The sequence below is a fragment of the Parus major genome, chromosome 17, assembly GCF_001522545.3.
Source record: "Parus major isolate Abel chromosome 17, Parus_major1.1, whole genome shotgun sequence".
Classification (NCBI taxonomy): domain Eukaryota; kingdom Metazoa; phylum Chordata; class Aves; order Passeriformes; family Paridae; genus Parus; species Parus major.
The window spans coordinates 6,789,483-6,860,354 of record NC_031785.1 but is presented as its reverse complement, the minus strand read 5'-3'; the positions used below and the strand labels follow the sequence as shown (position 1 = coordinate 6,860,354).

The following is a 70,872-nucleotide window of genomic DNA, read 5'->3' as shown; positions in this document are numbered from 1 at the left end:
CAGCCACCTCGTGCAGGGTATGTGAGGCAAGGAGGGCAATGGGAGACACCCTCCTTCCTGCAAAGACAAGCCCTTCTCTGGCCTGCAAGGACACTCTGTCCTTCTCTCACCCATCCCCTGTGGCTACAGAACATTGTCTTCTGCTAAATCTTCAGCAAATCTTTCCTAAGCAGAATTAGAAGCTGTTTTGTTAAACTCCAAGCTGCTCTGGCAGGACTGAAGCTTAGCTGATCTGTTACAGAGTCCCCAAATCTCCCAAGGTGTGCCTTTTTCCAGGTGACTGTTCACCCACAAAGCACACTTCCTGGTGAGCCACCTTGGATTCTGTCACACTGGCTCAAATCAAAGACTGAAATTATCCTCACAGATTCCCCCCATGCAAAGCCACAGAGGAAACTCCACAGCAGGGAAAGTTCAGGAACTGGGTCTTACACAGAACAGACAAACAAGGTCAAAGCCCTTGTTTAAACAAATGAATGGCACTTGGGGCTATCATCAATGTGTTCTTTCATTGATGTTCTTGACATTTACCAGAAATAGAAGGGGAACCCTTGTGTCCTACATGAGGCTGTTTGAAATTAAAGCAAAGCCTCCATGAACCTGCAGTGCAGCCATGTGGGATTTGCCAACTCCACCAGTGCAGCAGTTCTGGGTGTCTTTCCTCACTGTGCCTGAGAAGGCTTCTGTGATTTGGTCTAGCAGGATTTGGCACCACCCAGAATGATATTTCATATTGCTGTGAAGAGGAAGAGGGAGAAAACAAGTGAGATGATAATCCTCAGGCACCCAGCGGTCTCACAAACCTCGGGAACATTTCCTCACCCAAGGGCTGGAGCTGTGTCAGGGGAGGGTCAGGCTGCAGATCAGGAAAAGGTTCTTGTCCCAGAGGATGCTGGCACTGCCCAGGCTCCCCAGGGAAGGGGCATGGCCAGAGCTGCCAGAGCTCCAGGAGTGCTTGGGCAATGCTCACAAGGACAGGGTGGGGTTTTGGGGTGTCTGTTCAGGGCCAGGAGCTGGACTGATGATCTTTGTGGGTCTCTTCCAACTCAGCATATTCCATGATTCTGTAATTCTGTGATAAAAACTGTCTACAAAATAACACCTCCATCCAGAAAGTCAAAGCCAACCAACTCCTGGAAATAAGATTTTCCATCAATATAATAAAAATATAATTAGAAGAAAACATGAAACAATGCAAAAAGAGTAGTTTTGCTTTTAATTTTCCTGTCCAGAATGTTTTCCCTGTCTCCCCCACAAATCACACACACACTGTTGCTGCCTCATTTCCCAAAGCTGCGACTGTCTCTGTATCGAGAGCGGATTATTTGGTGCATTGAGTATTCAACATGTTCTCTTACAGTATTGTTGTGTTCAATGAGCTTTGCTCATCTGAATGGACACTCACTGCATAGTCCACTGGTTTAATTTGCTGCTTTGGAAACCTAAGCAGGTTACAGCATATTTAGCTATGTGTCTGTTCTTATGTGTCAAAGATAAGGTTTCTGGATGCCATTTTTAAAAACAAAATTATTTCACTTCAGTAGCTTTCTCTTTTCAGTGGTCTCTTCTTTTTAGTCTTGTGTATTTCAACTCACCTTCTCTCCTACAATGAACAAAGCCTCGATCTTCACCCCAAATCAGCAAAGCTCCATTGAACAAGGATTTCTATTTCTTCTTCCAGTAAGGAATGTTTTTTGAGCTTTTAACAATTTTAGCACATTCAATCCTCACTTTCACCCTTTTCCACATATATCTTAAAAGTAATATTTGGACTTCTTCAAACCATAATATTGTTCCCATGATGAAAATAGAAACCGGTCTGTCAGGGGAGGATATGAAGAAAAACAGAAATTCACAACACACAGGGGGAAGAGAGTCTCCAATTTGTATGCACCGGACAAACAAAAAATTATGGCCTTGATGAGGATGGGGAAACAGTAATTTGGACTCTTCATTAGAAGTTTAGGAAGAAGTCACATGGAACTGAGAGACCTAGAAAGCAGAGAAGTGTCCATGTTGATCAGTTAACAGCTGCCACAATGATGGACAAAGATGTTTCCGTGGTGTGTTGTGTTCCAGGTGTGCTGTGGGTGTGGGTTAACCCCAGTGTTCAGCTCAACACAGCACAGTCATCCCCTCACTGCCATCCAGCCCTCACTCCAGGGGCCTGGGGGAAGAGGAAAAGGCAAATAAAAACAAGAAAACTTGGTGGCCAAGAGAAAAAAAAAAATCAAAATTGAAGCAGTAGAAGATAACTAAAAGAAAAGATGTTAGACAAAGGCAACCATTCACCACATCCCACAGGTAGACAAATACCCAGCTGGATCCCAAACAAAAGATGACTAATCTAACTAAAATCCTCTTTATCCCCTTTTCATTGCTGAGCAAGATGTTCATGATCAAAATCATCAGCATATTAACAACAAATGTTTTGGTCACAGACCTACAACAGGCTCCTATGAGCTGCTCTAAGGGAAATTCACTCTACCCCAAACAGGCCAGCACAAAGGGCCATTATTATCTCTTGGAAAAGGAGCTGTATGTGCCAGCTGCACACAGCGAAATCTTCATCTCTGTTTGTGATTCTACAGCAAAACTCACTCCAGAGTCCCATGAGCTGGTGAAGATATTCAGACTCCACTCTGAGTTCCTCTTGTGCTACTGGCAAACTTTTCTTTCCCACATATCCTGTTGTCCTCCTTGAGGATGCACAATGTATTCTTGTCAAGGTTTTGCAGACTTCATTGTTTATTACAGGCTAAAAATGGATTAAACTTGCTTTGTGAGCATTGTATTGATATTCTGGTGCTCTCCCAGTCTCTTGTGAAATATATTTCCTCTTTCTCCTCTGCAAATGATATCACAGCAAGCAGTGATCTTGCTCAGAGTGTGCTTTGTGCTGCTGGCTGCAGAGATATCCTGTGCACCAACCAGATTCATCTGCTGCTGGGATCCCTGAACACCTGGATGAGTGTCTGAGTGTTCCCCAAGCAGGATGGGTGACACAAAGGGCTCTGAGACCAGACAGCTCCCAGGCTGTTCTAATGAATGGCAGCAAGAAGGTTGTGAATGGGCTCAAGGGTCCAGCCAAGAGGCAAAGAGCAAACAGAGCCTGTTTCCATCACCTCCAGATGCAGAATTAAAGGTTTGAGTCTTCAGCAGTGTCTGGGGAAAGGCTGGAATCCCTGCCCAAGACAAAATGCTGGCAGGTCCCAACAGAGTGGGAAGAAGCAGTAGGGAAATGTTTGGGTTTTTTTTCTAAAAGGAGTTTCTGATATTTAGTTCCACTGCACTAAACTGAATTCTCATCCTCAGTGCAGTTCTCAGATACCTTAAAAACTCTGAACTCACTAATCTTTCCAAATAGGGGCTTCCCCGTCTTTGCATTGTTCCTAAATCAACAGATCCCAAATTTATCAGTTTACATAAATCCCTTCCCAGGTTCAAACTAACAAAGGCAGAAATGCCATAACTTCAGAATCAAACTCCAGCTCTCCTGGGCACTCATCTTTCAGGACACTGAGCACCAAAGGCTTCTGGGCTTACAGAATGAGATTTTCAGCTTCCTGAGATCCAGCTTTCTAATTAGCTTTTTTTTTTGACTTTTTTTCCCTGCTGGTCTGCTTCTTAGCAGATGTCTTGTAAGAAAGAAAGTAAATAATGATTTGTCTTTCATTGAGGTTTAAACTAAGGCAGCGACCACTTTAAAGTCCAATCTAGGAAAATACAGTGGGCAGAAAGAGCAGTGGGAATTGGTTATTTCCCAGCTCTGAAGACTGTTTCCCAACTGTCATTGATATGACAGTTCCTGGCCAAGACTAGATGATACAAATTAATGATCTGATCCATTGGATTTGTGGGGAATTAGAACAGGCCAGACATTTGGTTTCGGGTTTTCATCTAAACATTCTCTGCAGTTAACAGAAGGTGGTAATTTTAACTCCACAGGTGTAATCTTCCTGTTATCTTAGACAGTGTCTTTGACATGGCTTGAATTTCCTTCTGAAATTGTCTCTTTCTGTGTTGACTCTAAAGGGAACCAAATCAGTGCTTAGATGAATTCCTAAATTTTAGAAGGATGAAGCCAGAGGATTTGAATACTTTCCTTTAGAGCCTGCTGTGGTGCATGGAAGAGCAAGCAAATGAACCTATATCTGCTGATTTTCCCATTTAGGCACAAACCCATATTCTCTATTAGCAGTCTTTCATATTCACTATTGTTGCTATTGTGTGGGACCAAGCACAAGTCATCAGTATTCATCACCTGCAGTTTAGTTTCCTTCTGAACTTGGACTGTGACTTTCAAAAGGGAACTACTTGTAACTCCCAGCCCATCATGAGCTGCACAGAAGGCTTCAAGCCTCACTCTGCCTCTATCTGCAATCACTCAGCACTTCAGACCACTCAAAAAAAAAAATAAAAAATGTTGGCAGATGAAACCCATGTGCTGTCAAATGCAGGGACTAGAACGTTCAATGGATTTTTTTCTCTTATTCCTCACTCCAACATATCTGTGTTCTTGTAACTGTTTCATATCTCACAGAGCCCCCATAAAACTCACTGCAAAGGAGATGGCAAAGCAAGAGGTGTGGATATTATGAAGCAGGCATGAGAAAAAGAGGGTTTAGCTTGATTAAAAGAGTTGTAGAAGAGCCTCTGTCATCTGGAGTCCAAGCTAATTCTGACAAGAGTGAGAGGGTCTGTGCTTCTGTTCTATTTCCCCACCCAGCAGGGAAGGTCCTGCACTGGATATTAGCTCAGAATGGGATGTTACCACTCCCAGCAGCAACCCAAGTCATGCCACAAACACACATCCCACTGTGACTGTTCAAGTGAGCCTTTCAAACTGTCTGGGCAGTTGTTTTCAGCCTCTGGAAGGGGTGGCTTTGTCTTTTTCTCCCTGGAGTATAAACAGCAGCCAAGTCACCTGGCTCTCTGCCACACAACGCAGTGGGGAAACTCTGTTTTCTGGAGCCTAAGGGTCCAAATCTCCAGGACAGGGAGCCCAGCATGTTCCAACAGATTCATGCAACCTAAATGCACTTTTTTTTTAGCAACATAAGTCCAGGTCAGAATGGGACCACCACCATTATCTTTGGACCAATATACCTGGCTAGTACTGAACACAGCAGGAGGAATAAAAAAGTAACTTCCATTTTTTTCACCACTGGGTATTATTTGTTATTTGTTTGGGAGAAAATCTGAATCAGTGAGGAATGCCATGTCTTAGAGCATGCTGCTACTCTGAGATAACTGCATTTTGCCTCAAGTATGCAGTGAGTCACCAGGTTGATGGCTGGTGCATTCCAGCACCCTGAGAAGTGGAGCTGTTCTTACCTCACAGTAACCACATGCCTTGAGCAATATTATTTCTCACCTACAAAAGGGACTTTTTATCTGGTTAAGACAAAGTGATGCCATCGATTTTCAGGAACTATGTTGAAAGTGCTTCACAAAAACTCTGCATAAACGCAGCCCCTCGGGCTATTCTGGTTAGTGGTCAGAGCAGGAAAGGACAAATCAAAATATTCAGGAATTTATTTACAGAAACATGGTCAGGGAAAGCAGGAAGGAGCCCTGGTGTGTGTACCCTACCCAGGTGTCTAGGACTGAGCTCTTTGTGTGGAACACAGCTGTTTAGATGCAGCTTTTATGGCAGTGTTTCCCAAGCAGCGTGTTAAAGAGTCAGTATAAAAACTCCTGTTCGTTTATTTTATTTGGATGCTTCCCAAAGCAAAGACTGCAATATACTCAGTGTGTGCACACCTCTCCCAGAGCAGTCCTGAACTCAGCTGCTGCCTTTCCATGGAAAAGGGGATATTCCTAACCAGGAACTTTGCCTCAATGTTTCTTCACTTCCTACCACCCAGACGTGCTCTGCTACCAGCAGGTTTCAGATTCCCATACCAATCACTTCATCCTCTGTGGGTTAAACATTAGGCAGAAATTCAGTCTGGGGAATCCTAGAAGTTCTTATTTCCTCTATTTTCCCCTCTGCTTCCTGTGGCAGCTCTGAACCAGCCCGATGTCCCCTTGAGAGCATTGTCACCCCCAGTGTCCCAGTGCTGCTACAGCAGGTTCACACCCCGAGCTCAGTCTCTGCAGCTGACACTGGTTTTTGGATGCCAGCTACAAATTCTGCACACAGACACTCAAGGTAACTGAAAGGGCTGTGGCTGTCAAGTGTTTCTTTTTGTCGTGCTCAATTCTTGTTTTCAAGCTCTTCTTACGCTTGTGACACCTTCTCCAGGAATAAACATTTCTTTCCCTGTTAGTTATAGACCAATTCCCTCCCAGCCAGTCAGCATTTAACTCTTCCAGTGCTTCCTGAGGAAAATCACCCAGCTCAACCTCTGCAGGGAGTGATCTATTGTATGAAATGTTCAGGACCAACTTGGACACCTGGGATCTATTTTTAGCTCTGCTGCTGCTGATAGACACATATTCTCAAGGGAATCTCTTTCCTCCTCCTCACTTCTCCTTGCATCTGTGCAATCCAAGTGATAAAGCACAGATCTAATACTCTTGTCAGGATTATTTGTGCTTGTGTAACTTCCACCTGGAAGCCAGCCTGAGCTAACTGCAGTTGCCCACCCAGTTTTTTGCCTACACAACACAAAGGCACGAATTATTATATATCACATATATTGAGGTATTTATGTTACAACTGAGAGCACCACGGTTTGCAGTTATCCACACCAGCAGCACTAAACCACCACAGGAATTCTAACACCCTCTGCCAGAGCCTCTCTGAGCTCTGCAGATCATCCTGAGGGAAGTTCTAAGGTTTGCCTCACAAACCTCAGTAAGTCAAAAGCAAGCAGTACTGACCCTGCTCCTCACGACAAGAATGGAAAATATCCTGTTTTGCACAAAACCAGAGGCAGAACATGGAAAAAACACAGTGCCAGACCTCAGTTAAATGTCTGTAATCTCCAAATCATCCATCTCTACACGTGTTGACAAAAAGCACTCTATAGGGGCAAAGTAATTATTTTTACTCTCTTTCTTTCCTAGCTGCTTCACCAATACTCGATCAATATTGTCATTAAAGCTCTGAGAATAGGTTCTGTTGGCTAATCTGTGCCTTGAGTACAACACGGAGAGAAAGGAAAACAAAAACCCCTCAATCATGTCCCTCTTCCCCAGCCATCACCAGTCCCTTTGTTTGGGAAAAGGGGCACATCCGTGGATGTCTCTTTCACATGGCCCAGGGTTTTCTATAGGCATTTGGAGCCCAGGAGAGCTCTCTCACCAGGGGCAATTTGTAGGTAGGTCAGTTTTAGAGGATGAACTGACTGAGGCATCCTATAAATAGCTGGCTTATTGTATATTTAGTGTATGCCTTTAACAGGCTTATGCTGCCATTAAGTCTTCTGTGGAAGAAGGGAACCATTGTGCCACTGCAACACCGACCTAATTAGCTTTGCTGGGGATTTCTTTAACAGGTTTAGTCTAACAAGTTTATTCTTTAAATGTCTGATAACTGATTTGTTATAAGTCCTTTTAATGAGTCTCTGTCTTCCTCTGTTGGGTTTAATTCGTGTTGCTGCTGCTCAGTAAGGTTTTGCATCTACACAGAAGGCTGATTGTGATGTGCTTAGGCTTTGATAAGCTTTATTCTTGCAGCAGATTCCTTTCAATGCGCAGAAGTAGGTGGAGGCACGTATATTCCTGTAAATAGGAATGTGTGGAAGAAGGAACTTTTTTTGAATTGTGTTCCAGTGCTGTGCCTTTCATCCAGAGAGGCCCGAGCAGCCTCACAAACTCCTGCACTCAGGTTCTGCTTGCTGAAAGGAAAAACTCCCATTGATTTCAAGTGGGTTTCTAATCACAGACAAATTCCCTGATTGGTGCATTCACCAGCAAAATGATGAGGGGTTAACTGTGCAAAAGATAACTCCAAGCACGGTGTGAGCCTGCTGATATCCCCACAGCACCCCAGGGTGACAGGGTGAGATGCTCCCTAGCCTTGCACAAGAGACCTTGTTCTAACCCTGATGCTGAAGGTGAGATGGTTTCAAATCCTCTGACTGGGCAAAATATCTTATTACAGCCTCTTCCAGGCTCTCAGAATGTGCAGAGATGCACACTTTTCCTTGTGCACCTCCAAACAACTGTGTTCTGGCGGCAATTAAACATAAATTTAGCTGCACTCTTACGAGACATTGTTTCTGTGTCACTTCAGCAGGTAGGGAAACTCAAGCAAGACCTGCCAGAGCATTAATAAGAATTGCCCCACGGATCACTGGAAAAGATTTTAGATTTCCCAGCTCAGTTCTGCAATCTCAGGCTTTGTGTTCTCCTTGTAGAAATAAATATCAACTCGTTCTAGAATAATAGAAGAAAGCACTTTTGTTTAGGTCAAAATAAATTATTGTTCTTCAGATTCAAATAGCAATTATAATTGATAATTAATAGTACACAGATAATGTGGACTATATATATAGAATAAGATAATTGTAACCAAATTTAATTTAAATTTAATTTATTTAATAATTAATATTAACTTAAATATATTACTATTATATATAGCCATAATTAATAAATGCAGTGAAAGGATGTGTGACCCACATGGCAGCACTGTGCACCACTTGATCCAGACAACGTGGACAGACAAACTCCTCTTTTGATCTTAGTCACACTCAGATTCAGCCAGGCAATGCCTCAGCCAGAGAGAGAACCATGATCTTGATGCCTGGTGGCAGAATTTTGTGTCATCTTTAGAAGGATATTTTGCACGGCAGAGAAAAAAGGAAGTTCAGGGAAAAACCAGCACTTTTTGCCTCTTGCAATCAGGGAATCTGCTGTAAGAATGAAGTCGTGTCTCTGTGGGAAGGGAGGAGGAACTGCAGGTAGATATGAGTGTTCACACAGACAGAAAGCCTCAATCTTCTAGATTTGCTTCCTAACACATTTAGGATAAGATGGAAATATTCTTATCATTTTTGTAGAAGAGAACCTGACAGACTGAGGGCACTTATCTGTAAAGCAACATAGAAAAGATGTGTCCTGACAGCAAATTTAATTGTTGCTTTTCAAAATATCCCCCCTGTTTCCTAACCCTTGGATCAACCTTCTTCATTTCAGTCCACAGTACATCAAACCCCCTGATTTCATATCAGCAGAAATCAGTGAAGAATTCACTACCATGGCTTTCTGTATAAAGGGAGTCTGGAAAAGGCCCTGGAGATAACTGCTTGTTCAGTTTGCTTCACCTCAGCTGTGTCAGTGGTTCTTGGGGCATTTTGGGTGGTTTTTGTTTGTTTTTTTGAGGGTCTGCTAGCAAAAGTTTTACACTGTAAGTGAAAAGGAAGAATTAAAAATTATTTTCCACCAAAATTTACTAAAGAGTTCTCAGTGTGGCAGGAAATATTTGCAGCATGTGATGTCCCTTCTCAGCAGGACTTCTAAACACAGAGACTAATATCTACAGGGCAGAGATGGATGTATCCTCCCTGATGGAATGGGGTTTTATTTAAAAATATCAGTATTTTGACCCCAAACTTTATGTGGAAAAGGCTTTTGTTTCAATAACACTTCTCAGTCACAGGATTCTACTTACATTGAAAGCAAAGACAAAGAAACTTTCAGTCTTGTCCCTTGAGGTGTGCAGGAGATGAGGCTGGGAATCCAGTTTGGGTCCCTGTGTGACCCTGTGGTGTTTCTGATGCAGGGAGTGGGGCTGCAGGGTGGTTCTGTCCCAGAATCACAAACCCCCAGCAGGGGCTGGCACCAAGGAATGTCCACATTTCACCCCTGGAGCACATCCACACCTGCAGCCACAGCCCCTCTCCCTGCACACAGCCTCTTGCAGAAGGAACTTGAGCCAGGACAGGGAGAGGCTCTGAGGGCAATTGTCCCACCCCATCCTCACCACTTCTCACGGTGCCCTCCAGTTCTGTGGCTCAGCTGTGATGATAAAGAAACCATTTCAGCCTTAGCCAAAGCCTGACCTTAGTTATAAACAGAACAGGCTGTGCAGAGACTGCTGAGGGAGGATTTCTTTCAGCTTTTCTGAGCAAGAGTGAAACCTCATCCCAAGGACTCACCAGTTTTTCTTGCAGCCTATTAGCAAAAATCTCTACCCTTAAAATAAAAGCCCCTTCCCTCATAATAACTTCCCCAAAATCACCATTTATTGCCATCCCTGTACCTGCAGTTTTATGTGAGCACAGGACAGAGCCTTTGAGTGTAAATGATGAGTGTCTGAGCTGACCTCCACAGGCTCAGATCTTCTCTGAGCCATCCCTGACAGCAAGGCCAGCTCCTCCCAGTCAGCTTCTCTGTGCAGGGATAATAAAACAAGATATACCTTCCCTCCCCACCTGTTTAACACAGTTGTTTAATACAGTAATTCTGGGAGAATGTGCATGTTGGGAATGACTTACAGTTATTGTGTGCATTTAGGGCAGCCTGAAGATTCAAAAACAGAGATAAAAGTTCTATTATCCAAAGGGCCCCTAGGCCCACAGCAATGTTTATTAAAATCATTTTCTTCCTTTGCAGTTTGACTTTGTTTTATTAAACAGTAAAGCATTTTAAAAGGAGCATGGAAAGGAAATACATGTGCTTGCTGGAGCCACCTCAGCTAGATCAGGGATAACCTCTCCCATCTCTCTGCTGCCTTCTGAGTAGATCCATGGTCCTGGAGATGAGGAGGTGGGATGTGAACAATACAGCTGTTCTCTTGCTTCATTCAGAAGAGGAAAAAAAGAAAAATAAAATAAAGAGAAACAGGGAAATATTCTGTTCATAGTTCCTTACACCAGCAGAAAAAAAATCTGTCTCGTTTAGCAAAAGAGAGAGCACAGCACACTGCACTGCTCCAAATTCCTCTGTTATTGACTGTGAGAGTCTTGTACTCTTCAGTCATTATTGTTACTTTGTTACTTTTGAGAACAGACCCTTCATTTTAGGACATTCTGGATTCCAAAGGCTCTTCTTGCCTTTCAGACAGGAAGCTCCTCAGAACAAATATGCCTTTACTTCTGTGTCTGAATGTCTTCTGCTACGACAGAGCCCTGATCTTCATGAGAATCCTGAGTTTCTCTTCTCTTGCAGGTAATGGTAGATTTTTCCTGATGTTCCACTGGAGTAATTCCATTGGCCACTAAATAAACATGGAGAATGTTCCTAAAATTTTAATGGATATTTTTTCTGCCTTCTGAAGGTTACTGAGAGTAGGAAAAATATCAATATCTCCCCACCTGGAATACTGGGTCCTGCCAAGCTCCCCAGCTTCGTAGGGCTGAGGCATGCAGGAATGTTTACAGAAGTAGAAATAACATCCTTGTCATTATTCTTTTAATTAATGGTTGGTCAATGCTGACCCCAGCTCCTGGCTGCTGCACATTCAGTGGTAGAGAAAAGGAGGTGAAAGGAAAAAACTGTGCATTTAGAATAGAAAATAGCATGGAAGGATAGCAAATCCTGCTGAAAAGAGGATGGTGATACAGCAGGTGTGTCCAGCCTTGAGAAGGGAAAGCTTCAGGAAAAAAAATTCATCAATTTATACCACACACGTTGCTCAGTTCTGCTAAGTTAAAGCACTAAAAATTACACCTTTTTCCCCTCAAGATTCTGTGCAAGGTATTGTTTGTAAAATCCAAATTTAACTTAGAAAATGATATTTTCACTTCTATTTTCTGATACTTTGGAATGGTCACAACAACATTTTCTATTTTTCCTCCTGCCATGAAAACTTGATTCCTAAAGCAGGTAGCTGGAAGATGAATGATCCAAATTATAATATGGCACCTGGATATGGGTCTTTTTCTGAAAACAATTGATATTATCACATTTATAATAACTCTCTTAAAATTATATCAGTGCACATCACTGACAAAATCCTTCTTTCCATATTTTGTAGGGATGACTTGTGATAAACCTTGCACTTTTCATCCTTTTTCAAGTAATACAAATTCTTAGATTCTTCCCTTGCTGATGTTCCATCCTCCTCTCTGACTCGCTTGTCAGGCTCCAGCAAACACTGTTTTCTTGGGGATAGGAATTACCAATATCCACTGATCTTTAATTACTTCAAAATGTTGCCAGACACTTCTTTTGTGATATGCAAACCTTTCAGCCGGAGCCAAACCCCAGTGAGTGTCCTCATCACGTGAATACAGTCACAATTTTATGGCATTTCAGCAGTGAGCAAAAAAAAAACCACCAGAAAAGGCCAGGGTGACCTGTAAGGAAGGCAGCTGATAGCAAAGGGTATGGAGTAACCCCTGCTCAGGGCTCCTGGAGAGCTCCTCCCACAGAACCAGAGGTAGGAGAACAATCCAGCCCAACTGGCTCCTCCACCTGACCGTATTTTGCAAGCCTTGATTAGATTCTGCAATCACAGATCAATTGATAATTTCATAAAACCAAGTGGCTGTCAGCACTGCAATCAGCCAGGATGATGTGTATGCACTGACCTTCAATCCCCTGCCCAGGAGTGTGTGTCAGAGATAAAATGCCTGTTTGGAATGCCTCTCCCTCCCACTCTCCCCAGGCTGTTGCTCTTTATGGACTGAGTAAGCTTTTGTTTAATTGGTTACAGCAATGGGAGAAATAAATAATATCAATACTGAGCCTGCCTCCAGTGGCTCCTGGGTGGCTGCAGAGGGGAGGTTTTGCCTGACAGGTGGCCCTCAGGAAAAGTTTGCCAGGCTGCTCCAACCAAAAACCAAAAAACCCACACAGACTTTTAGCTCCATAACAGAGGAGGTTGTTTTTCCTGTGCCTTAGTAATGGGAGTGAAATAAGAATCATGGAAAATAATTTTTTCCATAATTTTCCAACCCATGCTCTGCAGCTGGCTGTCCTCCCTTCCCCAGTGCCTCAGTGTGCACTATGACACGGAGCAGATACAAAGCTACTTCCCTTTTCTCTCCTTCCTCTTTCCCCACCCATCCCACTGGACATCCATCCTTGAATTGAGCATCCACATCAGCCAAGGCATGGGAAGTGAGGCAGAGAAGTAAATTGCCAGCAGCCACTCGGAAAAAGCATCCTGAAGCCTTTTGAAAGCACCAGTGTATTTCCTATTTGCTCCTTATGTTCACCATTTCATCCCAAATTAATGCAGCAATTCCTCTTCACTCATGTTCCATGTGAGCATCCCCAGTCCTTTTTCCTGCAAGCACTCAGTTATTCTCAGAGCTTGGTGAAGAATTTATAAGCCATATATAAACTCTTTTTGCTGCTGCCAGAGTATTCCATGAATAGATTTTAATTTTCTGAAGCATCTTTGCTGTGCAAATCCATCAGGATCCCAATCCAGACTCCCATCCTAACAGATGCTCAGGAATGTTCAGGAGCTGATCAATACCAGGCAGAACTGGTCACTTAAACCATAAGGTCCTGTTGAACCTGTTTCCATTTTAGATGATGGTTCACAAATACTTGCAATTAGGGGCTCATAAAAAGCGAAATGCAAGTTTTCATACAACATTTCATTCAGCAAAACAGGATCATTCAGCCTCACACAGCCTGGAAGGGAACACAATGAGAGCTGGCTCCTTAGAAATTCCAGCTGAACTTCCCAAGATCCTTGTGTTGAACAAGTGTTCCACAAAAGTGTCTCTGATCATGAATAAAAATACAAACCCTTTTGATTTTGGGATAAACACGGCATGAAGTGTGAAATCAACCCACGTTGTACATCATTTGGAATGACCAGTCGCACGCAGAGTCTAAATAATTAGCAAAATAATTAATAACCTGTCAAATAATTAGCGTACCTAATTAGGTATGGACAAAAATGAGAGCCTAAGCACATGTGCTCCTGGAGTTTGGGTTGTAGTGAGCATTTGGAATGTCAATGAAGCCATCATTGCAAACCTGGCTGGGTGACTTTGGAAAACTGTAGGAATGATGCAGTGTGGGTCTTGATATTATTCAGATAAAATTACATCTCTCTCACTTCTACCCCTCCCTGTCAATTAATACTGAGGCAACCTCCCCTAACTTCTTTTTATGGCATCTCTGTCCCCAAGAACTTCTGTGGAAGAGGCAGGATTTACTTTTCTTTAAACCCAGCTCCAGTAACCAGTGGTGAGCAGCCAGGAGCACATGGACAGAGGATGTTCCCCATCGTTTTCATCACAATATTCCCCCTCACACCTCCAGAATCACATCTTGGGCCTGAAAGATGTGATTTCCCCTCACAGAGCTGTTTTTCTCCAGCTGCATCATCGTTCAGGATATTTTTACACCTTGTGGCTCCTGTGGGACAAGACAGAGGCAGTTTTTGCAGCAAGGAATGCACTCCCTGAAGATAATCTTTCCAGCTTAGAATCACAGAGTGGTTTGGGTTGGTGGGACCTTAAAGCTCATCTCATTTGACCACCTGCCATGGGCAGGGACACCTTCCACTAGCTCAGGTGACTCCAACCCCCATCCAACCTGGACATTTCCAGGGATAGAAGTGTTCAGTTTTTGACATCCTTTCATTTCTGAGAGAGCTGCAGAAGGAAACACTGATTCACCAAAGCCAGAGGGAGCTGCTCATCTCCATGGCCAAGATCAGCAGCATCAGTTACACAGCCTAATGCCGTGAGAATCCAGAGGTCTTCTCCAAAAATCACTGCACAGCCACCTGGTAAGGGGACATTAGGTACAGATACCTCACCTCAAACATCCCACTGCACAGCCAGGAGCCTTGTGCAGTCCCTTGGAGCATCCCAAGGAGCCATCCACCCCTGGAGGCAGGCAGCACACCACTGGCCAAGTGGCACAACAAGCAAATCCCATCTCTTGGGAGAGGAGCATTCCCTGCAGTTCCCAGCACACACCCAGGGCTCCATCTGTGTTTGTGCTGAGCCAGACCTCCCCTGGGCGGCTGTGGGGAGGGAGCCTTGGCTGCATTTTCCCCTCCTCGGGGCTGATGTGATATATGAGGTGCAGGTGACACTTGGGTCAAGTGAGCACCTGTTCTGCCGAGGCCTCGGGGGACTCTTACTAACATGGGAAGAATTTATTTTAACAGCGAGAAACTGGGGGAGATTAGCACAGCACATTCTCTCCCTGGGAGTTGTAAACTGCTGGAATTCACTTCTCCCCTTTGGGATGCTGCAAAGAAGAGAGGAAGGGTCTTTACAAGGGCAGGAGGAAAGGTTTTATGATTGAAAGCTGCTGTGTCTGTTAGCTTGAAATTTGGATTGCAATAGTTGAGAGATATCCTTGGTCTGCAAACAATGACAGCCTCATCTCTGCAGCATGGAAGCTGGAAGGCTGAGCCCATGTCCAGAGGATTTGGGATTTTTGTTGAGACAAGGGATGGCTTCCATACAAACACCATTTGGAAAGCAGGGACTAGAACCAGTCATGCACATTCAATATCTCATCTGAGTACCTTTGCCTGCTACAAGGTTAAAATAAAGGATTATTATTCTTGTCAGGTAATTGAAAAGGAGAAGGCCCTTTCCCTATTTCATCTGAGCCTGCAAAGTCAGAATGTACACCATTCCCTGCCCTGTCAGTCGAAAAACCCCACATTTCATGGTGAAAATGTCCTGCAGATCATCAGTCTGGGCTTGGAGGGAAACCGTGCCTGTCTTTGTCACCTGCTGATGGTGTTTCCATAGTTCATGTAAAAATTAATTGTTTGTCTTAGTTCAGTTTCCTGTGACTGGGTAGGAATTGCAGAAGCCCATCCTGGGGTCAGCATCCTTACAAAAAGAGCCATGTCTAGGCTTTAATCCTGGAGATAGGAAAAGTGTGTTGGATATCAGTCCAAGGGAGGAGGGTAAATGAAGTATTTGGTCACATCAGAACATTGCAAATAATTTCTGATCTCTTTGTAGAAACAGTGGAAAAGGGAAGCAATAAGTAAAAAAAAAATAAAAATTAACAAAACCCCTTTTTTTCCCTACTTGTCTTTAAAATGTTGATTTTAGCTGCTGTTTGAAAATTACTTTTTTGACATTTCCTTTAATGTTGTTGTCTTACTCAAAATAGTTCCATTGGTAAAAAAATAAGTGCAATACTTTCTCTGACCCTAAATAGAAGTCATTTTGTTGTTCTGGTTGTGTTTTTTTTTTTTTACTTTTCAATTTGCTAAGAAAGCTGTTATTCACCAGCCCTGCTGGAATCTCTTCTCTTCCCTCACTCCCAGTGCTGGTACAACTGGCATCAATTCAGCAGACAAACAGAGGATTTCAGTCTTCTAAAGATGCCAATCCCACACCTTTCAGAAATGCCAACTGCAGTTTCTGTGATAGCAGGGAATTACTGCAGGCAGAGCCTGGAGCCCACGGACAGAGCCAGCAGCAGAATCCAGGCTGGGGAGCCTGGGCTGCTCCATGGAAATCAATCATGGACACCCCAGTCTCCTCTGATCCCTAGACAGAAGCAAGGATCACAAAAACAGCTCTTCCTCCTCCACAAGAGGACTCAGGATCTGGGCAAAGGACTTTGCTAAGCAGGAGAGGGGCTCATCCAGAGATTAATGGGAGCTTGTGGCAGCACCTCTTTGTACTCAGGGAGAGGACAGGTAAAATGTTCCTCCTTGTGTGGCCTCTGCCAGCTGAGATCTGCCTGCCTGGCCAAGTGTGTCTTGCTCAAAGAGCAGCACCCTCACCTCACCTGGGGCTGCTGTCCTTCAGCAGTGTCCATCTCTTGGAAATGGTTGGCTCCCACTATGGAAAAACAAAAACACTTCCAGTGACAGACTCCTCCAGGAAGAGTGTGTGTCCCTGGGACTCCCTCAGCACGAGTCCTCCTGAGAGAAAAACCTCCCTACATCCCCCCTGAAAAGATTTTCTCAAGGCCCTGTAATCCCCCCACTCCATTCACACCCTCAGCCACCCCATTGATGCAGGGTAGGGCTGGTCCTGGTAATTAAAAGGTAGCAAAGCTCCTCGTCTGCATGAATAGGGGACGAGTCAATACAGTTCAATCTGCAGCTGAATTGACTGCAATCAATTCCTCTCTCTGCCCGTCCAAGGCTGCAGATGTAAAGTGCACACAATCTGATCAATGGTGACCTTGAGAGCAATGAAGAGACAAAGCCACACTGCAAACAGGGGGAGTGATGGAGAGGGGCCCCTGGAGCAGGCAGGAATGAAGAGGAAAGCTGAGTTTAACCTTCTAGAGCCAGGCAAAGGTGCAGGCTGGACAGCTGGGGAGAGCCAGCAGCCTGTGCCACACCAGCTTGTGCCCTCCATCACCAGCTGCATCACCATGAGCAGGGGGATTAACCAAGGATGGCTCCTGCCCAAAAGATTTCTGGAGAGATACTGATTAGAAATCACTATTCCCTGTCAACTTCCTCCAACCTGCAGGGAGGTCAGGATCAGGAAATCAGAGAATCATAGGATGGAGTGGGTTGAAAGAAACCAAAAAGACCACCTAACTCCAACCCCCCTGCCATGGGAGGGACACCTCCCACTAGACCAGGCTGTTAGTGAAAGGTTTCTCCCGTTCTATTCAGGCCTCAAAAGCAGATGGAACCAAGCATCCAAGGCACCCCAGCATCTCCACTTGGCCTCAGGACATCTGTCCACCACAGGTAGCTCCTGTTGTCTGAAAGACAAAGTTGTCTGAAAACACAAACCAAGATTATGTCTTAGCACTTTCCCCTTCTGACCAGCTTCAACCCAATCACCAGTAATGAATTAATAATTAATCAATCATTCCCTGATTTCATTTTCAGCCTACAAGATGAAAAAAAAAAAAAAGAAATGGGATCTTAAAATAATGCTCTGCAATGGGTTGTGTCTGTCTCTGGCAAATGCAATTTAACTGCCTTAATGAAATGCTAATTGGTAGAAAATATATATAAAAACCATCCTGAATACTCCTCTAATTGAATTTCCTTTTTCCAGATCTACAAAGCAAAATGCTCAGTGCAGAAAGAACAGTAAACAGGCTCAAAGGCTGTCCTTTCTGAGACGGGGTAAAATCACAAAGAGCTGCACAAGGGTTCATTTGGAATAGCACCATTGTTGCTCCTAATTGTGTGTGTGTGGTGTGTGTGTGTGTGTGGCAGAGCTAAAGAAAAAACGATGTTTATAAAGAGCTGCTCCTTTGCCTGATGGACTGGAGGCGCTGATCCGACAATTAAAGCATCATCTCAGTAATAGCCATAAATAAACAGCAGCATTAGAACAGCCTGGCAATAAAGATGGTATTAAAAGGAGAACAAAATGAGAGGCAGCACCAAATGGGAAGGGGTGAAGTGGAAGTCACATTGATCCGCTCTGTCTCACTGAGGAGGAGGAAACAATGAAATGAATGAGCTTTGGGGACCCCCAGTGCCCCCCAAAGCTGCTACAAAGGAAGAGCAGCACAGGCTTCTAGCAAGGAGTGATAGGTGTGACTTTTAGTCAAAAAAAGTGAAAGAGAGAATTAAGTGGATGCAGTCAGGGCTGTTTAGAAAATTTACATGGAAGATTGTACAGGAAAGCATTGATTTGTCAAAATCCCAGCTTTTTCCAGGCCAGGGTCAGCTCTGACCTTTCTACAATTCACAAGTTTTGAATTGTCAGAAGTGTGACACTATCAAAGTGCCAAGTTCCCAATTTCAAGTTGTAATGACTTTTCATATAGAAATTGTAAATCACTGCACTAGAAGAGTTTAAGGGGGGGGAAAAAACCCAACCCAATTCACTCAATTTCAAGCACAAAATGCCAACTGACCTGACAAAGATACCGGCCACTCCCCACAAATTACTGCCCTCACATTTCTGAAGTTGCAAGTTTTTGTCCTCTTTTGAGAGGAAAAAGGTGCTGACGCTCTGAAAACTCCCTCCCCTGACCTGGGAGAGCTGTGTCCTCTCTAGAATGGACATCCTTGACTTTGCCACTGGCAAAGCATCACCTGAGTCCTCAGTGCAGCCCCAGGTTTCTCAAGCAGGACACCAGCAGTGCTGGCAGCCCCAGCCCAGGGGTCCACACAAACAGAAGCTTTCCTGTGTTCTATCAGCACTAGTGCCTTTAAACCCTCCTAGAGACTTTAAATGCTTCTGCAAATAGTCCATCTGACTGAGTATAATTACCTTAATTAAAACTCCTTCTCATCCTTCTGACTGGAAAGGTTCATGTGTTTGCCTTAATGATCTCCTTAGCAGCAGGCTCAGAAAGTCCTTTGGCTCCTCTAGCAGGGAGCTGAGACCTGAATGCTCAAGGTGGGGGAAGCCACAGAGGTGCCTCTGCTGCTGGGGTGGGGTGAGTTTTGGGGCTGAGATTCCCAGGATGGCTGACAGAAGTCTCTGTTCTCCTCTAAGCACTGATAATTTCTGGCTGCCTCTTTTCTCCATGAGATGGGAACCTTCCAAACCTCCAGGGTGTGGACTTAGCTGTGTCCTGATGCCATGCCAAGGAAAGGGGATGGCATGGTTATCTGTGCCTGGCTGAGGACAGATTGGAAGACAGCAATGGCCATAAGGCAGCAGGAAATGCCTTTGCTACTGGTCTAGAGCAGCCAGGGATGTTTTTTCACCTCTGCTCTATAAACAGCAAGTCAGTTTTGTCTCTGCTTCCCAAGGAGTCCTTATGGCTCACAGAAAGCAGAGAACAACCACTTTTGATATGCATCCTACTTACCTTCTGTCCTCTCTCCAGGGTTGTGTCTATGCAGAGTTAACCCCTCTCTTTCTGTTGGGGTTTTGGATTCTTCCTCCTGTTTCTTTCTCTCAGGGAGTTTTCTCCCATACACCTGGCTAGGAGATAATAGGGACTGGGTGTTTAGGAGAGACAAAAGAAGTGGCCAAGCTCAGGGAAGGAGTGCACTTGGCTGTGCTCCTCTTACCTGAAGGTTTCTCTTGGAGGGGCAGAGATACCCGAGGATTGAGTTGGGAATAAAGGGGCTGGGGCAGCTGCTAGCTGCTTTTTGCTCTCTTGCCATTCACAGGGGAAGGAGGCTGCGGTCGCTGAGGGAAGAATTCACCACCACTGTGGGATTGTGTCTCCTGCTGCCTTCTACCCTGAGAGGAGCTGCTCTGAGAGCATTTGCACTGGGACCTCGTTAACACCGACCTCACCAAACACAGGACTTTGACCTTGGGTGCCTCAGGGAAATCCCAGGATCCTTGAGAGGAAGGTATGTTCTCATGGAGTCCACAAACAGGTCTGATAACGCTTGTTCTGTGTTAGCTACGGGATGGGCAGCAGGTTGTTCTAAAAAGGCCATTCCTGCTCATCACTCCCTAATCCTTGTTCTGCTGTTGGAGAGAATTTAGTTGTCAAGCAGGAAGGGTTCCTCAGTTTTTGGCTGTTGGAATGAGGCAGCAGCAAAGTCTGGCTTGAGTGGATTTGGGAGATGAAATCCTGGCTGCCTCTTCCTCGTCACTGGGTGTGCAGATACCAGCACTGCTTCTATTTCCTTGCTGCCATGAAAATTGCCTTATTGAATTTTTAAATAAACTCTGCTGGTTGGAATATCTAAGGAGCCTTTGCACAGACCCTGATGGGACTCTTTTTTTTAAATTAAAAAACTTGGCCTCAGGCAAAATGGAAATGTCTTCAGATTTGCAATCAGTGCTCATGTAACATGTCTGAAATGCAGTTTATAAGCTGGTGATTTGATGGGATTTGTTTCTGGGGGGGATAATGGATGGATTTGAGGAATCTGGGAGCCCAGGATGCCATGACACAAATTGCTAACAATGACCACAGAAGGCCACGAGGGGAGGATGGGAAAGAACAAGAAAAGAACAATCCATTTGTAATTGCTGAGTTGCACAAGGGAGTCACACCGTGCTCTCCTGCCAACCTCCTCCTCGTCTTTGTGTTTTGCCTACAGAGATGTCCAGTTTGCTCCCAAGTGGAAAACATCTATGAGCCCCAAGATCATCCATCTCTGACAGAGATGGGAATTTAATAATAAATAGCTGTTAAATGCTGAATAAGAACTGTCACAGAGGGCCTGGTGAGAAGAAGACTCACTTGAACTTTGTCCTGAGGCTGCTTTCCCCAGTTACTGATCTGGATTATTCTATTAGCTGAGGTCAAAGCAAAATCCTTCTGGAGGGAGGCCGGGGGAAAGCAGTGAGAAAAACCCCTTCCTCTCTCAAGGATGGAACTGCAATGGCCTTAGCTAGGGATTAAATAGATGGGCAAGTCCCTAATTATGCCTCAGTTAGATAGCAAAGAACACCAGGGGAAGGAGTGGAAAAGGGAAGATAGGACTGTTTATTGAACAGGAGAGGAGCAGAGATGCCCAGGGAGATGCAGAGAAGCCAGAACTCTGTGTAGGAGAAGTAGATGATTGGGGTGATTTGCCCAGGCCTCATCCAGAGCATGCAAGGATAAGTGGTGCAGAGATTCATCAGTCATTGTTCATGCCAAGCTTACACAAGCTGGGAAAGCCACACGTCATCATGCAGAGCTGGGCTGGAGTCAGCTGCTTTGGGGATATCTGCTCTGGGATGGAGCCCTTGGCTGCAGCTCTTGCTCCTCTGCACCTCCACACCAGGCTCATTTATCTCCTTATCCTGGGATATCTCTCCTGGAACAAGCATGGAAGGAGAACACCGACCACAGAGGGCCCAAGTCCTGCGGTGCTTGGGGCTCACACCACGCTGCCAACGATGTGTTGTCCTCTCAGCCTGTAATTCACACCTTGAGATGTCCTACAGCCAATTAGCTCATCATGGCTAATCCACTGGTCTGTCCCAGCCCACGGGGGTTCAGTCCCAACCTTCTTTCCACGTGCCAGCATGTCATGATAACCTGAGACATTATGACAGGAGACAGCATCCAGCAGGATTTGTGCAAGGAACGCTGCAGAGGGAGCCCACCCCACCTGAAACCAGCAGGAGTGTGTGGGGTTTGTGGGGTTTGGCTGAGATGGAGTTCATTTTCCCCACAGCAGCCCTCACAGTGCTGGGCTGTGTACTGCTAACTGGGAAGGTGATGGTAACACACCGGTGAGTTGGTTCTGCTGAGCACCAAGGCAACCTCTCCAACATTTCCCCCACAGCAGCAGGATGGGCATGGGCAAGATTTTGGGAAGATCACAGTCAGGACAGCTGACCCAAATGGACCAAATGGATAGTCTGTATTATATGACATCTGGTCAGCAATAAAAGCTTAGAGAAAGCATTTGCTATGATATTTGCCTTGCAGAGAACCATTTACATTTATTGAATCCCTACTTCCTGCTGATGGAAAGTAAAGAATAAATCTTTTCTTTTTCTTTGCTGCTGCTTGGGGCATTTGCTTTTGTTTAATTAAACTGCCTTTGCCTTGACATGACTTTTTCCATCTTATTTTCCCCCTTTCTCCACCCTGCTGAGAAAAGGAGTGGTAGAGAGGTTTGGTGGGCACCTGTTGTCCAGCCAAGGTCAGCTCCCCTCAGAGAAGCAGAAGCAAACCAAGCAGGTTAATGTTTCTTTTAGAGGTTGCAGAGCCTACATGTCTGTCTCCAAAGGTTTGCAGCCTCAAGGCGAAATCATTTCTTCACAGCTGAGTTTTGCCTAAGGCTGCATGGCTGAGCTGAAGCAGAAGGAGGAACAGGCTCATGGGCTGATTGTGCAATGCTGAGGAGGTCAAAAGGATAGAAGTGCTGGGACACTGGGGCTGAGCTGCAGGGCAGGGACAGGAATGTGCTGCAGGGTGGAGAAGCTGCTCCCTGCTCTGGGAAAGAGGGCAGGTCGATGCAGAGCCGGGCTCCAAGTTTGGGACAGGCCTGGGAAACATTGATGTTTTTCCCCAAAATGGCAAAATGATGCTTATCCATCATTATTATGTCACTCGGCATGGGGATGGCCCAAAGGCTCTGCAGAGGTCAGCGGGCTGATCCATAAAAAGGCACCCAAAGATGAGCTCACTTCTTTCACTTGAAAAAGGAGTGGGTGAAATCTTTAATCTCTGGAGTCAGAAACAGTTTGGAGACTTGATAGCTTGAAACTCCAGTTTTCAGTATCCATCATTCTTGCAAATGCAACTGACTCCATCTCTCACTGCCAAGGGCTATTTCAGGGCTGTTCATTCCTCCCTAGGACATGTCCTTAGAAAATATCTTGTTTCTTGGTTGAATCCAAAAACAGGTTATGTCTGAACAGCAACCCACTCCTTGTGGCTCATTTAAAGACACCATAAGTGGACAAATCCCTTGATTATTACAGAAATTACCTTAAACCATCCATGTCACTCACAACTGGACAAGATCCTATGACCCTGTGGTTACAGGACCATCCTGAGGTTCAATCCTGTGGGATCCTGAGTGTGAGACTCGTCTCTGAGTTCCATGAGAAGTGAGGGCACCCAGCACCAGCCTGGACAGGACTTTTTCTGGAGGGAGGAAGAGAGCAAAGGTAAATAGGTGTAGGAGAGAGAGGGACAGAGGGAATGAAAGGGAGAACAGCTATTGGAGAGCTTCATCATCTCCCTGTCTAGAAGATATTTCTCCATTGACTCTATTTAAAGTCAGCCTCAGGCTTGTGGGCTTGGAGAGCTTTTAGCAGATGAAAGAACTCACTCATCAGGCAGAGTTTTTTTGATTTTCTTTTTTTTTTTCTCTCCCCAGCTCTCCCGGGTCTGTTTTAAAGCCATTTCAGCAATTGTTGAAAACTGTCAGATGCCTTTGACAGATCAGTACTTTACCGTGGAAGCTGCATGGCCTGTTAGCCAATCAAAATGCAAATTTGGGATACATTTAAAACACAAGCCCCCAATTTGTCTTCCAAATGCTGCTGGAAAGTCATGAAAGCAATTTAGCTGTCCCTGGGACTGCACCTTCTCCTCAGTCTGGGTTCTGGCAGAGCTGCTGGGTTTGCCGGGCGGGAATGCGTGTGCGTGTTGGAGTGTGTGCGCGAACGCCACGGGCGTCGTTCCCAGGCTGGGAGCATAAATCTTCCCCTCTGACTGAGTGAGATTTATGGCTCAGCCACAGGGCTCCCAGCACCTCCCAGCACAGCTCCTTCAGATCGGGACAAGCTCAGGGATGAGGTTTGGGAAGAGGGATGGACTGGGTGTCTCTGCTTTCCTTCCCTTCCTTGTCCTGATGGCAGTGGGGTGGCAGTGCCAGCAGCTCACCCTGGGCAATGACGAGAGCCATTTAATGGAGGCTGAATCAACAGGATCATGCTTCCCTTTCAACAAACAAACACTGTTATTCCCCCTCCTTGCTCTTCCCACTAGGAGCTTTCTGCTGAGGGAAATGATGCCTTAAGATTTTGGCTTTTATATTTTCCATATATTTGTAGTCCTGTAATTCTTTAGTAACTGTAAACTCCACACACACTGGGAGCTGCTGCTTCCCCATTTTAGGCAGACAAAACAGTTCCTCTCCAGGCCTGAGAATCAAGGACACCTCAGTGCCTCAGGCCCCCAGAGATGGAAACAAAAGGGAGTTGGGGGCAGCAAACTTGGGGGAAATGACTTCATTTCCTACAGCTGGAATTGGGGGATGAACCCCAATGTGCAAATGGACCAAATTTATTAAAGTGTGAAACCCATGAGCCACTGCCCATTTTGGGTGCAGCCCCTGGGGAACTTTGTCTGTCCAAAATGTCCCTGCAGGCCCCTCAATAAATAGAACTGCTTTTTATTCCCTTAACTCTGCCTGGCCTCTGTTTTTGGGTAGCCCCAAAAGGCATCAGGAACGAGTGGATCAGCATCACAACAGAGGAGCATCTGTGATTTACCTCCTTATTAGGTACAACTGGCATTGTGGTGACACCAGCTCTTCCTGTCCCTCAATCCTAACCCCAATCCCTGTTCCCAGTCAGAGCATTATCCATCCATTCCAGTCTGAGAGCCCAGTCTGAGCCAGCTGAACTAGTTTTCTTTATTTATCTACCAGAAAACATTTTTCCCCACTCTTTTATAACTATCTAAAAGTAAAAGTCTACTTTGTCTGAAAATAATTTATTTTCCCTTCCCTGAAAATGCCCCTTCCCCCAATAATAATCCTCCAGTTCTGATTTAAAGCCACCTTGCAAAGGTGAGGGGTTTTGTTTTTAATAAGAGCTAGAACAGCTGTACACAAGACAAAAAGCCTGTCCAGCTCATTCTTTAGCTGGAAATGTCATTGTTTCATGCAGATTAGTGCATAAAAATTAACCCATACACTTTAAAAATTGGTCTGGGGGAAAAATGCTGAGTTGCCTGTTATCTCCCTGTGGAGTTATCTATTTATATCAGTTGGACTGAGCCCACTGCCATCACATTGTGAAGAATTTCTTACCCCAGAGGCCCAGACCTGGGAACCTGCAGATTCTGCCACACACGACATTCTCTGGCATTCCTCAGAGCTGGAAACAATCTTCCAGTGAGCTGAGTTCATGCCAAAGAAAATTCTTTCCCACTTATCAGATTTGCTTAATAAAATGGGTAAACCTTTCCTGCAGGATTATTTGGAGTGATTTTTAAATGTTCCTCCTCTGCAAATGGCTGGGTTTGTGTTCCCCTCGTTCTGTTAAGGTCTGGATTCTCCCTTTGCCTGCAGTCTCCTCTTGTCTGGCTCGCTGAGGCAGCCAGATGGTGTAATTTGCAGGTACCTCCACAGCACTTACTTGTCTGACATGCCTGAACTGATTGAAACATGCACAGAAACCTTTGAAAGCTCACCGAAGTGGTCTGGATAAAGCCCTGGAATGTGACAGATCTGGGAGACAGAGCAGGTACATCCACTGCTGGAGATTGCACAGCACAAAGCTCCAGGGAAGGAGTTTCTGCCTGCTCAGGTGGGCAGGGGATGAGACTGAGGTTCTGTGGGTGCTGTGGATCTTTACAGGACCCCTTGGCAGTAAATAATTATGGTCTGGCTGCTCATGTAGTGTCTCTCCCTGCATTTATAGTGTGTGTGTGTACTAGTGAGTACATGATTCTGTAACTCTGTGATTCCCTCCTTCTTGTGTGCCTCCACTCTCTGTGTGTGTGGTTGGTGTTCAAATACTTCATCAAATCATAGAATCACAGAATGGTTTGGGTTGAGAGGGACCTAAAAGACCATTCAGGCCCACCCTTGCCATGGGCAGGGACACCTTCCCCTATCCCAGGCTGCTCCAAGCCCTGTCCAGCCTGGCCTTGGGGCACTCCCAGGGATCCAGGGACAGCCACAGCTGCTCTGCCCACCCTGCCAGGGAAGAATATTTTTTAAAATATTTTCTCTCTTCTTGGGCTTCCCTTTCTTCTTTCTTTAGGAGCATGTCGTCAGATGCCAGACAGCTCTGAGCTGGGACCAGGGGGTGATGAGACTCCTGGGAAGAGCTGCAGCAGAATCTGGGAGCTTGCTGGGGACAAATATGAAGAGCAGGGTGTAGAGAACTGCTCTAAAATGCCTCCTAACCCAAGGACAGTTGGGCCTCAATAGCTGCACCAGTAGTTTCCAGGGGAAGACATCTGCTGCCACTGAATAAAACATCCCCTGGAAATATGTCCATGAGCCACAATATCTTTGCAGCCAGGGATTTGTGAAAATAAACAAACACCTGCCAGGAACAGAATCAAACCAAGCACTGATTTAAATATGACAAGAAGAAAAAAAAGGCATTTTATTGATGGACTAAAAGAAAAGACCAAACCACAAAGCCCTCTTGCACTTCAGCTGGGGGCAGGAGGAGGTGAGGAAGGGGACAAGAGGTGGGGGAAGAGAAGTGGCTGGCTCATGCACTGAGCTCTGTTGCTGCACAGGCAACACCCTGTCAGCACTTTGCAAGAAGGAGCTCCATCTTTCTTTCTTACGTGGCCTGACAGCTTTTCACAAGAGATTTATACAGGGACAGGTCGGAATATCTGTCATAGCAAACCACCGTGGCCAAGAGAAACGAGGCACTGTGAGCTGGGACCTCCCACTTCTTAGGGCACAGGAGATGCTGTCCAGGGGAGGGGACAAGGGTGGGAGCTGCTGCAAACCCTAAAATTGAGGATCCCTGGGCTACACCAACACTGGGAATGTGCTCTGGGATTTATCTGGCTCTGCACAGGTATGTGGAGCTCCCAGGTCTGTGTCCCTGCAGGCTGGAGAGCCTCCCCTCGTGATCAAAGCACAGAACCTGTCACTTCCAGGGTTTAATTCATCTCTTTCTAAGGCAGACGTCTAAAGTTGGATGAATTGTGCTGTGGAATTGGTTGTTTCTCTTTCCCAGCTCCAGCAGGAGTTGAGGCAGCTGCCTGGGCTGAGGAGAGAGGTGCTGGAGCTGCTCAGAGGAGGAAGAGACGATCACAGAACCACAGAACCACACCATGGCTTGGGTTGGAAGGGACCTTAAAGATCATCTCATTCCAGCCCCCCACCACGGGCAGGGACACTTTCCACTGGACCAGACTGCTCAAATCCCATCCTCAGTGTACAGACAGACCATCCCACAGTGTCTGCCTCATCCCCATGAGCCCATTCCTGGCTCCATCCCCAGACACTCCCTTGGCCATGGCAGGTGGGGCACACATCCCCTGGCAAGGAGCTGCTGGAGAGCTCTGCAAGGAACAGGGATGCAGCCAAGTATGAAGAGTTTTAGGCAGGCTCAGAGCAGCCAAACTTTATGTTTTGGTGGTTTTTTGGTGTTTATTTTTGGGTTTTCTTGGTTGGATTTTTTTTGTTTGCTTGGGGTTTTTTTAAATTATTTATTTGTTTTGGTTTTGGGGATTTTTTTTGGTTTTTTTTTCATTTTTGGGGGTTTATTTTGCTTTGTTTTGTTTTGTTTTTTGTATTTTGCCAGGAGGTTAAAAAGGAAAATCCAGGGAAGTGATGGCCATTTGCACTGGGCAGTGACTGCAGTGACAAAGCCACGGGAGCATTTCACAGGGACAAAGGTTCCTGGCTGCTGGACAGCCGAGTATTAACATGGAAATGACAGCAATCCGTGTCAGAGCAGGGCTGTGGACATCTTCCCAAGGCTATCAGCACGGTGTGGAGCCTCAGATGCAGGACAGGGATTTGCAGGCTCTGGGTGAGAGGCTGGCAGCTCCCAGTGCTGAGCACATCCACTGGAACAGGGAGGAAAGAAGAAGGAAGAAAAAGCAGCCTGTAATTCTGCTCTGTCAGTGCAGCTCCTCCAGACCCCAGCTGCGGTGTAAATTGAGATTCCACATGGATGCTGCTGCCTGCTTTCACTGCTCATTGGGTGCAATTTACTTGTCTCATCCGATTTACGCCATGCACTCAGGTCTGGAGCATAAATATCCCGGCTCATATAACTATGGGAACATCTTCTGTCTCGCCTCACTCACACTGCCTCAGATCCATCAGATTCACAGGAAGTGATTTTAATTTCAGTGATCTTTGCTTTCTCACCCAGAGCCCCACTGATTCCTCTGCCAAGGTCTCCAAACCACACAAGTGGAGTTTTCCATTGGATTTGGTGTTATCTTCTGATCTGAAGGGTTTAAATGTGAATTAAGTGATACCTTGGCTTTGAGCACAGCCCCCCTTCCTAGGGGTGAGCTTCAGCCTAAATGAGCAATGTGTGTGCATTAAGAATGCACTCCCCAAGCATGAATAAATGTTCTCAGGGAGATCCTTAACAACATACAATCTTCCAAGCAACAGGTTGCTTCACTAGGATTAACAACCTAGAGGAGGAGGATTAATATAATTGCTACTCCTAACCAGATCTGTGGAAAATAATCACAATTGAGTTAAATAAAATGTTTGAAAACTGTTAGGGATTTGGGATGGTTTTGGATTTTTTTTTTCTTTAATCTTTTAAATGTATTTATTTTGTAAATCTCGCAGGAAGTTCCCTCATGTCGAACAGGATGTGCAAGCATTCATCTTCTCCTCCTTTTTTTCAGAAAGGTTCTTAAGCTTGAATCAAACAACAGGATAATTTTAGGGAGCAACACCTCAACTGGTCTTCCTCCAGCTCTGTTTCATGTTTTATTTCATGAGAATAAAAGAACTTAGGTCAGATAAAAGGAAAAGTCCACCTAATAGAGAACTAGAAGTTCAATAGTGGTGAAAAATTGCCACCAGGAAAGGCAGTGCAAACAGGAGAGCATGTGGCACTGTTTCTCTCCTCGTCTTTCTCAGCCTGCAGTGCTCTGCAGCTCAGGGACTGCAGGAGTCAGAGGTGTTATCTTCCAGTTTAATGCCCTTGATGGATTTTTTTTCCCTTCCATGAAGTATCTAACAGCTTCACAAAACGCACGGTTAAGCTGTAAAACTCTACTTTTTTTGTGAATGCCAGAAGTTTACATGGGTTCAAAAAGCAAAGTGTGAAACCACATTACATTTCTACCTTCTGGATGTGCTATCAAGCAAACACACCTTGACAGGGAAATCTCTTCCCAGGAGACATCGTGACTTTGATACCTTCTTTTTTTATTTTTATCTTTTTTTCTTCCCTTTTTTTTTTTTTTTTTAAATTCATTTCTGGAATAAACGTGTTCCACAGCAAATCTTGCAAGGAAAGTGTTTTCCTGCAATCAGCAGCCCTGCTTCCAGCATTTCTCCAGCCCATCTGAGAGGGGGCTCCACCTGACCCCATCAGCTGCACTGCAAAGTGTTTGTTCTGCTGCCCAGGAGTGGAACATCAGGAGCCACTGGGCTGTGACCAGCTGAATAATTCTGATTAAATACGTGGAAATAAACATAATCATCCTTATCACATTAATCACAGTCTAGCAGGAAACCTTCACCTGGATTTTAGTGAATTCAGAGCCTGTTTTGTTCATGATCTCTCTGGTGATCCTGGGCAGCTGGAGCACATTTCACCCTCATGTAAGAGCCAGTGCAAAGTCAAAGCATCCCCTGAATGGCACTGGCATGAATCTGCAGCCTGTGGTCAATGTTTATCCTCTGCAAAGTGAGGTGGTGTTGAGGTCCTGTGGGATCTGGGGAACCAAACACCGCCTAGGCCAACCAAAATCCCCAATCCTCCGTTCCTTAAGCCTTTTCCACCCTACAGGTGTTTTTCTTCCCTGCCAGGCTGCCAAGACCCTGTGCATGCTCCACAGGCACTGAAGAACAACCCCTTCACTTGTGCAGGGAGGTTTTTAACTCCCACCAAACCTTCCCACTCCAGGGAACTTGTTTGAACTTTGCTTTTCCCAGTACAGAAACTGCCCTGGGAAGTCAAAGTCGCAGCTCTCAAGAAGAGGAGTGCCCACTTCAGCAGTGAGCACCATGGGCTCTTTTCAAAACCTTCCCCATGCCAGGCTGATTCCCTCTCTCTTTCCTTCCCCACTTTTGTGCATGTTTTCCAGGATTGTGAACTGCTTTTGGAGCTGAATGTGTTCCAAGTCCCTCCAGGTCCTATCCCCATCTGGCTCCGTGGCTGTTTGGGGCTGGCAGTGGGCATTGTCCCTCCAGCCATGCTGCTGTCCTTCCCTTCCAGCCCCACCACATATTCCAGAAACCTTCAGACCCCATAAAAGCCCTTCTGCAGAGGGAGCTGGAACCATTCAGGGCTGTGCTGAGAGGAGACAGAGCTGCCCCCTCAGGCAGAGCGAAAAGGGCCCAACAAACGCTGCGATGACAGCACAGTAAAATTCCCTGGGCTTTAAATATTTTATCATCATAAAATAAACATAGATCTTCTCATCATGAAATATACATTAAAAAATGTTTAAACGTGTTAATTATTAAACCAATATTGATTCATACTGGATGAAGCATTAACGGGTGGAGTTTGGAGGAGGAAAATTGGCAAATGTATTTAATGTCGAAAGAGCGCTTGCCACATATCAATATTCATCAGGTCTAACCACTAATAATCATAACAGTGACAGGCCAGATTTATGGCTCCTCTGCATGAAGGCAAGTCTCTGCCAAGGGACAAACTGAAATATTAAGATGGGAGGCACAAAAATTCAATTTTTTTTTTTTTTTACTCCAGCTCATCATTGTGATTTTATGGATAAAGCGAGGATTTGCGTAAAAGAGTCTGAGCAAACAGAGGGAAGACTCTTGTGAGTTTATTGGAGAGCAGGTTATCAGAAGGATTTAATCATCTGCTCTGATAAGGCCTGGGCTAAAGGCATCCTCCTGTGCAGGTGCCACCAGGGTGCACAAGGAGTTAATGCCTGCTCCTGTGCCCTCTCTTTGGACATTTATTCAAAGAATCTTAAATGGATTTTCTGAAAGTCAGAGGGTGGGAAATGCATCATGTGCTACCTTTAGCATTTGCAGGGTTGAAGGTGAAGCTTGAGTTAGGGAGTTTTATGGTTCAAGTCAGTTATTTTGATTTGGGGCTGTAAATATTCTCCCCAGAGGAGAATGCCTTGCTCACTGTGTCTGCAGGAATTCTTTTGCAGATTTTTTTTCCCCACTGAAAGCTCTAGCTTTGATAATGCACTGAGATCACTGCACAGATAGAAAAGGAAAGGACTGGGGACTGAAATTCCATTAATATGGGAGACCTGCCAAAGCTCCTTGATTTGGTTTAGTTTTAAATGTCCATCCCAACCACTCCAGGAGCAGGAACTCAGATGTGGATGCAGTTTGTCCAAGGACATTCTTGGCACTCTGTCTGGGTCTGGTTTTCATTTCCTTCCCCATCTACAATTTTTTCCCCTGATTTATTTCAGTGTGAACAGGTACACCAGGACCTGTATCTTCAACACTGTGTGACTGTGAATTTAACAGCATTTTTGCAATATGCTGGAACCTGAGAGAACTTCAGAATTGCAGGGAGTTCATTTTATTTAGAACATTTTCATGTGAAGAGTCTTTTTTCTCGGTCTTTGAACAAAAAAAAGGAACAATGAGGTTCAGTGACTGTGTTCAAGGACTCCAGTTTAAATTCATCCAGCCTACAATTCAAAAAAGAAATTTGTTTTCTTAAGAATCTCCCCTGAAAATGCAGTGTGATACCAGAGAGTTTATAGGTGCTCTGTCTTGCATGCCAAATTAATTTAATTCTTTTTATTACTGTGTCTCTTTGCAGGTCTGGTACAAGTTACAAGAGCAAACACATAGAAACCATTTCTCCTGAGGTGAGGGGGAGTCATACAACTACTGATGGACAGTCACACCAAGAAAAGTCAAATAAACTGGTTTTCCCCTTGCTGGAATTTGGTTTTAATGTCTGGGCTGGTACCTGAGTGAGCTGCTGCTGAATCCTGCAGATATGGAAGTGTGTAAGGTGCTGCACAGAAGGCAAGGACAGGAGAGAAAAGATCAGATGAACCACTCTACTGACCAAAACCAGGCCTGGAAAAAATCTTTGGGTTTTTCAGGTCCTCTCCTTTACCTACCAGACTTTCTAGCCTTCAGGATAGATTTGGAATTCCTTTTTAGTCAGAATACATGCCAGCACAATGGCAAATGTCACCCTTTTTCTTTGGGACAAGGCATTAGAACAGCAAAACCTTTAACATCTGGAGTTTGCTGTTGAACAAGAGCTCTGCTGCCAGTGTGTATCTGCTGGAGAAATGCTTCCCAGCCTATGCATGGAGATGATACACTAAATTGTCCATTTAATTTCCACTTACTGGGACACTCAGCATACATTATAGAATATTTGACTATTAAAAGCATGTTTATGGACTCTGATATTGCTATCAGTGGTATGTGACTAATACAGAGTAAAGTGCATTTTGTCACAATCGGTTGATTTTGGAGTAATCTGTCACTGGCAAGTGTTAATCTGGGGGTTCTCTTCCTAATGCAGCTCCAAAAGATGTGTCTGGAGGGATTTCTGCTCTGGTTGTGTCTTGCACAACATCCTGGCACAACATCCTTGCATGAAACTCATCCTGAGCGGAGTGAAAGCCAAATTAAACTTGAAAAGTTGCACCATTGGCCAGATTGCCTGACAAAATCATTTTCTTTGAATGTATAAATTAATTAGAATTCCTTTATCCCTCTACTTTACCACACAGGCCTATCCATAAACTTTTGTACTGACTGACCACTTGTAATCAAGTGTGATCTAGAGATTAACAGCCTCAAAAATATTAAATTCTCACAAGTTTTATGAAGAAGCTGATTCTGTTGGAGCTCCTGAGCAATTGCACACCCAGGAATTCAGACACAGGATACTTATGCATGGAAAGCAAGCTTCATTTCCATGGAGCTCAGAAGTAGCTGGAGTCTTGATGGGATGTTCTCCCACTGGAAAACATCCATTTCTTAAAATCAAAATGTGCCACAGTAACAAACACTAATTGAAGCAGAATTTCAATTGAAGGCAGTCATTTAGTTTGTGATAATAAGATATTTGATTTCTTTCAGTCTTATAGAATTTTCTTCCCCTTAATGTATATGATAATTCTCATACACAAAAAAAATGCAAACAATAAAAAACAGACAAATGTGTGTATTGAGGGAAGACTTTTGGGGGTTCCTATAAAGCTATTTTCTTCAGAATTTTCACATCATATGGCATGGGAAAATATTGGAATTTAGGGGGGAAAAAAGTTCAAAACTTGGAATATGTGCTGAAAGACACATCCCAAATTTTAACCAGAGCATTAACAATTCCTCCAGAGTGAAAGACCCAGCTAATCAGCAGCTGTATCCAGAGAAACCTGCTGTCAAAAAGCTCTTCTGTACCCAGCTCTACTGACCAGAACAACAAGGAACTAAATCTTCATCAGTCACTGGCCTCCTGTACCCACAGGATGCTCCCCCAAGGGCAGTCAGAGCCCCTGGTGCTGTGGCTCTCCTTGCCTTTGGTCCCCCCAGGCTGTGCCTTGGCCACCAACAGCAGCAATGTCCCTTTAGATGGGGTGACAAAACCTCTCTTGCCTTGCAGGGCTCCTCCTCCAGCCCCTCCTGGGTGCCACTGCAGCCACTGGAGAGTTCCCCTCGTATCTCATCCAGGAAAACCCAGCTCGCTGTCCCCATGACCTGCACATCAGCAAAAGTGCTCTGGGGTCACAGGAATTGTTCAGAGAGGGAGCTCAGTGCTGGGGAAAACCAAGCCAACCACTCTGGATTATTGTTTAGGGAATCTGGGGAAACCAGTTGATATTTTACAACAAACTAAAGGCTGGACTTGTTCATATTGGGATTTTCCAGAGGATTGGGATCCCTAGGACTCAGCTTCCCCTGGCTGTCCAGTTTGGTGGTGACAAATCCTTTTATGTGGTCTGGGGTGCAGACTGTGCCAGAGCCTGGGCAGCAGTGAGTGTGCTCTGTGCCTGATCCCAGCTGCAACCACTGCAAAAATGAGCCCTAAAGGGCACCATTCACATGCCAGGCTCTCTCCTGAGCTGGGAAATAATGTCTTGGGACTCGCTTCACAAATGCAGCTGCCTTCTGGGCCTAACAGCCACACATTGTGTGGGGTGCAATTAGGAGGTCATAGAAATGCTGTCACTGATGGCTTTCTGGCTGCCTCTGGAAAATGTTCTCAACACATGGCTAATAAGTAGGTTTCTTTGATACCACTTTGATAGTTAGGGACAGCAGGAGGAAAACAAGCAGAAGACCAAGCTCGATGCTATTATCCTTTTTAACTTTGCTTAGCAAATGATTCTGAAGTGCTCAACGCAATCACTCCCCCTTTTATGCATAGGTTTTTCCACTCCTCTTCCTTTACTAGGGTCTAATTTTAAGGGAGCACTTTGGGATTTTAATAACAGAATTATACACTTTGCCCACAGGTCTTTAATCTCTGGATGTTTATCCCATCAGCTGTGTCTCTGGTGAGCCTTTATCCTGGGATGTTTGTCTATTAAATTAACAGTATTTCAGAAGGAGATAAGCCATTTGCAAGCAGTAAATCACAAGGCAGCAGCATCCACTTAGTTCTCTGGCTGTTGCATCACTCAGTACATTATACACTGTTCTATATACTCAGTATATCACTGAGTTCTTCATCTTCCCTGCCACCCCCGCCCTCCGCCCCCACGCTGTCTGCAAAATGCACAAACCTCTCTGAGGCAGGCGAATCCAGAGAGGAGGAGACAGATGAGATCCGTGTGAGCAGCAAACCGGGAAGGGTTTGGAGGGTTTGAATGGCGCTGCTGGATTTTGGCTGGGTTGCCTGTGGAGGAGAGGGTAGATCAGAGCCCTCCACATCAGAGAGTGCCAAGAGCAGTGAGTAACCTGCCCAGCAAAGAGCAGAGTCCCTGGGAACGCGGCAGACAGGGGCAAAACCAGCCCAGGATGGAGGCAGCCCACGCTGAACAGTGCCTGGAGAAGTTCTGTGGTGCTGCATGACCAGAAGGAGATGGATATGTCACACAGGGAAGGAGGAGAGCTACTTGGAAGGTGGCCAAGACAATGGAAGTCATAATTCTGTTTATGCACCGAGCAAAAATGAGAGTGTGTGTCTAGAATGGCTTTGTCTGCCTTAATTCTTGGCCTTAATTGAAGGGGTCCTTCCTCAAGAAAGCGACCTGGAGGGGATGTTTGGAGATATTTTCAGAGCTCGGTGCACTGCAACAGAACCATCAGCACTGAGAAATGTTCATTTTTGCTCCTTGGATTGTGCCCATCCAGCAAATGGAGCAGGTTCAGTTTCATTTAAACGCTGAGAAGTGCCAGGTCCCTGCAGAAAGCAGGCATGGTGCATCTGCAAGCAGATGGGAAACATCTCCATGTAAGCATTTATGAGATGCCTAACATAGTTTTCCTCTCACAAAAAGAAGCAAACAGATGAAAATCTAAATGTTAAGGGCAGTGTGAACCAATAATTCAGGGGAGAAACTCATAACAAGTGGTACAAAGCAATCTGTTGCAACAACTTCTTTTTTATCTCCCCATTGACTTCTTGCTTCCTACCCTTCTTGCTATCACCTTTTACAATATAACCATGCAGATATCCTATTTTTGATACCAAAACTCTCTTTGAACCAAATCAGGCTAGAAACAGCAAATTCCAGCCATACTCCACAACATAACACCCTGGGAATTTTGTCTTCTTGAATTAGCAAATTAAAAAAAAAATTCCAAAGGAAAAGTTCCTGGATTATTTTATAGGTGCATCCAGGCACATTTTCTGTGTCCAGGTGCCACATCTTGGCTAGTGACTGTCTTGATTTGACAGATTTTAAATCCCAAAGGCTTCAGCAAGGCACTTGGTCCACCTTCGCCCATGGAGAGGGGAGGATATTTGGGTTCCTCTGGTTATTTACACATTAAGGGAGGTGCCTGAGGTCATGGCAATCCCCACAGCTGGGCTGTGACACCCTGGACACAGCGGATAACACAGACTGAGGTGCTGCCCTACCTGAAAAACAGGGTGTGAGAAGTGCTAAGAGTAGAATCATAGAATTATTTAGGTTGGAAAAGACCTCTGAGATCATTAAATCTAATTAACAGAGCAGGCAGATCCCTTTTCGTGGCTGGGGAGAAAGTATGGAATGCAGAGTACATTTACATTTTTGATCCAATCTGGAGCAAAGCTGACACTTTTCAGCATTGCCCAGAGTTATTTTGGGTGAGGGGCCCCCATTTTTGGATTCCTTCTCTGGTCTCTGGAGATTCAGCCTCATTCTCCTCAACCCAGGTCTATTCCCCAACCACATGCTCTCTAAACCAGCCCCTGTCACTTTGTTTGTTTGTTTGTCTCTCTCTTCCTCTCCTGCTTTTTGAAATTTGTCTTTGGATCACATAAATCTTCCTCATGGAAATATTTGTGCACTTGGCACATTCCCAAGGAATGTTCAGACTTTAATAAAGCAATATTTGTGGGTTTGTTGGGGTTTTTTTCTATTTTTCTTTCCAGGGGGAGAAGTTTGTCATTTTTTTTGTTTTTTGGGGTTTTTTTTCATGGCTTTCCTCCATGAATCTTGGCAGCTTAGGAGTCCCCTCCAGTAGGATGTAATTGGAAGTAGCTGCTCCCTCTGATAGCCTGGCTTTCAGAGAGTGGCCTCCAGTTCAGTAGCTGCGAGTAACCGTGGGCAATTTTGCCTCTGCTTAATTGCAACAAGGTTGTTTCCTCCAATTTTTAAGTCTTTTCATTTTCAGGCAAAACCAGAGCTGAATGCTCATGTGTCCTCCTCTAAAACCACTTTATAATCAGTGTTAAGAAAACATTTTCTGCCACTGCTGACAGTTTTTCCCTCAGAAGACTGGAGGAGATCCAGATGCTGCTGGAAACATCGGGTGATGTGGTCAGCAGAAGAAAGGCTCCTGGTTTGGCTGATTGATAAAACACTGCCTCTGCCCAAGAGTAAATGTAGAGCTCGTTGCTTATTCCCTCTTTCTCTTGGTAAATTTAGAAATCATTTGAGCTGGGTTAATTTTAGTTTTAGGAATTGTAATTCCTCAAAGGAGCACAAGCGGTGTTTGAAGTCAATCCCACTTGTCCAAAGGAGGCTCAGTCCTGACAGCACAGCACCCAAAGGGTGCTCTCCAGTCTGGCCTTTAAACTCTCATGATTCCAGGACCTTCCTGGGATATTTTTTCCAGCACTTGACTCTCAGCAGTGTCAGAAGGACAATCTAAATATCCTCTATAACACAAGTTTATCTTTGAGCCTCTCCAAAATTAAACTGTCTCAAGTTTAGAAGAGCACAGAGGAACCTCAGATCCTCGATCTTCTGGCAGCACCAGCTGTCAGCCCACAGAAACCTTTGCAGGGATAGGAATAGCCTCGCTGCTATTCCGAAATTCTTAGAAAAAGCTTTTCCCAGGAAACAGAGCCAGTGCTTTTCCATGCTCCACCATCTGCGCCTGCTGGAGACCCACTTGGCTCCTGGCATCCCACAAATGCATCAACAGGAGACAAAACCATTAAGAAAGCAGCAGAGATCACTTCAAAATGCAAACAAAGCAGAATAGTGAGGCACTTCAGGCCACTGCTGTAAATCAGTGAAACTCACGGATTTCAACCCAGCTCTGCCAGTCTGCTCCAAGTGAGGATTCCGTTCTTCATCATTAACTCCTCCAGCATTGCACAGCCAGCTCTTGCAGGCTTTGAATGACTTCCTGCTTGGAGTTTACAGCTGTTCCAGCAAGGACTTTGGTTTATCCCTTTAATTTGTTATTAGTCTGTGTAAACTAAATGAACAAAACAAAAAGGACTTGGGAAAAAAGAAACCCAAACAGATGCATTCATTTTTCCTCCTCTTCAGGCAGACTTTGGGTAAGGGGCATTGCTAAAGTGGGGAAAACTGGGACAGGTTTCCTGTTTAGGATAAAGATGTTAGTTGAAGTATCTTGGTTCAGATTAATGAAAATATAAAATAAAATAAGACTCTAGCTTCTACTCAAGGGTCTTCTTTTTCATTAAAATAACATTTCATTCTTCATTTCAATGTTTTCTAATCATTCTGAGTCCTCCTGGAATCAGATGCAGATGTCCTGAAATACCAGCAGCAAAGCTAATTCTGACAGCATTTCTGAAGGATAAGGGAAGAAAAAAATTACGAACATTAGGAAGAAAACCTGTTCTGCTGATCTTGTCCATCCATTCTGGTAAATTCTTAGGGACAAGAAGCTCAAAAAAGCCTCGGGTACCCCCCAGGAGCGGCTGAGTCCTCACCCAACCACAGCCTTTGTGCCAGCTTGATCCCAGCTTGCAAACTTCACTTTGTAGTTAAGCCTGGACTGGGACATTGTGCCCTTTTTACCTTTCAGACTGATTTGCCACATTAGGGAGATGGAATCAGACCCATAGAGATGGTTGGATGAATATTAAAAAATACATGTAGAAGTTAAATAAACAGGGAAATCAGTGGTCCAAATGGTTTTCGATTCTGCCAGCCCTCCTGTGAAGCACCAAAGACATTATTTTCTTTACCACATGAAATCTTTTGTAAAGCTGACTTGACCATGCCAAGGGTCACACAGCAGTTAAGAATTAAACCCCAAGACACTCAGATCAGGAAAAAAAAAAATACATCCTAAAATGCTTTTTACTGATTTTGTTTCTGGTAATAGCACAGACACAATAAAAGGTTTTCACTGGGTAGAAGCCAACCAGGATCAATCTTCTGACCAGTAGCAGCAGTCTCAGAGCTTTACCCCCCAAAGCTAATGAAAAGGCAGCTTCCCTGTGTTTTTGGAAATACCTTGTGCTCTGCCACAGACTCAGTTGGTGGCCTGTAAACCCTGCCAGGACTTACTTCTGCCATTTCTGGTACTCATCCTGTTGTCTTCAACACAGAGCTTGTCAGAGCAATAAAATAGATATTTTTTCTGTCCTGTGGAACAACTTTATACACTGTTTTCCATAGGTAAACAAGAGAAAACTCCTCCCCCAACAAAGACTGATGAAGGATTATTGTATATTTGGTACTGTTTTAACATCCCAAATTTTGTCTCTATGGTGTTAGATGGGAAAGGAAAAGTTGGGTAGGGAGAGGAAAGGTTTCTGGAGGTTTTATTCTGGTTTCTTATTCTTGTAGTCCTGTTAATAAAGTTTCTTTATTCCTTTTAAGTTTTAAGCCTGTTTTGCCCTTCTTCTAATCTATATCTCACAGCAAGAAATAGGTAAGTACCCTGGTGATTTTAGCACTAAAACCCATCACAGTAACCCTGGAATGTAACTTTGGCGGAGCAGGTGACTATTATATTATATTTAATATAATAAATAAACTATTATAATTATAAATAATAAACTGACATTTATTTATCAGCCCACCTGCCCCTGTGCAGGCCCAGCACACATTCCTTGGGAAAGGTGTGTTTTCCCAGATGGATTCTCTGTGTGCTGATCACCCTGGCAGGCAGGACAAAAACAGGGAAGAAGAAATGATGAGAACAAAACCCCCCCAGGGCCAACATAAACTGTTCTGCTGATCTGATGGAGGAGATGAGCCACGTTCCAGGTGTCTGAAGGGAAATCTGGACCACAAAACTACAGGACATTGGTGACTTCAAGATGGGATCTCTTTTACTCCAGACCTGCTGCTCACAGCGTCCATGAGTCACTATAAATACTCCAGGATGAATTCTCTCTTTTACTTTTGATCTTTTAAACTCAATTTGACATTTTAACTCATGCCTAGGTTTTTTTGCCCATGTGTAGGGTTGAACACTGTTCTTTTTATCTTTGAAACAAGCACCCAAAGAAAACACACAGTTATCTTTTAGTACCTGTTCCTGAATTGAATAATTCCGGGCCACAAAGCAGCAGCTCTCTTTATGTCCCAGATGACATCTGCTCTTATTGTGTGGGATTAACACAACGACAAAAACATCTTCCACTTCTGGATTTGTGCACTGATCCCATATCAGTGACACAGCAGAGAGAGACAACAGGGTATCTGAGACAAGACCAAAACTCAGAATGATCTTGTTGGAGGAACAGCCTGAATCTGAGCTGAGTTTTCATCCAGATCAGGGAAAAATTGCCCTGGAAATTTCACTATATCTAGCCAGGCTTCCTTTATGGGTTTTCCATATTTCTAGCTGTCACATGCATTTAAAAAATGACATCAGACAGTCTCATCTCATAATAGTCTGCTGCTTCTTTCTTTCAGTAGCAAAAGAGTGAAACAAGTAAAGAGCAAGCATGAAACTGTAAAATAAAAACTACTGTTTTTGTAATAATATTCTTGTTAATTTAAAAAAATATTATAATTACATTATATTATTATTTTTATTATTTATTTATATTCATTCTATTATAAAAATAAAATATATTTATTACTGTATATTTTGATAGAATTTATTAATATGTATATTTATGATAAAATTCTATATTATATAATATATAATAATATATGGTAATATGTAATAATATAATGCAATAATAATATATAATATTAATATATAATAGTGTATTTATTAATTTTATTATTATTTGTAATAATAGTCTTGCTAATTTTAAGTAATAACATTCTTGTTAATTATTGTAATACAACTCCATTTAGGAACCCTGCCATGACCTTGTTTTAAGCCATGCTCAAGGTGAGAAAGCAGGTAGCAAAATCATTTTCCATCTTGATAAATTTGCCCATTCCCAGTTTGCAGCACTCATCAACCTGGCCCTTTGATCTGGTACATGGTACTCTGCTTCCCTGGAGAATTTGGGGCCAGATGCTTTAACACAAGGTAGCTCCATTAAATCTCTATTGCCTTCCACAGGGTGTCACAAATTTAAATTGGCTGAAGACTTTGCTGTTGAGAGCTATTGGAGTGGGCCAGTGGAAAATTATACATTTTATCAGGTTGTGTAGAAAAATGCCAAAACAGAAATAAATATGATTTTTCCACAGGAATTATGACAGGCTTTCAGACAGCAGGAAAAAAAAACCCAAAGAGCTGAAGTGTTAAAGCCCACAAAAGTTCATGCTCTTAGGAAGAGTAGAAGGAAGCAATGGGTTAATTTGGATGTCCACTCTTGCCCAAAAGTTAGTTTTAATCTGAAAGTTGAGGAGCAAGGTGTTGTACCCTATGCTTGGGACTGCTCATTCTCTGTGCAATGTATCCACAAACATCACTGACCTCAGGAAATGAAGTCATGTGGAGGCAGAGAGTCCTTGGGAGCAGGGGCAGAGTGATTTCCCCTCTCAGGTGTGGAGGACAGGCTCCACCACGTCCCCCAGCTCCAGAGCCACCAGACCCTCATGTCCCCTTGCTGTTGAGCATCCTGGGGGCACGTGGCTCCTCAGACCATTTGATTTTTACATGATCCCTCACCCTCTGCTCTCCAGCTGTGCTCTCTCTCTCTCTCTCCTGCTTTGCTCATTGCTCTTTCACACCCAAAGTCTCAGGCTGGGATTTATGAAGGTACATTTGACTGGCTTTGCCTGTTCCTTTTCCAAGGGCTGCTCCCAGCTGGAGCTCAGCTGTGTGAAGGGAGGGAGGCTGTGCTCTCCTGCAGCCTGTGCATCCATACAGCACCTCCACACAGCACCCAGGAGTGCTGCCCGGGGTCCTGTGGATATTTACATGCCAGCATTCCAAGTTTTATCCAGGTAATGAGGCACTTTATATCCACAGGTTTGTGCAGCTCACTTAAATCTGCTTCTCACAGATGTGTTTGTGGAGACACATCTTTCCTTACATCTGCATTAACTTGTAGAGGCTTTGTTTTAAAAGCCAGCCTGCTCAGGAGGAGATCTGTGAGCCTTTCTGGCTGAACAAACAGCCAGCCCAGCGTTGATTTGGTCACATATCCATCATTCCATGCAGCCAGGGCTGGATTGCTCTGATCCCCACAGTCCCCTGCACTTTGCTGCCCTGCCTGGGCTGCATGGTGTGGGTTCCAGCCCATCTGCAGGGATCACAGCTCTGCACTCAGCAGTTTTCCAAGTGCAGACAGCACTGAAATGGCTCAGGGCCTGATCCTCAGGGCACCTCCACCAGCTCAAGCACAGCTTTATAGATGTCCTTCGAGTCAGCAAGCAGCTCAACCCTTTCTTTCCTGGCAGAGCTCAAGTTTGGCCCATGTTTTCATCCACTAAGGGGACACAGAATCATTGAATTGTTCAGGTTGCAAAAGACCTTTCAGATCTTTGAGTCCAACCATTAACCCAGCTCTGCCAGGTCAGTGACTGAACCACAGAATCAGGATCATTAGTGTTGGAAAAGACCAATCTTCAACCAAATACTGCCATGCCCACCAAGCCTTACCATGAAGTGCCACATTTACTGACGTTCTGGACACTTCCAGGGATGGGGATTCCACCCCTTCCCTGGGCAGCCCCTTCCAATGTTTAACCACTCTCTCAGTGAAGAGATTTTTGCCAATACTCAACCTGAACCTCTCATATGTTGCTTTGGGTCGTTTCCCTCATACTATCACAAGTTGCTTTGAAGAACCGTGTTCCCAGCACATCCCCAGATCTTTTAAATCCTCCAGGGAAGGTGACTCCACTGTGCCAAGGCTGGACAAACATCTGCTGACAGTGGGGCTGGTGTGGCAGTCACAGCCAGGGATTGGGGTGTGCATACAGGCACTGGGCAGAGATACTGGGATGGGCAGAGATGATACTGGGATGGACAGAGGTACTGGGATGGACAGAGATGATACTGGGATGGACAGAGATGATACTGGGATGGACAGAGATGATAGTGGGATGGACAGAGATGATAGTGGGATGGACAGAGATGATACTGGGATGAGCACAGATGATACTGGGATGGGCAGAGATGATACTGGGATGGACAGAGATGATACTGGGATGGACAGAGATACTGGGATGAACAGAGATGATACTGGGATGAGCACAGATGATACTGGGATGAGCACAGATGATACTGGGATGAGCACAGATGATACTGGGATGGACACAGATGATACTGGGATGGACACAGATGATACTGGGATGGACAGCCGAATTCCAGCAGCATTCCCGGCGGGTCCAGCTGCCTCGGGCTCAGGGTGCACAGAGCCGTGGCATGCGCTCACCCCGAGCGTGGGAATGCACTTCCCTCTAGTGGGGAAAAGCTCTGGCGAGCCCGGCATTCCCCGGCAGCTGCAGAACATTTCTCTGTGGCTCCGGCAGCGGCGGAGGGTCACGGCGAGCTCCCGGAGCCCCTCGGAGCCCTCGGGGAAGGCTGGCTGGGGACAGCGACATCCCCGACACTGTCCCGGCAGCGCCTCGGGAACATCCCCAGCGGGTACCCGAGCCGGGGGTGGCACGGCCGTGGATGCTCCTCTGCATCGCAGCCCAGAACAGATCAACCAGCCCCAGAGAATTCCCGGAATGCGCTTCTGATAGAGGGTTCAGGGATATTTTTGATCTAGAAAGATCAAAACAAGCTTATTGAAAAATTCCATTTCATAATGTCAAAAATGTTTCATTTCGAGAGCGTCAGAACACTGCAATCTAAGTGTTTAATCAAGTGACATGTATGTGTGGAATATTTCTATTATTGTAATTCAATTTTAGGGGTTTTCCCCCCCCTAATATTTTCCTTAATGTGAAATAAAATCAAATAAGAGGGCAAAAATGTCAAATCAAAAGATTTTCTTCCGATTGCAAATTGTTTCAACACTGTAAATGCCTCTAGGTTTGAAAATATTTTTAAACACTTTTTAAACAAACTGTTCTTTGAAAAGAAAATTTTAAGGCACCATAAGCTTGACTCAATTCCATTGCTCTGTTCCTCTCGGCTGGTTCCACGGGTCGTGCCTTTTTATCTGAGTTGAATTAAAATCTCATGTTTCCTGGCTCCTAAATTACTGAGCTTGATAGGCCATCATGTTTGGAAGATTTAATCAGGAGAAGAAGAGTCCTCCTTCCCCCGGTTCTTCTGCTGCTTTCAGAGAGAGGGAGGTGGGAGTAATGAATGCTGATTGAACCTCGGCTGGGAATGAGTCAAGGGAAGAGGAAAAAAAAAGAAAAAAGCGAGCCCCATCACTCTTGTGTGATTCAATTACCTCTGAGAACTTTTATTCTCGTGGGGATTTATTCATACTTTGGTGATGGATTCAATCTGTGAGGAGATGGAAGGGACAGGGATGGAAACCCGCATGGGGACACAGCAGGGAATGGGTGAAAATCCTTCTCAAGGTGACCAGAGGGGCTCAGGCAAAGGGAAGGGACCAAGGACACTCAATGAACCTGGCCAGAAATGAGTGACAAGCACAGAGCTCCCAGGGATGCAGGAGACAGAGGGGAGCAGCCAGAGGAGCCGGGAAGGAGACGAGGCCGGGGATGTCAGTGCCATTTTCAGCTGCTCATTTTAATCTCCTGAATACAACGCCTGGTCAAAATAATGTCAGATTTGTGTCAAATTTTATTACAAATCAAAACTTAATCCTGGCCTGGAGAGGAAGAGATGAGCAGAGAGACAGGTTTAATACCTTAATTTAAGAAACAAGACAGAGTTGTTTTCTTAAACCAGTGTTTTTAGGAATGCTGAGTGATGGATGTAGGGCTCTTTCCCTGCTATTCATTCCAATTTAAGCAGAGAAGGAACTGGTTGGAAGAAAAATCTGGTTTCACTCGCCCTTAAATCTCTTCTTTTTTGCTAAATAAAATTTTACTGGATTTCTAAAGTGATTTTATTTGTATTAATCTCTGGTTCTTCATCATTGCAAATTTAAACTGCCAACCCTCTTTAATTATAGAAAAAAAGTCCTCTTTTGCTTAATCAATTGAAGGGTTTCTCCTCACAGTCACTGTCCAAACATCATCACTGGGAAATACTCCATCCCTTGGAGTGGAGCAGGCAGAACTGATTTCCTGAAATTTCAACACATGTTTTGTTATACATCAAAATTCAAATGCAAAATTACCCCCAGATAAAAATTGTCAAAATATTATCAGGAAGCATCATGATGTTTGATTTTTATGAACATCTTCAACTCCAACACTGTTGAGCCATTATAATGAAAAGCGAACCCAGCAGAAAACATCAAATAATATTTGTTCATTGTTTCAACATAAGCCATGTGTTTAAAGAGTGTGACTTCAACAATATCATCAAAATGAACATTTCTACCACAGCCAAAGGAAAAAAATCCCACTTTAACAAAATGAAAAGCAAAACTCCGTGTTTGTATTTTCTTCTGCTGGAAATGGGATGGAAATTGAAGCATTACTCAGGCAGGCTTTTGTTTCCAAAGAATCATCTTTTTGTTTTAATGGAACAATGGGGGAAAACAGGGTTTGTTCTAATTGTAGACTAAATTGTAGCTGTTCTCTTAAACCTCCCAAAATCCTGCTGGAGGATTTCACAGTGGGCAGGGGATGGGGAGGCTGGAAGGGAAGAGCCCTCTCCTTTCCCCTGCTCCAGCCACAGGGTTTGTGTGCTGCTCTCTAACTTGGTGAATTCAAACAAATACTCACTAAAGTGCACAGTAAAACATTTTAAAGTTCCTTCCCTGGGAAAGGAGTCTGGCCCAGGGAAGAGGGAGCAAGGTGCTGAGGTGAATAAACAGGGAGAGAACAGAGCGAGGACCAATGAGTCTGGTTCAGTTTCCACAGGAAAAATGGAACAGAACAAACCTGACCTTTAAATAACTCCCTTAAAAACGTGGTGTTCCAGCAGTGGGAAAGTAAAACCTTCTGGATGCAATAATGAAATTATTTGGGAATACCATGTTGGGGAGCAGAGATTTTGTCCTCTCAGGGTGGCAAGAAAATGTTTCAGGTCACTGGTGGGGCATTGGGACAACCCAGCTTTGCCAAGAACATCTACATTTTTAAATTGAACACAGTGCCAAATTGCATGAAAATAGCAAGTGTTTGAAAATTCTCTGTGGAGCTAAGGCATCAAAAAACGCAAAGGAAAACCCCCACAAATGCAAATAACATCTGAAATTGGATGGATGGATGGATTATTTTCACAAAAAGCTTTGTTTTTATTCTTCAATCAGCAAAACTGTAGAAGGAGACAAAGGAGGAGGAAGAAGAACAACAAGTATGTACAGTATATACTATTTATAATATAATAATAATAATGCAATTCAAATTGGCAAGGTTTTCAAAAACTCTAACATAAATGTGACAGTGAAAACACTGAAAGAGCTGGTTCAACATGGTTAAATTCTCTCAATTTTCTCATAGTAGGTTCTAACAACACTCCAGCAAAGAAACTTGACTTCAGAGAAGGTTCCAACTTAAACCAAGGTTCAGCAAAGCCTGGGTTTGTTCTGGATGAGAAATAAGGAGGCACCACCTGACTCAGTTCACCTGATGCTCCAGGATTGTATCCCAGGGAGCTCAGGAGCATCAAGCTCATCCCTTCACAGAATATTTGGGAGAGGATGTGCTCAGTGAGGAAACACATTTCTGTTCCAAGTGACCAGCTCCAGGCAAAACCAAAGAGCTGTGAGCAGCAGGTGGAAGCTGGATGAGGTGATAAAGGAACCAGCATGAAAGGTGAGAAGAGAATTCAAAGAGTGAAAGAGAAAAATAATTAAAATAAAAAAAAAAACCTCCCAGAATTCAAAATGCAGATTGAAATTAGTGTGAAAGAAATTAAAAAAAAAGCAAAACCTGTCTGGCCCAAGGATCTTGTCAGTGCTGGGAGACTGATCCCTGTCTCTGAAAAGGCAAATCCTGCCCCTCATTAAAGTCCCAAGTGCCCAAATAAGAATTTGATGCCAGCAAAGTCTTCACAAGTTCTTTTTTATTATTTCAAATGAAGGAAGCATCTATGAAGGCAAAACTTTATTTTTTTACTGCTCTTACTATTATTAGATTTTTATTTTTTTGCTAGGGATGTTGTTCTCCTGAGGGTTTTTATTAGCATTGTTATTATGCACAAACAGAACTGCCAAGGGAGAGTGTGAGCAATTCTCTCAGAACTGCAGCTGAAAGTAATGGGCTTCTTAAATTCTTTATTTACATTATTGAACAGGGAGAACAGACAGTGCCAGGCAGACATGTTCACATTTGCAAAGGACAGCTTACCTACCCCTTCAATATTAACCAGAGGGCTCTCAGATCTCTCATGGCTGAGAAATCTTCCCCTGGCACCTTCAGGGATGGAGAACAGCTCGTTCCCCCCTGGATCCCAGGACAGCTCTTCCTCTCTTTTGCCTGGGCAGGCCCTTCCACAGCAAATTCTTTGGGTCTCAATTTCAGTGTCAGCAGTTTTCCTGCTCAGGAAATCAGGAGATGAGGACATCAGGAGATCAGGACAGGGAAAGAGGCTGTAAATGACTCACTTCCTTTCTTCTCCGGTTTTCCACCTCTCCCTCCGTCCTTTCTCAGCTTTGCAACATCGAGCTGAAATTTTAAATTCCAAAAGTGCAGAGGAATTTTCAGTCTCAGAATGATTGTCAAAGAAATTGCTTTTTTATATCTCCTAAGACTCCTGCAGCCCCCACAAACACAGAAAAATTCATAAACTTGTCAGCAGAACTTTTCTGAGTGGGAATTATCCTAATCTGGAATTATGGCATTTTAATTTCATTTTAAATGGTTTCAGCTAGCTCTGTGAACTCTGTTTTGAATACCTGTGTAGTGCCTGAAACAGGAGATTTAAAAGCACTTCAGGAAAGTTAATGAATTGTACTTGCTGAGAACTGTGTCAGGAAGCACAGTGTTATAATTTATATTCTTCAGATAAGGAAACCAAGTCCTGGTTTGGTTAAAATTCTTCTTCAAGGCTATACTTTGAACCTGTAGCAGAAGAAGGAATAGATTTTGAAGTCCCAGGAGCAACCCATTCTAGTGGAAGGTGTGGCAGGGGAGTTGGACTGGATAATCTTTAGGATCCCATCCAATCAAACCTTCCATTATTTCTGTTTCCTGCCCACAGTCAACTTCTTCTTGCTAATCTTGAAGCAGAAGTGCTACTTGATGCAGCAGATATTTTATGTTTTAACCTTGACTGCCCTTGAATTCTTCTGGATTATCCTCCAGCTTTTCCCTTGCCTCGAGCTGCTCTTCCCGCAGGGACACAACACTCAGAGTCATCGTGGGAGAGGAAAAAAAGGAAAAAACCAGAAAATCAAAAGGCTGCTCCTCTGTGCTGAAATGCTCAGATGATGTTCTGCCTGTTCAGGACATGGCTCAGGGTCCTGCAGCCTCACAGGATGGTGGAAGATTTCAGGAAGAGCCGATGGAGAGATGGGGATTTCAGATGGATTTTCTTTCTAATGCTGTTTATTCCATAGTTTAGGTTACTGCAGGGGGTTGTGGCCAGCCTGCAGCTGCTGGCTATAGGCAAGCCCTGTGTCCTGAAGCCCCTTTGGTTCAGGTTACAATGCATTAGATCTCTTTATTTTTCTGTGTATATTATTACAAAACAACCAACCAGCATCATCCACAATACCTTTACATGGATCCTATCAAAACTGCTAGAATCACCATACTGTGTTAGTGACTAACCAACCATCTGAGTTAGCAATTCCATGTTAAACTTTAAAACTTGTTATGCAGTGGAAAATCATTTTTTCTTTGATAAAAAACATCTTTGTCTGCCTATGCTTTTTTACTTGGTAGCAAACAAGCTTTGTTTGGAGCCCACTTAACCTATTGGACTTTTAGCCACAGAACTTCCTCCTAACTGACTAAACCTTTGCTCCAAACCTTACATCTCAACTAAACCTTTGTTCTCTCAGCTGTTTCAACAACAACTATCCCTAAAAACATCTTTTTTTTAATATATCAAAGCCTGCTTTCACTTCTAGACAACTTTCTGCTAAGCATTCTCATCCATAAAACTTTTCTGTTCAATTCTCATCCTCCCCAACACCCGTGTGCAGGTGGGGATGGGCACTGAGGCTGCAGGCAGAGCTCAGATCCCCCTGCCCTGCTGCTGGTGGCCCTGGGGACAGCGTGGGCTCCCCAGCTCAGCCTGGCAGGTGAAGCAGGGCTGGGAACACAGGAAAACCTGAAACTCTGGAAAGCAGGGCACAGAGAGCAATGGCTGGGTTGATTCATCCCTGGGGTAAAGCAGCCCAGTTCCAGGCTGGGCTCTGTGCCCATTATATATTAATAAGTGTTTTATATTCAGGAGGTATTTGCTGGATGGAGGTAGTGCTAAAATATTGCAAGCAGTCATATGACCTGACCTCCTGATACTGTGAAAATAAAAACCAACAAAAACCCCCATGAACCATGTTTTCTCTGCTTGTGATTTATTCTAAGAGCAGCACTCGGCAGACATCAAGAAATTAATTTTATTTCACAGAAATGTACCTGTCTTCCCTACCACAGAAAAGTTCTTTCCTTCTGTGTTTATTTTCCGATGTTTCTAATAACACTTTTTGGTTGAAAAATAGCAAACTGTCAAAAATGAAAATATTTGCAGTAAAGAGACAGTTTTCGTGACTTTTTTTACACGAAGTAGAAACATTATTCCTTTTAAGATTGCCAAAATTTCCATTTTTCTCACTTTGAAACAAAACCTTTCAGATTTTCCCCTTTAAAATCACTTGTCTGTTACAAACTGAAGCAGTTTTTTTAGAAAATGCCCAAATCAAAGCACGATATTTCAAAATTATTTAAATAATATTTTCCAGAGCTCAGTTTTGTGAACATTTTCACAATTCTGGCTTCTCATTCTGTCTGTGGATCAGACAAGAGAAAGCAAAAAACAGGTTTGCAAGACAAGGAAACCTTTTCCTCGCTATCCCACTGAAATCCTTTATTTTCTATAATACCAAGTGACTGATTAATCCTTCACACACAGGACAGGAACAGCTTCCTTGGGCTCTGAGGTTTGGGAAATCAAACCCAGGAGGTTGGGATGTGCAGCTGGAATTGCAGAGAGCTGTTGCTGGCACGTTCTCCCATGTGGGAACACTGACAGGGAGCAGCTCTGGCTGTGACTGTGCCCTTCCACTTAATTCTGTCCCATTGAGTTTAAAAAAGCACAATCACACAAATCTTGCCTCTTCCCTTGGTGGTTTAAGGATGCTGGAAGTCAGATCCAAGGAGAGGAGATGCTCTGGGTCCATGCTCTGTGAATGAGGATGTCAAGGCTCTCCTGCCCACCAGGACCCAACCCCAGCAACCTGACTCTGCTTTTATTTTCCCCTGCCAAGACCTTCCTTCATTAGCCCTTGCCCCCAGTGTAGTTCTTTAAGCCTCCTCCTCCTCAGTGCTGGGTGTTTAACCCTCTCTGCTGGGGGATGTTGCCTTTGCAGCAGGAACAGGTTTTTGCAGTCAGAACACAGGGAATTGAAGTGTGGGGAGAGCCCTGTCATTCACCCTTTGTCATTTCCCCCATCTGTGTGCTGCCTGCTCAAACCTCCCAAATGAACCAGCCCTTTATTCCCCCAGTTCAACAGAAAACAATTTTGGGAGCCTGCAGGCTGCTGAAATGTTCAGGACATGTGTTAGTCACACCTAGGGCTTGGTTAATTTACAATGTGGGGTCCTGGGAAGATGGGCTTTGAGCTGTTCCCTGTCCATCAGCCTCCCAGAGCAGCTCCCTCACAGCAGTGTCCTCAGGAGATGTTTGAAGTGCTCTCAACACCAACAGTCCGTGCTCCCCTCTCACTTGTCTCAGCCACTCTATTGGCATTGAAGGAATTGCTCTTGGTTTACACCCGGGGAGGTAAAATCAGGTTCTTCCAACACCCCACCACATCCTGAGGAAAGCACAAACCTCCCAAGGAGAGCTTCCCTCTCACCAGAGCTCCAGCTGGAACGAGCTCCCCTCTCCTTGCTCCTGCTCAGCAAATCCAGGACAGGAAATTCCCAATATTTCCCCACCAGCACAAATGAGACCTCTCAATTCCCTCTCTAGCCATGAGATTACAACAAAAAACACTGCACAATTATCTCTACACAAACCTCTCCCACTCCAGTAGCCCCTTCCAGCTGTGGCACGGGGCTGGGGCAGGGATGGACCCTGTGGAACACACAGATCCCTCTGAGAGCCTGCACAGGACTCACACAGCAGAGCCAGGCTTTGGACACAGCTCCTGGGACCCTGATCCACCACATCCTGCTGCCTTCACTTCTGTTGGGAAATGTCAGATGTGCTGCAGACTCTCATTCCTCTTCCAAGCCAAAGAAGAAAGTAAACCTTTCAAGAGATTTCCAAAAGCCCTTTCCCTGCTCCCACCTCCAGCCTCAGCAGAGAAAGAAGAACTGCGATGCAGGAGCCACAGCCTCACACTCTGAGACTGTTAATGAACACATTTCCTGCAGATAATTATAGGGACTGGCATATAGAAAGCACTTAAAACATCTCATTCTTTTAATTCATTAATTATATTGCAATTACACAATTCTCAGGCACTTGCTGGCACTTTGGAAATCAGCCATTCTTAGGAGATAAAGCTGGGTTAGGAATGGTTGGAAGGGGAGGGGAGAAGTAAAGGGGAAGGGGTGATTGGAAGAGTCAGGGACTCTGGCAAGGCCAAATGAGTTGCTCAACAGGTAACTGGAAGCAGTCCAGTCTTTAACTCCACCCAAAACTTGGAATGGGCAAGCAAAATGCCTAAATTTATATTTTAGGTGACAACTCAGACTCACAGTGGATTTGAATGACTAAGTAAATATTAATAAGTTAAGGAGGGTGTTCATGGCCAGGCTGGATGGAGCTGTGAGCAGTTTGGTCTAGTGGAAATTGTCCCTGCCCATGGCAGAGTTTGGGATGAGTTTTAAGATTCCTTCCAGCCCAAAGCATCCTGTGATTCCCTGGCTCCTGAGGCAGCCCTGAGAAGTTCACCTCAGAGCAGAGCATCCTCACCACAGCCACATTCCAAATTTTTTATGGATGGGCTTCACTGTGTAATCCCAGCTGGAAGCCTCTTGATGTGTCCCAGCTCTGGGTCAGGACAAAGCCTCTCTCCAAAGCCCATGATTTCCATTAATGCCCTGCAGCAGGTGCTGGTGTGGCAGGCAGGAGAGCAGCAGAGAGCAGCCCTGCACAGCCAGCCTGGCAATCACAGCCCAGCACTGACCTGCACTCCTCATCCCAGATGGAATTCAGGCCAGAACATCACCCTTAACACGACAAGCAAGACCTACACACAGCTGAAACGGGCAGAATTAGCAGGAGGAGCATTGGCATGCACGGCTTGAGCCCAGAGGGGTTTGGTCAGCCTTGTCAGTTCATGTGGAAAAGGTAAAAAATGCCCTTTTTGCTGCAGGTGTTCCAGCAGGAAAGTCAGAGAGCTGGGATGGGAATGCTCTGTACTGTGGCAGTGCATGGGCAGAGCAGGAGAACGCTGCAGGCACCAGGGTCACTGGTGGCCAGCCCCTGAAAATACTGGGAATTTGAATTCCCCATAATTCCCATTTGTTTCACGTGATTTTCAGAGAAAGGGAAAAATACACAGTGGAGTTGAGAGACTATTTGGCAAGTGCTGATCATTTCTCTTTCTCTCTCTCACTCCTGATCTCCTGGGATGTTTGGCCTCTGTCTGAATTGGCTAATTTTGTATTCACCAACCACTCTGTTGGCTGTAGGGAAAAGGAGAAAAAAAAAAAAGAAGATTAAAAAAAAAAAATGGGAAAGAAAACCCTGATAGCAAAACCTGAATGCAGCAAGCAAAGAAAGGGGGAGAAAAAGCTCTGCTTCTACATCATCTTCAAGACAAAAAAAAACCAAACAACAAAAGCAGGAGAGAAAAAAGGGTGCTGGGATTTTCCAGCAATGAGGACTTGGATCTGCTGGAATTAAAAGCTGATATTTTTCCCCTGGATATCTCAATCTGACTGTGCCTAAGTGGGACATAGCAAGGTGCAGAAATAGTGTGATGTGTGACACACTTGTTTAGATATCTTGGCCTCTGCATTTGAAGCCAGATGTGAATAACCCTAAGGATAAAAATACATATGTGTCCATTCCTCGGGGTTTGGAGCATTAAGACTCCTGCTAATTGCTATTTTGGTCTCATTAGCGAAAGAAACATTCACTAAGCATATTCACACTGCAAATGGGATTCATAACAATTTGCTTGAGTCTGAAACCACTTGTACCTCCTCCTGGAGCAGAGCCAATGCCTATATTTAAAGCCAGAGGCTGAGGAGGGCTGACATTGAGGCTGCTGTGTTTATTTCCAGGCAGCTGTGTGTGCCAGGAGCCACGGGGCTCACAGGGCTCCTGGGGCTGTGTCTGGGACAGGGGGACACAGCTGGAGGGGTGTCTGTGGGGTGTGGGGGGCTGCTCTGGATAGTGAGGGTGGCAGACCCAGCGCCAAGCAGCTGCATTTTCTGCATGTGATGGAGGTGGGCACAGAACTGCACTCAGGGGATGCCCTGGGATCTGCTGGGTGTGCCCAGCCAGGCAGCTGGACAGGGGAGGTGACAACAGCCACCCCGTGCAGTGCCACATCTGCCCAGACACGGAGCAGGAGCAGTGCCACATCTGCCAGGACTCCAAAGCTCTGCCTTCTGTCACCCTGGCAGCTAGCCTGTAGCTGCCAAAGAAATTTGGCCACATCAGAACCCCAAACTCAACCAGCCTAGAAGTAAAAGAAGTCCCTGGATGGGGCAGGGGTGGGCTGGATTCAGACCCAAGCAGGAGCTCAGCCAGACACGTTCAATCCAGAAAGCAGACACAGCACTGATCGGGGAGCTGGGCAGTGCTGAAACCTCGAGCAATGAATTCTCTAAGCCCAGGAGTTCTGAAGAGACTAAATAACAAAGTTCTGAGCAATAAAACAAGTGGTTTTGTCTGATGAGCAAGAGGACCTGGGTCATGGATTCTGTCTCACACCCATGAGCAGCCTTCAGGTGTCAAAGCCTCCCAAGGGCAGCAGGACCCCTCTGAGAACAAAATCCCTGCACTCGTCCCTCTCAGCCCACGTGCCTGACTCCTGGCCAAACCACTTCTCCAGGGGATACTCTCTTTTGCTGCTTTATTTCTTTTTTCCTCTTCTTTTTTCTCTTTTATCTTTTTTTTTTTTTTTTAAATTTAATTTTCCCTTTTTCCAAAGCCACGCCTGGGAGTGGGGAGGGGGAGCCTGCAGGACACCAGGGCAGGCTTGAGGCTGAAGGGCTGCAATCCCTTCCTCAGCCCCTTCACTGGAAACACGGAAAGCTCTGGGGGTTCCCCACTGCTGTTACACTCTGATCACTCTTCCACAGGGATGTTTGTCCCTCCAGCCCTCCTTGGGCTGGGAGATCTCCAGTGAGGAGCCCAGATGAAGGCAGCACGAGGAGAAATCTCCTGGAGGACGTGGCAAGGAGTGACATCAATCTGATAACACACACCTGAAGCCACAGGTGACCTGGGGTGACTTTCCCAGAACTGTGACATCCCCCAGGTGGCTGAGCAGCATCAGCCCGTGGGTTTGATCATATCAAGAAGCTGGGATCATTTAATACATTTCTTTTTCCTAAGCTAAGCTGACACACAAAAACTGGCCTCAGTAGGAGGAGCAGGGATCCCAAAATAATTGGGGTGTTGGAAACACGCTGCTGCTGGAAGGGTCCCTGCTGTGTCCTGAGCTTGGGAGATTCCATCTGACAGACCTTGAAAGACAAGGTGGGTTTTCAGCTAAAGACATTGGCCCTGTTTTTCAGACTGTTTTGTTCACTTAATGTTTTTAATTATTTCTTTTCCTCAGGCAAGCAAAAAGCCTGAGGATCAACAAGTCTCTGTTCTCAGCAGTGCTCAGGCAACCTCTGGGAGAGCTTCCATTTGTCCTTTTTTTCTTTTTTTTTTGTTTTGTTCCTGGAGCCTCTGAACAGATGTATCTCTATCAAATTTGGTTAGGTTTTTCTGACAAAAAAAAATAAAAAAATCTTGCTTTTTTTGTTGTATTCCCTGTGGAAAGTGCTGAAGATTATTTTTCAGTGTTGTTGAAATATTTCAGAAGGAAAAGAGAAAAGGACGTGGGGAGGGGAAAAGCACAGCATTTTCTTGACATGTCAGTTAGTTAAAATCTAAACTGAAATCTGTCCTAAGCAGAGCCTGGAGACTACTAAATCTATAGCTGTGTCTGCCTCAATCAACTCTGCCCTGTAGGCGGGATAGAACCAATTTTATAAAGAAAGAGGTAGAAATGCTCGAAAAACTGAAATTTTAAAGAGATTCCCATTAAAAATTTAAATTTGGATGAATAAATCCACTCACATAAAAGACATGAGGTTTTTGCCTCCTCTTTTTCTCTGTCTCTGCTGTTGCTGGAATAGATTTAATTCCAGCCCTCCTGGGCTGGGATGTGGGGGCTGCTCCCCAAGGTGGGACCTACAACAGCAGTGGAGTTAATTCAGCAGCAAGGGGGGACTTTGTGAAAATCCTGGGGGTCAGTCCTGGGTGGGCTTCTCAACAGAGCCCTTGGCAGAGGGGGCAGCAGGGGCAGGAGGAAGGGTCTCTGTCCTGCTATCGTCTGCCAAGAGGGATCAAAATTCTTCTGGATGCAAGGAGAGAGAAAGAAAGGCTGAGCTTGGAGATTCCCAACAGTGCTTGGGATTTAGGGAGAGATGTCTCAGCACCTTCCAGTCCCTAAAGGGGCTCCAGGGGAGCTGGAGAGGGACTTTGGACAAGGGCCTGGAGTGACAGGGCACAGGGAATGGCATCACACTGAGAGAGAATAGGTTTAGTTGGGATATTAGGAAGAAATTCTTCTCTCAGGGAGGTGAGGCCCTGGCACAGGGTGCCCAGAGAAGCTGTGGCTGCTCCTGGATCCCTGGAAGTGCCCAAGGCCAGGTTGGACAGGGCTGGGACCAGCCTGGGATGGTGGAAGGTGACCCTGTAGATGTCAGGAAGGTGGAACAAGATGAGCCTTAAGGTCCCTTTCATCAAAAACATTCTGTGATTCTACCCAATTGTGAGGCATCTAGTGAGGCCTTATTCATGCAGGAATAAACTGGAGAATTACTATGGTAGGAGTTCAGAATCAACCTGAACAATGCAACCCTTCTGTGTCATTTCTACCAAAAAAAGCCATTTTGGTTCCAGAAAGTTTGGAGTGAGTCACTCCTGAGTAAGTCACACTTGTGTCAGAGGAGGATCAGGGCAAGATTCTTCCCCCAGAGGTGCTGGCACTGCCCAGGCTCCCCAGGGAATGGGCACGGCCCCGAGGCTGCCAGAGCTCCAGGGATGGCCAGGGTGGGATGTTGGGGGGTCTGGGCAGGGCTGGGAGCTGGATCCATGATCCTGGGGGTCCCTCTAGCTCAGGATATTCCATGGTTCTGTGATTCTCTCCATCTTCCACGTGCATTTAAGGCTCCCAAAGAGCCCGGTCTCAGAGTGGGAACGGAGTTTGCCCATAAAGAACTATGAAAGGAGAAATAAAGCTTTCAACCACAGCCAGCCCTGGGGTGAGGAATAAATTCCAGTCCTACAGACACAGCCTGGCACAGGAATGATCATTATCATTGCAGATACACAGACATGTCAGCCCTTTAAACCATATTTTTTACATGCAAGCAGCCTGTGGAAATCAACTGCACTCACTAAAGGAAAGCAACACTTCCAAAGGGGATAATTCAACACTTCTGGAGTTATAATTGTTTCCAAATGCAACATCTTTTTCCTAGAACACAAATAAACACTTGCTGGTAATGGTGTGCTTTGTTAATTACAATGATTCTTAAAATCTTCTCTAAATATGCATTATATTACAGCAACAATATTATAAATGAGCATCAAGTGACATTCATATCACCTATTAATAGCTGGAGGGTTTGGACAGGTGGGATTATGGGATTTATGTAAATGAGGAAAGTGTTCTATAATAATTTCAGTGGATCTTCTCTGTAAACTTCTGCTGTGCTGAATTAATGTCTACAGTGCATTTCCTTTATTTTATTTAAAAAAGAAGAGGAAGCCACTTACATATATTAGAGGGGGATAATGAATTATTATTCAAAATGTAGGTTTGTTGCACTCATTTGCATATAATGCTTAATTTTTACAGAATATTTCATTCTAATACATGCAAAAATGATCAAAAAACTCTCCAAATATGCTAATGAAAATTCTATTGCAACTCCTTTGCAGCCTTTATTTCTGGGGCTTTATTATAAAACATTAAAAAAAGAGGAAGCTCAATATTAGAATAACCTTTTGAAAATATGGCAATTGTTCTGATTTAAGTGGCAGGTGAAACTCCCCACACATCTCCAATTATTGAAAAGCCTTGGACAAAAATACTTTTTCTTGTGTGGGATAAGAAATCTCTATGAAATCAAGAAAAAGTCATCCAGGGTTGTAATTGGCCCTTTTACTTTTTGGTTTTTCCAGATTTTCCAGTGGTTTTTGTGTTGAGAGCTGCTGAGGAGCAGCTGAGCTGGGTTCTCCCTAAAGTCTGGGTGGGAGTTGGGAAAGCCCTGGATCCTGAGGGCCACAAAACTCTGTTAGGATCAGACTTTTAGGGGGAATTTCACCACATACCTTGAGACAGACCATTAGGAGACACTCATCCACTGAAGATGCTGTTGGATGTCCTAAGCCCAACATCAGAAAATCCCCACTGGCTCCTGTTTCTCATCCCTGAACATCTTCTGGCAACAGCCAGTGCCTGCACCACCAGCACCATGGAGGGAAAATGGGATTAAATTAAAGCAGAACCCAGGACAAGGTGGTGGGACAGCCCTTACCTGCACAGCCAAGGGCTGGAGCAGCAGGTGAGCACCTGGCACACGTCTGCTCTGGGCTCCCCAGGTCCCCTTTCACTGCCAAAGGCAAGGGCAGAGCTCAGGATTACCATTGTGCATCATCCACAGCCCATTCTTCCTCCTCATTCTTCTTAATCTACTTTATAAATCCTTCTAATATAATCTTCTAACGTGGCTGTAATCAAGTGCCCCACCCTGGATTTACACACTCACACCTGCACACGTCCAGCTGAGCAAAGCTGGCGTGACCCCTGTGTCATTCCATCCCAAAATGTCCTCTCCATTTGCTTTTCCACAGAGTTCACTGGCAGGCCTGTGCTTTGAGAGCCTATCTTCAGACATCTGCTGCTGAAAACCTCCCCTCCCTGTCTATAATTAAAGACATTATTTTACAGCATTCACATTTTTACAAGCTGGCATCATTTCTGTACATAAAAGCTGGGCTACTTCCATCTCTCCCTTATTGCATTCCGCTTGTTTAAGTTCAGTGGTTCTGATTTTGGGAATAATACCGGCGGCTATTCTGCAGCCACAATTATTAAGCCAGGGCCTATAAAAGGAGATGAGTTTTGGATTGCACCTATAAATGATGAAATGTGGGTTTCTAATGCTTTTCAGTGACTCCAAGCCTTGTGTTAGAGGAACTCCACAGCAAACAAGCTGCACCCATGGCCTGGGCTGGTGGTGAAGGTCAGCAAAGCTTTTCCATGGCTATGTTTGGAATGGGAGACAACAGCCTCCACTTGAAAACATTCCTGCCTGTTGCTGGTGTTAGAGGAGGCCTGGGGAACAATAGATGGGAAATTAGCCATGCTGAGGAGGTCTAGGCAGCCTCATGTTAGATTTGTAAACAAGTGTGTGGGAGAAGGAACACAGACTGCCACGCACAGCAATGTCTGAGAGCAGAGTGATCACAAATGTTAAACAAACAAGGAATTATAGTGGCATTTGTTTGACTTCAAAGTATGGATTCTATTCATGCTGCAGCTGCCATGAACTTATATCTTCATTTATTTGGAAAGGGTATATGCCTAAAGCATGCTAAGTATACCTGAGAGTGACAAAACACTGAGGATAGATGTGAAAAGGGTTGTGGGGTTTCTAACTGATAAAAAGGGAATGGTTTCGGTACTTAGCTGAGCAGAATAATTGCATGTAGATTTTTCTTTTCTGGAGTTGGATATGAAAAAGAAAGAGATTCATGCTGAAAGACACTAAAAAAATAAAAAAGAAAATAATAGAATTGGAAATTAATGCACTTCCAACTTTCTAAGTGAGACTTTCTTCTCCAGATGTCCGACCCAGATCTCTCAACTGGGCACTGTCACAGCCCTGACCTTGGAGCTTCCCAGGGAAGAGAAACACCTGGAGAGGGGCAGTGCTTGCCTCGTGCAGGATCTCCATCTGTGGGATGGGGGATTCCTGCCCCATCCTTCGCTTTGGGAGCACCAGCACTCTCAAGCACTCAGAGCAGATAATCCTGTTTGCTTTAACCTAGCTGGAAGCACTCTGAAGCTGCCTTGTTTTTCCCCATGCTGACAGCTCCTGGCCTGATCTTCCAGCCCCGTTATTACATCCCTGAACCCTCGGTCCAGGGCCAAACTCCTGCGGAAACAGGGGGAGAGCTGGGGGTGCTGACAGGTGGAGGTGGGGGATGACTCCCAGCCTTGCCATGCCAGGGAGCACCAGTGTTAAAGTGATTCATTTCTCTTCTCCATCACTCTAAATTAGCTAAACAAATCCCTGGCCATAGCTGTCACGCTGATGTTCAGCATGCAAATTGTTCCTAACGAGAGAGAGCCCTGCTGGGGACAGGATCCTGCAGCCATTGAGATCCCTCACCCATCAGTTTTGGGGCACCTGATGGACGCAGGGACATGGGAGATGCTGGGAAGGAGCCAAATCCCCCTGCCCTGCTCTGAAAAAGCAAAAGAAAGAAAATTCCTCATGGCCAAGGAGATGTTGGGAGCTTTATGGAGGGAAGGATTGGTTTTGTGGAGGGTTGTTTTTTTTCCCAATGGGAATGACTCAGCTGGGCTTTGCTTGTGAACCCTCAGTTTCATCAGATTCCACCTTCCCTAGTGCAAAATCCTAGCAACAAAATCCAACCTTCTTCAGAAGACTCAGAGAAAAGGGGTTTTCAGGAAATAAAAGGAATGCATTTCTGTGTTTTCCATAGAAAACAGTGATTTCTATATTAAGTGTTACAATGTTCAAACCAAAACCTTTCCAGCTGCAAAGCAAAACCATCTCAGTATTCACTTTCTTTTATTAAAAAAATATTATTACTTTCCATATATTATTTGATAATATATTTATTGTATTATATTATATTATATTATATTATATTATATTATATTATATTATATTATATTATATTATATTATATTATATTATATTATATTATAATATTACGTTTTCTGGTTGATGCAAAATAATCCCTTTGCCCCAACCAATTCCATTCCTTCACTGACCTTGAAGGAGCCACTTCACCTGCAAATCACTGAACATCCTCCTGGCAGGATCACAGCAGCTTTCCTGTCTTCCTTGCTTTCCTCTCCCCTCAGTGAACACACAAAAATAAACCCATTCATATAAATCAAGATTGGCTCATGACAAGCTTCCTACCTGGACTAAGGGGTATGAAGCACAGGGCTTTCATCTGTACCTATATTTAACTGTTAAAAAATTAAATATCCTGTTGTTTCAGGTGCCTGTTTATAGCAAACAGTCTCATGCTTTCCATTAAGCCAAATCCCCAATGTTTAATCTTTTCAGTAAGAGGGGAAAAAAAAGGGAATAGAAAAAGTAGTATTTCTATTTTTATTTTTTTTTCACATGACTCAGAGTTTGCCCTCTCCAGTGCAGCACTCAGATGCTGTGCTGACAACTGGGGCAGCCCAGATCATGCTTCCTACCCAGCACATTTATGATGCTGGTTGAAACTCCTGGAATGTCTCTTTGGACTGGTAAAACACAGATTTGAGCTTGTTTAGCCCTGGGGCACTGGAGCTGGGTTCTGGAAACAGCAATTCCTCAGTTGCACAGGCAGCCTGGCCTGGAAGGAGAGGCTGGAGAGCTCTGTGATGAGCAGTCAGCACACAGACCCAGCAGCCCTGGGGGAGCTGATGCTTCAGAGGAAACGCTCTGGGGGCTTTGTCCAGCACATGCCCTTTAGTGATTGAAACCAGACCCTCGGAGTTCTCTGCTCCTGCAGAATCTGTTTAAGCCCACAGAGTGCCAGAGACTTGTAAAGAACTTCCATTTCCCAGTGCTGCCCGAGAGATTTTTTTGTTGTTTTGAACTTGTCAATGTGGTTTTAAATCTAGGAAAGAATGGAAGGCAATAAACCTTGTTTTGGTTAAGTTACTTCAAACAGGCAGGTACTGGGTTTTTCAAGCAATCCTTCCCAAATGCTTTCTAGATAGGTTGGATATTAATTTCTCTCTCTCTTTTTATTATGAGAGAAGTTCTAACCAGCATTATTTATTAACTGATGTACCTGTTCCCCTGTGATCCTGTTGCCATGAGTGCTGGTGTCATATTTATTAATCAATCTGTCAGAAATGGTTATGTCAGCACAGACAATGCAGCTTCCCCTGGATTAGATCCATCTCCTAAAGTTTAGAACTTTGCTATTTGAAGTTTAGAAGAAATAACCAACTTTCTGGAGCAAGTGCCACAGCCATTCACTGTTTCTTTGTTAGAAGAACTCATGGAAATATCTCACCAACTTCTGTGGATGTCAGTGGACACAAATATAAATTTGCTAGCAATTTCTGATGCAGCTCCTGGTACTCTTTTGCACCCAGAGTACCCAAACATCCTTCCCTGAACAACAGTTCAGAGGAAAATTTATGTTTTATTAACTCTTTTCTCCAATAAGAAATTTCCATTACAAAAGCATTATGGTGAAAGCTCGGGGGATATATGTGAATATTGCCCACACATATGTGCACACCTGTGAGCAGAAGTGTCTCTTCTGAGCACCTGGAGGCCTTTCAAGAAAATAGGAAGAACAGCCAAATCTGGACAAAACAAGAGAGTCCATTGGGAACAGCCTGAGATCTGTTCCTGAGCCAGGATCAGCCACAGCAGCTCAGGGAGGAATCCAAAGAGAAATTCATGTCTTTGTGAAGCTGTGATTAAATATTCAGCATGTCCAATGGGAAGCCCAAAACAAAGTAGCAAAACTTCATTTCTTTTCTGATTCTGTTCCAATACAGGAATCTTTGGTGGCAAGGTAGAATCCCTTGTGAAATCTTTGGAAATGGAATAGGTTCTTGTGACATGAGATGCAGGAAGGAGGAGGATTATTCCCATTATAAAATAACAACTTCACATTTGATAGCGGCACAGCAGCTTCCTGAGGATCCCAGGAATGCTGAAGGGGCAGCTCACATTCCATCCATCACAGATGAAAAGTCACATTCCCCACGGGGCAGGCTGTGTTTATCTGGGAAATGTGACTCTGGAAGGCAACAGATGGCACTTGTGGGGCTCCAGTGCCAAGGTGGCACCACCAGTGCCACAGCCTGTGCCAGCTGGTGGCCAGGCATTAGAGGCAGATGTAACCAATTAGCAGAGATTCCCACTCCTCAGCCACTGGCTGGAGCTGCCATGTGTGAGATCAGGGCATGACAACAAGGAGGACTTGTCCAAAGTCCTTCACGGGCCACCGGCACCACTCTGACACAGGGAACCACAAGCTGCTTGAAGAGGCCAGAGCAGCTGGACCAGAACTGCTTCTCACTCAAAACAGGCATTTTTAATTCCAGTCCTTTCATCTAAATGTGTCATTTAACTAAAGGGTTTTGTGCAAGGTGAAATTTCTGCTCAGAAGCAGATTCTGATTGCCAGAAATGATTATGGTAGAGAGGTGGGAGGTGCTGTTTCAAATTCACGATTCAAACCTGGACTTCTGTTTAGGGGTTCATCCCAATGAATGAAGGTCTCAATAGCCTATTAGAGGCTATTTCTGTAGACTTCCTATAGATTTTTATAGACTTTTCACCAGACAGAAATTGTTTTACAGTGGCAACACAGCACAAATGTTTACAGCTTTTGAAGGCGTATCCCAATATCAGCACTGCAACGCTTTTGGACACTCCAGACCTCTTTCTATGGCAACAACAGGCAACAGAAGTTCCCAAAATTAGCTTTCCTGAAAGTCCTCTCTGCTGGCAATAGAGTGAGGCAGAGCCTTTGGAAAGCCATGGATGTGAACCTGACAACACAGCAGGATAAGTTTGCCACACAGTGTGATCTGGAGAATTGCAGTGGAGAATGGTGAGCTCCTGGGAAAAAGGGAAGGTTTTTCCATCTTTGTGCATCACAGAGCTGCCACAGTAAGACACCAGTGAGAGAAGGAACTCAGCACAGAGCTGATCAGCTGAACCAGTGAGAAAAAAGCTCCTGGGAACCCTTCAGGAGTGGAGGGTTGGCCATGGCTCCCCGCAGGTGTCACCTCTTGGAAGGGGGGACTCGCCATAGTTGTCACTGCCCTGAGCTCTGAAGGATGAGGCTGAAGGATTGCTCCCATGAGAAAATGCATATCCACACCATTTCCAAGCACATTCCAGTCCCAAAAGAGGTTTGTGATGGCAAATAATCATCGTAAAAATTCCGGCTGTGATGCAGGAACTTCCCAAAATTTAGTGTCAAACAAAGTGTTAATGGAAGTGTCCAGGAAAGGTCCAGCTGGAGCAGCCAGGGTGATAAGTGAGGTGAGAGCAGGACTGGGTGCCTCTGTGATTTGTCTCAGGGTGTTTATCAGACTGTGGATCAGGAGTATCCTAAGAGGGCAATTACCCAGAGAAAGAGGGGATTTCTAACACTGCCCATCAAGGAGCTAAGAGATCCTCAGGAAGGATTAGCAAAAATGAGGGATTATCCATGAAAGCAACGGAGCTTGTTGAAAGTGTGTGTTGTCAGGGTGTAAAAGAGCTCTCTCACTCATTTAGGAGGAAAGCTCTTCCCCCTTTGGGGTGTATTTCCCCTGAATTGAGGAGGTTTTGTTCTGTCAGCACTCAGGCACCACCTGGCACAATGGGCTTTCTACTGTGTTCCAGAGGGGGTAGAGTAATTAAAATTTGTTTCCCATTATATCTCATTTTAGAAGTTATTTTAAACAGAAAAATCAATGAAATTCGATGTAAGTGAAAAAGATCTACGTCTGACCTCCCTCTCCTGCCATGTAGAACTGGTTAATCCATCGGAGTCAAAGGGAATAACCTTGTGAAGTAAATGGGCTCAGAATATGACCTGACATGAGTGTGCTGGGGGTTGGGGTTGTTCTGGAATGACATCAGTGTTCTGAAGAAAACAGTGCCAATTAATTGCTCCCATTCAATTTACACGCCCGTGGTGTTACCTTTGACATCTGCTTTCAGCAGCACCCTTAAAATGACTGCTTTCCCTCGTGAGAGACAATTCCAAGCACATTTATTTAGATTTGATGAACCTGAATATCACGAGGAGGTGGAGCTGTTGCACACTTTAGTAAAAGCTCTCCAGCCATCAAGTTGAATTTTTTCTCTCCATGTCCCTTCCTCCCAGTCACAGCAAATGCAATTCCTTGTATGACCATTGCAATGGAATTTTAAGTCACAAGCCATTTGATGTGATAACAGTGTGACTTCACTGAAAAAGAGGAGAGGTGAGAATTCCCCAGCAACTTGTCTGAACTTAGGCCAGAGCGCTCAGCCATCAGTGACACAATTTAGCAGCTGCACTAAATAATTGCAGCAGGAATTACTGCACCCAGCTCTGGGATCCCCAGCACAGGAAAGACACGGAGGAGGCACCCAGATCAGAGGGATGGAGCTGCTGTGAGGAAACGCTGGGAGATTTGGGATTGTTCAGGCTCTGGGGTGACTAATTGTTACCTTCCAGTAACTGAGGGAGCCTAAAGAGAGATGGAGAGAGATTTACAAGGGGCTTGGAGTGACAGGACAAAGGGAGATGGCTTTAAAGTGACAAAAAGGAGGTTTAGATTGGATATTAGTAAAAATTCTCCCCACTTGAGGGTGGTGAGGCCCCAGCACAGGTTGTCTGGGGAAGCTGTGGCTGCCCCATCCCTGGAAGTGTTGGACAGGGCTTAGAGCAGGGATAGTGGAGGTGTCCCTGCCCATGGCAGGGGGTGGAACTGGATGAGCTTTAAGGTCCCTTCCAACCCAACCCCTTCTATGATTCAAGGAATGGAGACTGTTTAGATACCTGGAGTTTTTAATTTTGCTCTTGGATGGCAAATGTTCCCCTGGGGACACAAAGCTCAGCTTTAGGGCAGACCTGGAGTTAACCAGGCTGCTGCAGAAGGAGCTACACAAGAGCTTTATATTGTTTACATGGCAAATATATTTATATTTTCTACCTTTTCTCTATGTGCTTACAGGGGCCCCCTGCTTCTCTAAAGGATGGAAAATTGCAAATACATGGAAATCAAGGAAGTAGAGTGTGAAAGGGAGTTTGAGAAGCAGCACAGGAGGACAAGGAAAACCAAAGACTGTGAATTCGCTTCCAGCTGATGCTGAAGTGCTTTCACCTCCAACCAATTTCTGTACCCAGGACTCACTGGGTGGTCAGAGCTGGCATGGGTGGATTGCCACGGATAATTGGGGAAGGGGAAATCGAGAAGGCATCAAATCACAACCACTCTTTCCACTGATGGGAAAAGCTTATGCGCTGTTGGGGAGAAGAAGACGTCCCAGGTGACATGCAAAGCTGTGAGTCCCCCTCTCACCATCCCTATCCCAGGCCCCTCAGGAGAGTCATTAGCTCCAATTTCGTTTCCTGCATGTCAGCAGAAAGGCTGTGCTCATGTGCTGGGCAGGGGCTGGGGGGTGGTGGGACCTGTCAGGGTGTCACTTCATCTCTGGCACACTCTGGGACAGGCTGACAGCAGTTTGCAGCTACCACTGCAAGGCCAATTATCCCTGGGGACCAGGGACATGCCCCAGTCAGCTTCCCCCTTTCCTCACCCCCTTCTCTTCCCACAGGGGTCATTAAAATGATTTTGCACACACACACTGATGCCAGGATAAATTTTTGCCTCTTCTTTTATGTATTCTCAGTACCCTTAACATGCATACTTGTAATTGCTTAAATCTAATACTTTAACCTAGTCCTGGTATTCTGCTAGGCCAGAAAACCAAACATCCTAAAAGCTTCACAATTAGAAGCCAAAAAGCCTTCTGTTATCTTGAAAAACCAAAGCCCCCTCTAAAACACACTCTATGAGCTAAAATTAAACCCATCTAAGAAAAAATACTTTGAAATAGAGACATGTCATGCTATTCATTCAAGCCTCTCACTGGGGAGTCTTTGTTAAAGATGCTAATTTGTGAGATCTATAAAATTGTATACACAACCTACCGTGTGTGTGCATTTCAGCATATTCCTCTTGGTGAGTTGTTACACCATAAAGATCCTTGTTAAAGACAGAGATAAAAAACCCTTTATCCCTTAAGTCTGGCTCTTAATTTTAAAGCCAAGGAGAAGGCATGAGCACACACAAACACACACACACACACACACACACACACACGTGTGCAGCTGCTCACTGCATGCAGCCAGTCCCAGCTGTGGCTTCCCCAATCCTGTCACCACAGGCAGTGCTGGAACGGAGCAGGGGGAAGATGGACTTTTTTCCTGCTTTAGAAAACATGAGATGTTAAAGGCTTGTGTTTCCCCCTGGGTTTAATTACACTGAATGCATTTAAACTCCTCTAATAAGTAGTAAATCTCTGAAAATCTGCAGAACAGAAGAGGGCTTATCACCTTCACACAAGGTAGGGGGAATGCAGCTCCTCATCCCAGAGGGATTTCTCCAGCATTTACAGAGGAGGTTTCTACCAACCACTGCATCTTGGTCTTGTCCTCCCCGTTCCACAGCAGTGTTTTGGAAGAGGTTTGAAGTTCCCTGTCACTGATGATGAACTCCTTTGCCTCTGTGCACCCGTGGGTCACACAGACTGCTCCCCATCCTGAGGAATTCAGGCAGCCAGGGCTCTGTGGCTCTCAGCCAGACCACAATCCTTTCCTTTGGGCTCTGTCACCCAGCCACACTTTCCATCTGCCTGTCAGGTGGAGGAATGAGCTGTGCTCCCGTGCCCAGGGATGCTTTTCCACCTCCAGCCTGTGTCCATTGTGTCCCAAGAAGGAGCTGTTGTCGCCCTGCTGGGAGATGAGATTGTTATTCAGAGCAAACCTTTTCTTTCCTATTTGTAAACTCCCTGGCCTCTGAGAATATTAACCAGACTATCCACTCCTTTCTACCCTGCTCCTTCTCACCTTTCCCACCATACCCTCTTTCTCTCTGGCTTCCCCTCTTTCATTTTTTTTTTCTTTTTGCTTGCCACTTTTGTAGAACAACTTAAATGTCATCTTCCTGCAATTACCCACAGAAGAGAGAACTGAAAAGGAACATTCCCACAGGGGTCCCTGTCTTAAATGAGGCTTTTGTTGTTATAAATTGTTACTCAAAGCAGTACAAGCCTTTGGAATCACTCACATGATCCTGGTAAATGGGGCTTTGAATTCAGAGAGCTTCTTTGGAGTCTGCCAGCTTTTCTGGAGGTATAAAATCTGAAAGCATAATTCCCAGCAGCAGCAGCAGGCCTTTCACTTAATGCTGTCACCTCACCAGGCACAGGTGAGTTTGAGGTGTGCCCACCTCACCCTCTGGTCAGTGACCAGATCAGGGAGAAAACTTAATAGTGGGGCTTGGGAATTGTCCTGCCTGCCTTTGAATCCCAACCATCCTGGTTTCCAATAGATGTTCTCCATCCCAAATGGAGCAGAATTGCCTAGAGATTAAAGCAAAGGACTTGGTTTGAAGAAGGTCTGGGTGTCTCTTTGCAGCTCTGCTGATGTTTTAAATCTGCACCACCACTCCCCATGTCTCAGTTTTCCCATCAGAAGTTCAAGGCAGTGGACAGTATTCCCATTGGAAGGGGGTAAATAGCAGCAGCATTAACATGAAATCATTTCAATCCCCTGGGCTGGGAGAAGGTTAAGTGCTGGTTAAACTCCCTAGAGAGCTTCAGCCCTTGCCTGAGGGTGAGCTGCAACCCTTGCAGCACTGGGACAGAAAGTGTCATGGGAGGGCTGAGTTTTACAGTTGAATGGCTGGAAAATAAACTTTATTACTTTATTTTTTCCCCATTCTTGCCAGATTTAGGGGTGGGAAGGTAAACGCTGAGCTTTGACAGGATTCCAGAGAGAAATCAGCTCTGATTTCAAAGCTGAGCTGTCTCACCCCTGTGTGAGCCCCCCCAGTCTGGACCTCTGGATGCTCAGCACACAAAGCCAAGACCCACAGACCATGTAAACCCACAGCAGGGACCCCAGAGCCCCCTGAGAAGGGGGGTGGCATTCTCTGCATGCTGCTAGGTCATGTATTCTGTTCCTGCTCCAAGGAAGGAACAGATGGGCCATGGGTGCAAAGCTCTGATAGAGCCAGAGCCGCCAGGCCAAGTGGAGCTGCCAACCTGAATTAAACTGTATAATGAGTGTGTCAGTCACTTCTGCACAGCTCAGGGAGGTGAGAAGGCAGGGAGGCAGCCTGGCTCTGCCACACAAGTACAGCCACACACCCATTTCTCCTTCCTCTCTTTGTGCCTCTCCCCTCTCCAGAAAGGAAGACACAAAACCTACCACAACTTCCCAAACAGATCACAAAATCAGTGTCCTTTGAAAAGGGGCTAAAAAAAGATATTAAACTTTAAATACCATTTCTTTCCATGCTGCTAAGCAGCTTATTTATCACAGCATGAGCCTACCTTAAGAGCTGTGACGACAGAAAGCTCTGCTGGTAATTACTGCAGGGAGCCAGCAGGCATGAGTGAGTCACCACAACGCCAGCGTGCAGGAGACAAGGTGAGGGGACACACACTCACAGGAAACAAGGGTCAGCCAAGCCTTGTGCCTTCAAACCCTCTTGGGAAGAGGTGTTGGGACATCTCATTTGTCCCTTGCCAGGAGCCAGAGCGGTGGAGCTGGAGCTTTCTCAAAGATGCATTCTTGGGTATTTGTCAGAGGAAAACGGAGAATTCTTGGGAGAATGGTCCTCAGCTGCCTTGGTCTGTGCTCCCATCCAAGCAGTGACCTTCAGGAGTGGTGCTGAGCACAGCCAGCCTTGGTTTGCTGCCCTTCCCTGCCAGCAGGCACGCTGGATCTGTGGATCCATCCACAGGGGCTGCGCACCCAGGGCTGGGGGATGGAGCCTCTTCAGAGGAGTGAGGATGTGATTCTGAGTGAATCTGAGGTGACACAACGCTGGGAAGGGAAGGGAAGGCAGTTCTGCACCTAGAAACCTGCCCAGACACTGGAACGTGTCCCCTCCTCCTGTGCACTGCTGGAGCTGACTGTAGGGTCAGGCCATGCCATGCAAGAGGAATGTTTGCCCTGGGAAGAAGGGAGATCTCCTCCTCTGGTATCCTGGGAGATGGCAGTGCCATCCTTCCACCACTGTCCCCCTTGGGAATTGATTGTAGATGTCACCCCCCCTTTTCTCCTCTAATTGGCTGCTGTTCCCAAAGCAACTTCCCAGATGTTTTCAGGAGGATTTTACACACACACACAAAAAAAACCCAAAAAACAAACCAAAAGCAAAGCAACAGCAGAATTAAAACATTATCAGGGCTTGGTGATGGATGCTGCACAAACAGGCACAACGCTGAAACTTGCTGGGCCAAGCTGCTGATATAAATAGCCAAGATGTTGCAGAGGGAAGAGTCACACCGTGAAGAACTGAGTTGCCCACATTCACCTCCTACTTCAGCGGCTGAGGTGGGAGCAGGTCATGGATTTCCTGTATCCTGTCCACCAGGTTTCCTGGATCCAGGCCCAACCTGCTCCTCAAGACGGTGATTAAATGGGACACAGGCCTTGAGCAGTGTCTGATTTAGCTTTGCACCTGGTGGGCTTAGTCACGGCACACACACATCTCCACAAGAACAGTGCCTGTTACCTGTGCTCTGACACATCCAATGTGGTCTTAAAATATCCCTGGGATTCTGACTGAGCTCCTCTGGGATTTCTCCAGATCTGTCTCTCCTGTCAAGTGCACCTAAATCATTGTGTTCTCTGATGGCTGAAAACTCTGTGGTCTGTCATCCCTCCTTGTCAGAGAGCTCTGGCTCCTGCTGTCCCCACTAGCCCAGGTCCACCTTGTCCCTTCCTGCAAGCCTTGGCACCATCCTTCTGCTGTGGCTACTCCCAGGACCGGGTCTGGAGGCTGTAAAGACACCCAGGCAGCCCTTGGCAGCCTGGCCAGAGCAGATGGAAGTGTAAAGTGCTGGAGAAAAGCTACAAATGGCCCAACAGGAGCAACCTGACACATCCTGGGCTCACACATGGTGAGCTCTTTCAGGCTGTGAGGTAGCACTGGCTTCTGAAAGGGGCTATTTTAGGTAACATCTCGTGGTGTTTGGCCCTCTCCATGCACTGGCCTTCCCCTGTCTGTGGAGATCACAGTTCTTCACCACTGCTGGTGTCCCTCCCTCCCATGAGGAGATAAGACAGCATCACCCAGAGCCTCTCCTGAGCAGCAGGGAGACACCACCCGTGGGCACAGGAACGATCCAAAGAGATTTCATAGAGCAGAAAAAGGTCTGAGGTTTCTCCCTGTCCCTTTTGCAGAGCTGTGACCTTCAGGAGGTTTGGAGAGGAGCAGAGCCATGTGGCTGCTCAGCTGGACTTGCTAATGGCTGTCCTGCTCCCAGCAGAGAGGCCTGAGGGGAAGATGGCCTTGGCTCCAGGAGGAGAATGGCTCTTCCCAGGGATGGTTATCGAGATGGTGGCTCTGTGCCATGACTTCAACCTGAGGTCCTGGCTGGAAACTTCCAGCAGCCCCAGCAGGCAGAACTTGGGTCTGGCAGTGGCAGTAATGAGGTCCAGCTGGCTCCTTGGCCAGCAGCTAGGACAGAAACCTTGCCAAGGGATGGTGAGGGCTGGGTGAGCGGGAGGACAGGAGAGGCAAGAGCACAGCACCCAGCACCCTCACACTGCCTGTCCCTGCAGTGAAATGTTCCTGTGCCATGGGCATGCAAGAATCTGCACCCAGCAGGCCTGGAGGGTGAACACAATTCCCCCCTCAGCCTTTAGAGCTGGAGAGTTGCAGATTTGCATTTGGAGATGATCTCTGTGATCACAGTTTAGTCCTTTCCCAGCTCAGCCTCTACAGAAGCCACCGAGTCCCTGTCAGGAGTGCCACCCCTTTAATTTCTCCTGCATTTCAGATCTTGTCAGAGCACCTCA

The 70,872-nt window shown here is 45.1% G+C and overlaps 1 long non-coding RNA gene across 1 annotated transcript; it reads left to right on the top strand.

The window, feature by feature from the left end:
- Positions 1–10,943: 10,943 nt before the first annotated feature.
- LOC107211915 lies at positions 10,944–23,214 on the top strand. Its single transcript, XR_001524336.2, has 3 exons — positions 10,944–11,064; positions 19,850–20,038; positions 20,741–23,214. It is a non-coding gene; the product is annotated as an uncharacterized LOC107211915 (long non-coding RNA).
- Positions 23,215–70,872: the final 47,658 nt, after the last annotated feature.